General features: G+C 34.9%; 2 protein-coding genes across 2 annotated transcripts; one reads left to right on the forward strand and one right to left on the reverse strand.

The window, feature by feature from the left end:
- Positions 1–27020: 27020 nt before the first annotated feature.
- LOC136067170 (uncharacterized) lies at positions 27021–28004 on the reverse strand. Its single transcript, XM_065772667.1, has one exon. The coding sequence runs from the start codon at positions 28002–28004 to the stop codon at positions 27021–27023; it is 984 nt and encodes a 327-aa protein (XP_065628739.1).
- Positions 28005–31094: 3090 nt separating this feature from the next.
- LOC111985929 (lupeol synthase) lies at positions 31095–59721 on the forward strand. The gene is made up of 12 exons (XM_065772668.1): positions 31095–31292; positions 32112–32297; positions 32442–32531; positions 32768–32956; positions 35079–35174; positions 39409–39465; positions 48430–48476; positions 48623–48766; positions 48935–49133; positions 49625–49705; positions 58924–59007; positions 59422–59721. The coding sequence occupies exons 1-12, from the start codon at positions 31095–31097 to the stop codon at positions 59530–59532; spliced, it is 1482 nt and encodes a 493-aa protein (XP_065628740.1). The 3' UTR covers positions 59533–59721.
- The last annotated feature ends 1227 nt before the right edge of the window (positions 59722–60948 follow it).

The following is a 60948-nucleotide window of genomic DNA, read 5'->3' on the forward strand; positions in this document are numbered from 1 at the left end:
ATTGGTTGTCCTCCTAATATTGTCAATGAAAAAGATACATTGTTGAAGATAATGAGTTTCCTTATTTCCAGAAATGGAATATCCCTAAAGTTGATACTAAAACTATTTACAAGACTAGTTTTGTTGAATCTACTTTTCATCCCATTTTCAAAGTTAGGACTGTTGAACAAATATTTTCTATTTCAAAAACCCATGAAAAATGTTTGTTTTCTAAGAGAAATATTAATGATTTTCTTGCTAAAAAACTTAGTTATTTGCATATTGGTATGGTTCAAGTTGTTGTTAAACCACTCACCAGAAAAGGAATAAATGTTTCTGTTCTCATGTGTTTAAGAGTTGCTAGATTTAAGAACTTTAAAGATAGCATTCTTGGTATGATTACTGTTTCTTTGTATGATGGTCCTGTTTATTTAAACTATTATCTTGATATTACTCTTGCTTTGGATGATCCTATTATTGTTAAAGCTTTAACTTTAAATATTGCTGCATCTGGTTATCACATGGAAGAAGGTAGTAAATCTTTTGCTTTGATTTATCACGTTTATTATAGACTTCTGGGTACTTAATTAAGCCCTGGTGCTAAGATCAATAGACAACCTTCTGGTAAAACAATGTTAATCACATGTTCAACTCCTGATGCTAAAGTTCAAGTTCCAAAAATAATTCAATGGCAAGATGTCAAACTTCCCACTGAATGGTTGTTGGAACAAGAATCCCCTGTTGCTAAACTTGTTTTTGATGAGCTAGATCTCACACATATTCAACAATATTTTGATGGTACTGTTAAAATAAGTTTTCAAAACAATCAATCCTAGAGGATCAAAGAAGGAAGACATTCCTTTGCTAGATCTAAAAGTATTTCAAAAAGAGATCAAGATCTCAATGAATTTTTATAAAAGAGTCTTGAAAAACCCACTGATTTAAAGCTAAAAGGTGTTTCAAGTGATAAATCTCAAATTAGCTCTGTTTTCTATTCCACTGAACCTGAACCTTCTTCTCCATATGGCAGATCTGCTAATGAAGAAGAAGAGGACAATAGATTTGTTTGTCCATCTGATTCTGATTTTCCTCCTATTGAAAATCCAATTTACCAAAACCAATTAAGAGTTTTAAATGTTTTGGATGAAAGATTTGAAATTGATATGGTTTCCCTGTATAATGAATTCATGCTAGTTAAAAACAGAAATAAAAGAAAATATTACCAAAGTAATTTTGCTCAGTCTAAGAAAGACTGTGTTAAAAGGAAATGGTTAGAAAATATGAACCAATTGAAAAAAAAATATTTTGTTTTTTGATTTTCTTGAAAACCATTATGTTTCAAAAGATGAAGTTTCAAAAAATCATTTGAATGTAATAAAGAAATCAAATTTTGTTAAAGAAGATAAAACCACCATTAGGTCTAGTCATCCACCTCTTGAGACAATTTTGATAACTACTAATAAGACTAATGTCAAAGCTTCCCCTTTCAAAATTGCTAATGATCAAACTCCCATTGTTAGTCTTATTGAACAAAACAATTTTACTAATGAATCTTTGCATGTTATTGGTCAATAGCTTGACTGTATTGAAGAAAAAATTGTTGAAAAAACTATTTTGTTGAAAAACCTGTTTTTGTCAAAACTGAGAAACCTTTGATTAATTTACCCAGTCATGATAAAAAATTTAAGTTTAAAACCTCCCAATCTAAAACTCTTAACGTTGTTGAAAAAATGCTTGCTGATTTAAAAGTTAAAATTGAGGGTACTTCCACAAGTACTACTTGCACTATTTCAAGAAATGAAAAAAGAAATTGTTTCTGAAGAAAATGCAGATTCTGATACAGTTTCTTCTGTTTCTGTAAAAAAGGTTTTTGATGATGGTTTACCAGAAATTAAAATATTTGTTGGAAATTCCAAACCTACATTTTTTACAAAAAATTGGTATACAAAACCTACTCCTCCTGATATGCAATTTGAAGAAAGACCTTTTCAAACTCAGTTTTCTGTTTTTGCTGATAAGATTTATGAATGGAATATTGAAAATTTGTCTGAACAAGAAATCATTAATAAAATGGGTCATATGTCCATGGTTGGAATTGCTTATGTTAATAATCATAATTGAAAGGCCAAAACGTATTGACCCCTTGTGATTAAATTAATTAAGCAGTCAAGTTATTAATTAATCAATTTAACCTGCAAATGCTTGGTAGCAGAAACAAATCACCAATAAATTAATTATGTAGCGAAAAATAAATAACGCGGTAATTTGTTTACGAATGGGAAAAACTTGACGGCAAAAACCCCACCGGGTGATTTTCAGGTCACCACTCCCAAAACTCCACTATTATCACAACAGGCGGTTACAAGTAAAGGAATCCCAAGTACCTTACCAACCTACAGTTGAACCCTTACCTCAATATCCAATTGGACTTGTTCTATAGTGACAATTTTCCTTTTTGATGCACGGCTCCTAAGTACATGACTAACCAATTGACCGGATCCTAGTACGCGACTTCAATCAGAAACTAGAGAAAGTTTGTTGGTTGCAAAGTTCTTTAGTTCATCCCAACGATGATGATCAAAAAGATGCTTGGTCACAAAACTCTTTGGTGCAAATACATAGCAACTTCTTCAATAGTGATGAACTAGATCAAAACTTTGTCTCCGGTCACAGTTTGCTTGAACAGAGTTTGCTCAATACTTATGCAACTTGTGAACTCTTTGACGGCCCTTAAAACAATCCTTTTATATGTCTAGGGTTAGAAGAAAAGAAGGCCTAAAGACACATCTACGGATCCCAAAAAATCAGATCAAAAATTCTGATTTTATAAACCTCGACAGATAGAAGGTGTTGAGCAGCTAACAAGCAGGTGTCGAGCCACAGGCTTGAGACAACTTCTTGAATCTCAACACATGCTAGCTGTCAAGCTTTAGTAACTTTGCACTTTCAACTTGTTTTCTTGGACAGACTTGAAGGCTTCAACACTTGATCTTGAAACATAGTTTCTTGAAGTATTTCAACACATCCTAGATCTACCCAATTATAAGTAAAGTGCGTTTTGTCAAAGGATTTGCCAATTACATAAAATAGTGACATATGTTTCTAACAAGCAAATCACATATGTCCTAACAATAATCTTGATCACCCTAAAATTGTTGACCTTCTTGCTACTGGTTTTTATGGCACTCTTTGTGGATGGTGGGATTCATATCTCACAGAAGATTCCAGAGAATCTATTAAACATGCTGTTAAGAAGAATGATGAAGGTTTGCCTATTTTTGATGAAAGTATTGGTCAAGGTATTCCTGATGGTGCTAATAACTTAATTTATACTATTATCAAACATTTTGTTGGTACTCCATCTAATATTTCGTCTCGAATTTCTGACCTTCTGAATAATTTGAGATGTCCTACTATGTCTGATTACAGATGGAACCAAGATATTTTCCTTTCCAGAGTAATGCATCGGAAAGATTGTTACAAGCCTTATTGGAAAGAAAAGTTTATTGATAGTCTGCCTTCTATCTTTGCTCATAAGGTAAAACAAGAATTAATTGGTAAAAATGATTCCATTAATTATGATAATTTAACTTATGGTGATATTCTAAGCCCTATTAAAAAACTTGGTATTGATATGTGCAATGATGAAAAACTGTTAAAACACCAATTAAAGAATAAAAGAAAAGCTAAATATGAAATGGGTAATTTTTGTGAACAATATGGTTTTCCCTCAATTGCTTCTTCTAGGAAAAAAGAGAAAAAATATGATAAATCTCACAAAAATTATAGCCATAAAAAACATAAAAAATACAGAATAAATTTTAATGATTTTTATGCTAAAAAGAAAAATGTTTCCAAAAAATATGATAAACAAATATCAGGTAAAGGTAAATGTTTCAACTGTGGTAAACCTGGACATTTCAATAAAGATTGCAAACAAAAACATGGTAAGTTAAAAAATAAGTTTAACATGTTAAATATTGATGATAAAGATCAAGAAGAATTATTCAGAATCCTTGAATCAAACAATTCGTCTGGTTCTTTGGAAGATGATTTTTCTTCTTCAACTGATTCTTGCTATCAATCTGCTGATGATTCCTCTAATTCACCAAATGTTAAAATTGGTTGTAAAGATTCTTGTTGCAATGTTATTAAATCTGTTAATACTCTCACTAAAGGTGAAGAAAATGAAAGTCTATTGGTTAAATTGATAAGCCAAATTGAAAACCCTGAATTACAAAAAGAATATTTGGATAATTTTAAGAAAAATTTGATAAAGGATGAAAATAGTAAAAAACTTAAATCAACAATAAGTTTTGAAGAAACTTTAGAAAGATTTAATAAAAAGAAATCCAAAGATTTAACTGTTAATGATCTTCAACATGAGATTAATATTGTTAAACAAGAGATAAGTGAATTAAAACATAAATTTAAAAACATTAAAAGTGATAATAATAATCTTAAACAAGAATTGTTAATGTTAAGAATTGATAAAAACTTAACAAATCTGATAATGAACAAGATGAACAACATGAGCTCAAAGATGGAGATGAATCCAGCCAATAGGTTCTTCTTTCTGATAAAGGTATTGCTGATGTTTTCACTGATTCTCAACTTAATCTTGTTAATAAAGTGCTTCCTCCAAAATGGTTCACAAAAATTAAAATTCTTGTTTCACATGATTATCATTTCACTGTTATTGCTATGATTGATTTTGGTGCGGATATGAACTGTATCCAAGAAAGATTGAGTCCTTCAAAATATTTTGAAAAATCAACTAAAATATTAGTTTTTGCTAATGGTTCTCAAATGAAAATTAAATATGAATTGAACAATGCTCATGTTTGCCATGATAATGTCTATTTCAAGATTCCTTTTGTTCTTGTTAAAAATATGACTGACAAGGTGATTCTTGGTATGCTATTTATAAAATGCTTTGTATCCTTTTCTTGTTGAACATGATGGAATTACTACTGATCCTTTTGGACAGAAAATAAATTTAAATTTGCTTCAAAGTTTGAGATTGATACTGATGATGCTTTAGACCTGATTCATGCTAAAATCAAACATCTTAACTTCCTTCAGCAAGAAGCTAGATACAAGAAAATTGCTGAACAACTCTCTGATAAATTGTTGCAATAAAAAATTGATAATTTTCGAAAAATTTTGATTGATGATGTTTGCTTTGATGTTCCTAATGCTTTAAGGCATAGGAAAAAACAAATTGTTGACTTGCCTTATGTTAAAAATTTTGGTGAAAAGAATGTTCCTACTTATGTTCAAGATTTTCCTACTAATGTGTCGATTCAAGATCAAGGATGGGTTTTTTCCAATGTTTCACAGATGTTTTTTAAGGTAATACTCATAGTGCCAAATTAACTATTATCAAATACCCTAATATTCTCAATATTTCTTTGCAGGACTTGGACCATGTTGCGTGGATAAGTACCACTAATAAGTGGAATAATAATAAAAATAATTATTATACTTATACCTCTAATAAGTGGATTATTATGGCTTCCTCGGCAGAGAGGAAGAACAAAGGAAAAGTTCCTGCACAGGACTATTCTTTTAAAATGCATGAAGACGCATCTTCTGGGGCAAAACCCAGTGGATCAACATCCCTTCAGGAATTTGTCCCAATAGAGGTGACATATTCCAATGGTGATATGGTAATTACTTTGCAGGAAGTTTTGCCTAGAAGATTACAATTCCATAATGAAACCTATTCAGAACTACCAGATTCCATTAAATTTATTCTTGATAACCTTCAAGCTTCTTTTACTAGAAACCATCGTAACCTGTTTCAAAAAACCCTCAAAGCACTAGAGATCCACCTTGTTAATCTTATTGCTCAAAATGAATTTTATATGAGTCACTATGCTAACCTTTTTTCAGAAAATAACCCTGTTTCATAAAATAACCTTGTTTTAGAAAATAAGGCTTTTAGAAGTCATCTTGAAGCCTACATTAGTCAACTCTTTGGCAAAGAGGAAATCCATTAAATGGATAAAAGGACTATAATGGGCGCTGATTATGCTAGATTGAGTCTTAAGACCCAATCTTGGTTAAGAAGTGCTATTGCCGACTTGCCTACAGATATACAATCCCGTATTCTGAAAAGCAAGACTATGTTCAGCTCTTATGACTTATGGTTCAAATATTTCAAGAAACTTGTTACAGCCACTATTCTTGATCCTAATGAATTAGATGAAGCTAATAACATATTTATCCACCTGGAATGGGAGGAACACTTTGGGAGTACCTTAGGCTCATAATGATGTTCTTGGAAAAAAGAAAAAGGAGTTTACTTTTGGTCTTCTCTTGTTCTCTTCCGGCAAAGTTTTGACACTATAGATTGAAGAAAATGACAAGAATTTGCTGCTTATTGTTTAGTAAAAAAAGTGAAAAAACACTGTTCACAGTTCACTGACACAGTTCACGTTTTACTGTTCATGACATTGTTAACTCCGAATTTTTGTCTATTTAAGGGGGGTTATCCCTTAAGCTTAGAACAAAGTTCTCTTCTTCAAAAAACCACCTTTCTTTTAGAAACTTTCCTTTGAGTTAGAGAGTTCCTACTGCCACTATTTCCCTACAATCCTTGTAACTAGAACTAGTTCAAGTTTTGTAACTGTTAACCTGTTCTGTTAAGATCTTGTAACTACTACTATCTACTGTAAGTGTTTTATTCTATTTTCAATAACATGTATTTTCAGCTTTTAGTTTAATATACTACTTGTTGCTACCGCCATCTTGGACGGTTCTAAATTTCTGTTTTGATACATATACTGCTTGGCTGGTTCTACCGCCTTACTATTGTTTTAAATTACTTTGATTATAACTGCAATACCGCCTTCTTGGCTGGTATTACTTTACTTTCAACATATATTATACTGTGCTTCCATCTCTTCAGCTGTGCATCCCTTCCCCATGTCTGTGCTTACCCAAAACTTTGATACTCTGTTGTCGTGTTCCCTTTTTACCGTCGTTGGCACCACCCTAGACGTAAAGTGAATTACTTTGATTATGACTGCAATACTGCCTTCTTGGCTGGTTTTACTTTACTTTCAACATATATTATACTGTGCTTCCATCTCTTTAGTTGTGTGTCTCTTCAGTTATTTTTAGGAATAGTATAAAATACTATGCATGAAAATATGTTCTCCTATTTGAATATTCATAGAATGAAATGATTTGATTTACATGCATCCTTATTAAATTTTCATGTATCTTACCCTTATTGAATTGTGTAGCTTACCCTTTCCACTCTTTCAGTCAACAGGTTTTATTTTTGGAGCAGAGGGAGCCTTAATCGAGTTTTGGAAGGAGCTGGTTTTAGTTTTATATGTATAGATCCTAAATTAGCAATTTGATGTTTAGCTTTGTAGTATTTGTGTATTTTAGGATCTAATAAAAGTTGTGTACCTTAAAGCATTAAGAGATGTATTATGTGAAAGTGTGGAAATTGAATGATAGGTGGATTATGTTACTTTGGGTACAGTGTAGATGCTCTGAATATCAAGTGAAAAGTTATATAAAGAAGAAAAGAAACAAGAATGAAAAGAAAGAGGGAAACTTTTGAAAAAATTTTAGTTGTTTCTTGTTAATACCAGGTTTAGACTTGACATTAACATGTCGGTCATGGTCACAAATCTAGGTATCGGGTTTGGGACGTGACATTAATCAAGTAAAATTTGACTTGAGGAAGTTTTGTGAAAAACTCCCTCTTTGATTCACTATTTTCTAGTGAATCTTTCGAATTTTGCCTCCGTTTTTGTGTGTTTTGAAAAAGTGCCTTTTATGGCTTTTTATAGTGGTAAAATGGAGGTGTGGGTAGCTCAGTAAAAAGATTGAGATAGAGATAGAAATCACGCAAAGGCAAGAGCCACCTGGAGAAGTTTCAGGCAAGAGCCCCAGATGGACACCACATATATGTATCTTTTTAGCTCGTAAGAGCACCTTGTTTGTTTGGTTGATGGTTGAGGCAGTTGGCCATGTTTGTTTTTCTTTTTAAGTGACTCTAGGATAGTGAGTCACTCACCTTTTTCTTGCAATTGGCAAACTAAGTTCTGGCATAGTGAATTTGTCGTTACTCGTTTCCCGTGCGACACCCATGGGACTTTGAACATACGAATCCCACACAACTCTGCGGAGTTGCACCCCACCCCATGTATGCGTGTTGTTTTCTGTATGCGTGGGTTGGGCTTGATCTGTACATTGAAACAAAATATTTTTTCTCTTTTTCTTTTGATTCCGTTAGCAGAGTTCACAAATTAAAAGAGGGGCATATGTAGACAGCTAATTTTCTACCCCTTACAACTCGGGCCCCCATTCCCTAATGATTGTAGTACTTTAAGGCCCAAGGTTTGTTTAGGGCCCAATCAAATAAAAATTGACTTAAGGAAATATTTATGGAAAATATAATGTATTTTCTGAAGGAATAAAACTATTATTGAAAACGAAAGGTTGTTGCAATAATGCTCCCAAGTGCAGGACTGTTGTGAAATAATAACTCAGTAAGTCTGAGGTCGAATCCACAGGAAAAAGGGAATTGATTAGCAAAACATAAGAGAATAAAGCTAAAATAATAAAGTTTAATTGAAGAGATTTTTTATGATTTAGTAAAGTTAAATTAAATTGAGAGAAAATAACAATATATTAAGGCACTAAGGTTTAGGAATCCACCCACAACACATTTATTGGTAGTCTTAATACTATTTATTTTATAACAACTAAAATTCATATGAAGGATGATCTTAGTCAGATGATTTAATAATAAAAACTTAAGAATTAATTGTCTAAGGTAGTTTCATGAAATTGATTGATTTTAGACAAAACAAAACTAGTGAATTAGTTCACAGGAAATACTAAGCATTTAATGTGCCCAAAGTCTATAATAAATCAAATAATTATATAGAACTAAACACTTTTCTAGATGAGTAAATCAATCAAAAGCATAATAACATAAGCATTAAAATCATAAAATAATTGTTAAGAATATACCAATAAACGGTTGGGTTTCACCCCTTGCCCTAGCAAGGCTTCTAGCAAGCCATAACACAAATAAAAATCTAAAAATTGTAAAGAAACCTTAAGAAAACCTAAATTATATTCTATGGTAGACCCCCCCCCCCTCCTGAATTTTGCCCTAAAGAGCCTTTCAATAGGTAAAGGAATCCTATTACAAGTTGAATTCTCGTTTGGAGAAAATCCCAGGTTTTTAGGCTTTATTTAACTGACGTTTTCAACTCATTTAACTTCAGAATTATGATTTGGTAAAACTACGAAGTTGTAGCCTTTCAAGTTAACTTTCCCACCCAACTTGAATCATCTCAATTGGACATCTTAGTCGAAAGTTATGCTCCAAATATTAACTGGTGTGCAGGCTGGAATCCTAATCCAAATTGGACTTGGATTTGGTGTAAATTTCCTTTGATTCCTTGCTCCAACTAGACTCGAATTTAATTGGGTTGGCCTTCTTTGACTTCATCATCGCCCTTGTAAAAGTAAAGTCCATTAGCTTTCATCTTTGCACAAATCCACTTATTTAATTTCATTATCCTACAAAAGACAAATTCACGCATTAAAATTCAATTAAGCACAAAATTGATTATTCAACATTATTCCAAAACCAACTATAAAATGCATGAATTAACTCAAAATAAGTATGATAATGCTTTCTAATATTGATATAAATATGCAAAATTAAGCTATTATCAGCAGTGGGAAACCCTAAGTGTGCGCACGCATACACGCGCATGCGTACACACACTCAAGCCATGCATAAGCACGCTTATGGCATTCATACGTATACACAGGCATACATACACAGCTAGGATTCTAGAAAATTCTAGAAACTATTAAAGGAAAGTTTTTTCTACTTATGGGCACTTGGAGAATATTTGCAAGCATATTCAATTGACTTAACATCTATGACAATCATGGCAATGTATTGTGTTTTGAGCTCAAAAGAACTATAATCTTTTCTTTCTCATTGTTTCCTTTTCATTAGAGAAAAGTTCAATCCTAAGAAATTGTGAATGTCATTGTGTTAAATTGCCAAAATGTGACTTGAAAATCATTAACAGAAACAGAAAGCTAACGACCTATAATTTTTATTGTCTTAACCTCATTTATTTTAATTAGAAGCGTGAGAAAAAAAATGGTGTATACATACCGTGAAAAACCAGCTTCGTGCATCTAAGAGGGGGGTACATTACGATGATGTGACATTTAGTTTTTTGGTTTATTTTATTTTTTCTAACATTACCATAATTTAAAATTACAAAATATATCACATTATCTTAATCTTATCACCATCCTTAACAATTTAATGTTATATTCTTATATTGAGATTATATTAATATAAGATTACAATAACGTAATATTATAGTGTAATGTAACATCACGGCGAATCAAATGCCCCCTAAGAGTATTTTAGGCAATTCAAGGTCAATAACCTCAGCTTGTTTGATAGCAGCCATAATTTGGACAGTCAAAAATAAATAATTTAAGATCTAATTCAAAGGAACAATAAGGTTTCTTTCCAAACTAGTTTGAAGAGAAATTTTTTAAACTCCTATATCTTTTTATTAAATATGAAATTTGAAAATCTAATTGTTAAATTGCATATTTTTTATATTTTAATATGCATATCAACCTTCGTTTAAATCAAGTGTTATTTATTATTCAATCAAAAAACTTATTTTTTATGCGTAATTGTTTTACCACAAAACTTGAAATTTAAACATGTTATTGATGAAAATGCTATTAATATTTGATCTTCTTTAAATTCTACAAGAATTGTGGATATAATAAGAATATACAATCCAACAGTTAGATTTTCAAAATTCACATCCATTCAAAATATATAAACAGAATTTGAAGGGTTTGGAAAGAAACCTTTTTCCAATTCAAAGAGGTCCAAAAAACAGATTCCAAAATATTTGGGAGAGAATTATTATAAGAGTATTCCCATATGTTAATTTAAAAAAAAAAAAAAACATTCTAGCTTACCAAAAAGTTAATATATCTATTTTGCATTACCATTTTAGCAATACACTTTACATCTCATACTTTATTTTATAATACTTCACATTATATATTTTTTTCTTTCACACAAAACTACCAAGCCATAGTTAACAATACACGTACATAAGGTTTTTTTTTTCTTTTTTTTTTTTTTTAAAAAGTCCCGTTTATCGTACAAAACAAAAATACTTTGAACAAATACACATTTTCTAAGATTAAAAATATGTAAAATATATTAAACATTTTTCATATTGTACTTGTACAAATAAAAGTTCAACTTAATTGAACTTCAATACTTTTATTGGGGGTATAATTTTTTAAGACATGCCAATATATATAACAATTAAATTATTAAAATTAATATCGTTTCATTTTTTTTTTGTTATATTAAACATGAAAATTTTGATGCTTTTATTATAATCATGAATTTTTTTTTTCATTTTCTAATTTTTTTTTCTAGATTTTATTGTCATATATAATCTATGTGGATTTTTTTTTTTAAATTGAATTTATAATAACATGAGACAATAAACTTTTTACTGGCTAAGTGCATAGAAGAATATATTAAAAATAATTTTCTTCATTCACTTGTTACATATTTTCTTTAAAAATACAACTAAATTTGAAGATAGATATATAAAAAAAATTAAATAAATCTTAATTTGATGAATTTTTATAACATCTTATATAATTATATTAAGATAATAAAAGTATGATACTAAATTAAAATATAATAAAATAATTACTTAACATATTTAACTGTTCTTTTAGTCTCGAAACTTTCGTTCAAATTCATAATATACCTGTATGTACATCTTATTATGGATTTTCTTTTTTCTTTTTTATTTGTTATGCTGTATTTTTACAAACAAACTTTTTCCATTATTATAATGTTTCAATTTTGCTAAAATGTATGGATCAAATAAACTAATTACAGACACAACTTTATGACTTTGAGAATTGAGATATTAGATAGTCCCAAAAATTGTGGATCAAAATAGATTTTTTGCGTGATTCGCTTATGAGATATCAAATACACACTTCTTGTTTCTATGAGATGAGATATCAAACCATAGAAATTGGCTATCATTTATTTACTTTTAACTTTCTATGGGTTTACTGTGTACAATATTTTTACAAAAAATTTTAGATGACAAATTATTACTGGCTCCTAGAATAATAAACGCAGATTATAACCAATAAAAGACCGTTGCTTGAGATTTGTACTGAAAATAAGGTAGAAGCATTGTGAATGTATTATTATATCGTCAGTAACAGAAATCTGGTTGATATGTTCTTGTGTGTCACGTTGTGCCCAGCTGTTCATCTGTCATGTCACCAAGTTGTTGCACGAGGATTTGCAGGAACTTGCTTCCTAGGTTGCCACTATGTTTGTTATTTATAGGTATGTTAGATTTGTCCCCTAATACCTTAATTTCAAAGCCAGTTAGGTTAGTGTGGCGATTGAGGATTTGGTTGTTAGGAATAGTGTGGGATATCAGAAGTTAAAGAAACAGAAGGGAAGTGTGCAGATCAGAAGTTGCAGAAGTTGCAGAAAAGGATGTAGGATAAATGTAGTCTAGAGCAAATCTACATCTAGTTCAGCCCTTGTTAAGTGAGCATGTGAGAAGCGTGAGTGTACTTAGTTGTGCTTCTCTGTTTTAATTAGTTGCAAGTCATTATTAGCTGTTAAGCAAGTTAGTTAGAGCAGTTAATCTCTCCCTCTAGCTCTGATTGTATATAAATTATTCTGTAAATCATAATTTGGTAGTTAATGAGAATTGATTTTCATTCTAAGAAATTTCATATGGTATCAGAGCTATCTTATTCTATTTTTCACCAAATTCTCTAGGGTTTTTGTGAAAGCTTTCAAGCTTCTACAATGGCTTTGGTTCCTGATTCTTCTTCTTCCTCTGTAAAAGATCCTGCATTGGAAGAGGACATTTTGAAATCCTCAATTTCTTCATCACGTTGAGAGTCCTGGAGCCATGCTCGTACATGAGGCCTTAATTGGTGAGTGTTTATTTGTTTAGACCCCTTAAAACAAATTATTTAACCTAATTAATTAGCCAAGTGATTACTTAAATTAATTATGAGATCTATGTTAAACAGTGAAAGATCATATCACGCACAGTAGCGGAAAAGTAAATAACACATAGATATGATTACCTAAGAAAACTAATGAAATAAACTGTTTCATGGTAAAAAACCTAGAGATGATTTGACTTAACTATCCTCAAGGTAAACAAATCCACTAATAGAGAATCAAAGTTTTTACAATAAGATTTAACCCTAAATCTATTACTACCTCCAATAGTAACTTACTAACACGACCATGTGCAAGCTCTGAATCTACAAACTCCTTCTCTTTTGGATTTGCAAAATATAAATTCTCATGTTTGTGACTTTGAGATCCCACTCAAAGGTTTTAGATTACAGCTTGTTGATCTTGTAGCAACTAGATTCTACCAACACTTGATTGTAGATTTTATTCCGGTAGATACTTGTAGAGTTAAAAGGTACAACACTTCTCAAATCTCACACAGAGTAACTCACAAGTCTTCCAAGAGTCTTCAAAATGTAGTTAGGATTTTCCTTTTATACTTAGGAGTGTTGGACTGAAACCCTAAACGTTTTCACGAGCTTGGGCCTGATTTAAAATTCTGCAAAAATTACTTTTCTACAATATTTGATCGGTTGAGCCTTATTCTTCGATCGGTCAAGCTTCACAGAATTTCAATTCTTCTTGAATATTCTTAAGTCTTGACTTGAAACACTTTGAGCAATGTCTAACACTTATCCTAGACATGATTTTGTTCTTGGTTTGCCAACATATACAAATTAAGACTCTAAACATTTAATCCTAAATCTTTAAAATCTAACAATCTCCCTTTTTGGCAATCTGTGACAAAACACACATATATATGAATTGCTTAACTCAAGAACTAGCCCAATTTACAAAGTGTTGCCCTAATACAATTCTATCACAATCTACTAACTATTAGTTGCTAGAATAGATAGCAATTGAGAAAGAGTTAACCTGTAAATTTCCGAAACACTTAAAACAAACCATAAATGCATGTGTGGAAATTACTATATAAATCCAAAATTTAAAAAATGAACTTGAATTCACAAAACAAAAAAAAGATAGACAGATATATCAAATGAATAATCATCAAATAAACCATCGTAATCATCATAGTCGATAATAAACCATCAAATGTTTATAAAACAAGAACAATAGAAGAAAATATACATTAAAGATGATAAACAATAAACATAAAAAATGATAAACATCACATCATTATCATCAACTGGACTACTCCCCCTAAATAAAAAAACTCTCTCTCCCCCTAAGTACAAGAGTAACCAATATCTAAACCTACTCTCCCTTTTTGTTACTTATTGCCAAAAGGCTACCATCAAGAATCAGAGGGTGGAGGACGTGGAAATGCACTCTTATACTCAGCAAAATTAGCTCTTAAGGCAACAACCTTAGTGAGTAGGTCATCAATAAGCTGTCCATAAGTTGCTTGAGTTGTCATAAAAGACTCCATCATGGCACAGAGTGAGAGAGGAGGACTAACGGTAGGATTAATAGTATCATCATCACCAGTAGGATCCACAACAGTAGTAGGATCCACATGAACCTTCTCAGCAGCAAGCTGATCACCAGAAGCAGGAGCAATAGTAGAAGCTTTCACTCTTGGTCGCTTTGATGTACCAGTAGGTTCAGCAACCTTCCTTTGAGTGGATCTCTATCTAAGACACTATATATAAACATTGGAAAGAACAGCCTATGAGCCTTGGATGTACTCCTAAAGACCCCAACAATGGTCTAAATAAAAAGGGAAGGAAATCACATAGGAGCATCAATAAGGAAGGCATATGGAAAAACACATCTTTCTATAGGAATAGTGTGAATGTGAGAGATAGGAAAAATGTTGTGACATGCTATTCTAAAGAAAAGATTGTTAAGCTCAGTAAACTCAAGACTAAGCTTCCACAAAGTAAAGACATCACATCATCTATAGAAGGAGACTCAGTGTATGGATATGTAGTTCTATGTAATGCTCCAGCAATTGTAACCTTTCAGCTTCCTGCATGCTTTTCACATGTGGCACTTTGGTGAGTTGCCAGTCATGAGTCAGTTGTGAGATCTAGTCGCGAGACTCCTTTGAATGCACACAACTTAAGTTATCTTCACACTCTCACACACAACCCTTACATTATTCCCACCTAAATACAGGATTTCTACATGCTAAATTACAAATAAATTTGGCATGGAATAAAGCCAACACATGGTTGATTAAATTCAACCTTACAACCATCACCACCACCACCACCACCACCACCACCATCATCATTATCATCACCACCTAGGTATGCCAACCCTCTAGGACCATAAATCCATTGTGAGTAATCTGTCATCTCCAGCTTGAGGTTCCTCGTAAGCCAAACTAGCTCCTTATGCTTCTAAACAGTGGGCTAAATTTTGAAGGAAAAGTGTTAGAACAAGTGTCAGGATGTAATAATGGAAAGAGAATAAGACAAGAATAAGGGAGACCTCACCGCTCGAGTACCTACAAGGAAAGGGTAGACCATGAAATTTATGTTGCAGCCCACTAGACGCTCACAAGCAAAGCCATCAGGACCATAGACATAGACCGACCATGGTAAGCGAGGAGGGTTGAAGGGAGCACTAGTAGTGGGACCAGCCTAATACAAGTATCCCATGTGAACATCATTGTGTGAAGCAATGCAAAGAAAGAATGGAAATCAATGAGAAGAGAAAGAGCATATACCGTAGGAGTAAGAGAAGGCATGAGACAGGTATCGTTGAACTCCTCATATCTAGCTCATCTGAAACCTACTGGGTATAGACGATGCCACTCCTCCACAACTGGTATTCCGCATCTGTCACGAAAAGCGAGGCATGCATAAACACTAGAGGGTCCATCAAGACTTGTGGGGCATCCTCACCCACCAACTGGTAGCGTACCCTCTTTGCTTAATAGAGCACCCTCAAGCCAGCCCCCTCGAAGGGCTAAGTAATCCCAGAAATGAAAATGTTAGCCACCTCTAAGTTTGGGTCTGCAATAGGACATGCACCCACCTAAGGACTCCAAATGACCTGTAATAACACATAGGGTTAAGAGATGAAAAACCCTAAGAGACATGTAAGGGAAATAATGAGAGGCATGAAATTCCTGACTCACCTCATTAAAAGATAGCCCATCAAAATGAGCCTTAACCGGGGAGAAGCTCTTCAGATCCACATTCACACCACGGGCAATGAGACTGTATTAAACGGCCCACCGCTGAAAAGAAAGAATGGATATAGTTTACAAAATAACGGTTTGCAAGATAATAGTTTGCAACATGACAATGTGCAAGATGTTAGTTTGTAGGATGAATGTTTACAAGATGACAGTTTGCAAGAAATAGATATGAACAAGTATTAACAGTTTACAAGATGATATTTTGCAAGATGGAAACAGGAATGCAGTAGCAAGACCATAATGCAAAATTTAGCCTAAATGACATACGGATGAGAGGTACAAGAGCTACAAAAGAAAGGGAAAAGAAACTAACCTCCAAGAGCTTCCAAGACCCCACTAGCTTGTGCAAGGTCCCCCGGTTGAGCATGTCTAGGGAGGAGTACAAATAGGTAAGACATGCTTACCCCCACTTGGCATCTCGAGCCCTCTTAAAGTCACGGAAAATGGCCAACCACCTCAAGGACACCGTCTGTCCTTCATTGGTGAAGAGATATGCCCCTAGGAAGTATAGCAAGAAGGTCCTAGCCATCTTGGCGCAATCATTGGCTATCACCTGTGGGAAAGGCCTGTAATCCATCTCGATGTCAAAGTAATGAATCATCTCGGAGGTATACCTCTTCCCGAGCAAGTTTATGCCTAGCTGAGTGCCCAACTCACCCTCCAAGTTTATGAAAGCCCCATCACACCTGAGACCGGTCATGCGGTGGAAGTCATGGGGAGTTACAGTCATCTCCCTATCAGTAATGTGGAAGGTGTGGGTAGTGTCACACCACCTCTCAATCAAATTCTGCACTAGGATGGCACTGGCAAACCTCTTCGGTAACAAGCAAATAATTGGCTCAAAACCCGCTATATGAATATAGGCCCTTGTTTCTGCAGTAAGGACCTTATACCATGCCGCCACGTGATTGGTGCTTCCCTTGCCTAAAAATGGGGACAAAGACTACAAAAGGATGAAGAAATGGTGTTAGATTTGCATTTGGGTAAGAAATAGATGAAACAAAGTTGAAAATAGGGTTCCTGACTAGAAAAATGCGCACGCAGCCCCGTGTCTGTGTATGCATGCACTAGGCGCATGTATGAGGTTGGAAACTGCGTACGCATGGACTCAAGAACAAATACGTGTACGCATAAAACTTGGCCACGCATGCATGAATACAAGTTGCGCACGCAGACTCAAGTCCGCTTACTTATCAACATAGACAATGAGTCGTTCTTCGATATTTTCGAGTATGCTACAATCAAAACTCATCCTAAACATGTTCCTAACCCTCTTAAGGTATTAGGTTTTCATCTAAATCCTTCTCACAACAAAACCTAAACATTTGCATGTCCAAAAACGGATTAAAATAGAAGATCAAAGGAAAACTCGAAAGTAAGAAAAGTTTGAAAAACTTACTAGTTCAGTCCTTGTACCTTTCGAAAGATGATCTTGAGTCTTGTATGTCAATGGAAGGGACTCATTCAACCTCATCGCTCCATTCCAATGCGTGAGGTTGAAAGCATCACTAAAAAGCACGTAGGAAGTTTTCTTGGGATTGGGTGCCATGGAAAAGATGAAAAAGCTTGGAGAGGGAGAGAGTTTCTAAAGAGTAGATTTGAGAGAAAGGGATCAAATTGTGAGGAAGAATGAGAGAGAGGCAAAGTTTTGTAGAGAGGAGAGATGGAAGTTAGAGAGTTAGAGAGAATATGAGGGAGTTGAAGAGAATGAAAAGAAAAATGAAATGGTTGGTAACCATTAGAGAAAAATAAAGAGGTGGGAACACACTTGGTGGTCAAACTACATGTAGTTTAGACGCCTAAAATTAAAAATTAAAAAAAAAAAAAATCTTCAAATGTCCCCAATGGGTTCCCGAAAGGTGGAAAATGGAAAGGAAAAATTCAAGAATGCACTAAAGTGACGGAGATACCTTCAGTTGGGTAAAGGACACAGAGACCCTTAAAAGCATCCCCAATGAATGGAAAGTATTCAAAGCATCCCTCAACAGATTGGAGGTTACCAAGGTTACAGTATCATGGAAGGACTCTCCTGCAGGTCCATGGCATAAAGGCAACCCCCCGTGAGTTGTGATGAAATTTCCTCGTGGAATAAATAGGACCCCCTCATGGGTAGAATAAATACAAGTTCCCCAGTGAGCCATGAAGAAAAAGAAGAATTTTCCCCAACGGACCACACATACCAAAGACTTCCTCGTAGGTTACAATCACCAACACACTTCTCAGCATTTTACCATCCCAGTAACCAACATACGAAGAAGGGTCCCCCGTGAGTCACCAAGAACTTCTCAATAGATCATACTCCTCAAGGAGTCTTTCATCATCCCCAATGGATTCTTCACCTAAGACTCCCTCGTGGGTTAGAACACCAAGGCCACTTGTGCACATATCTTACGGGAATTGAATATGCAGACGTAGATCATACACTAGTCAAGCAAAGTCAAAATACAGAATTTGTACACATATCCTCTAGGAATTGAACATGTAGGCACATCATACAAAACTTGTGCACATATCCCAAGGGAATTGAATATGCAGGCACAGTGGAAGAGGTAGAAATAGAGATAGAGACCAAGGTCACCTCAAGGCAAGAGTTTCACCAGAATAGGTAGAGATAGAGATGGAGAAGACAAGTATTACCTAGAGACGCAAGCCATCTAGAGAAGTTTGAGGCAAGAACCCTAGATGGACACCACAGATATATATACTTTTAATCTCATAAGAGCACCCTGTTTGCTTGGTTAATGGTTGCAAGCATTGGCCTTGTTTGCTTTTCTTTTTGAGTGACTCTAGGATAGTGAGTCACTCGCCTTTTGCTTGCAATTGGCAAATTAGGTTTCTGGGATAGTGAACTTGTCGTTGCAAGATTCTCGAGTAACAAAGATGGGAATTCAAACATACAAATCCCATGCAACTCTGTGGAGTTGCACCCTGCCCTATGTATGCATGTTGTATGCCGTGTGCATAGGTTGGGCCCGAGCCATACGTCGAAACAAAATGTTTTGTCTCTTATTCTTTTGATTTCGTTAGTGAAGCTCACGAATCAAAAGAGGGACATTTGTAGACACTAGACTTTGTAACCTTACGACTCGGGCCCCTATTCCCCAAAGATGCTGAAATTCTAAAGCCCAAGGTTGGTTTAGGGCCCAATTAGATTACAAATTGACCTAGGAGGTGTTAAAATGAAAAATATTACTTTTTTATGAGCAAATAAATCTATTTTTAGAAAGTAAAAGGCCAAGGAAACCCTTGGCCTACATATGTAGGCTAGAACCTACATACGTAGGTCTGATGCATGCGTATGCAAAAACGGACCTATGCATGTAACTAGAGTTTCAGAAATCTGTGAGAGGCAAGTTTTCTACATTAATGTTGAGGTTTGGAATGAATCCCAAATCATCTGGGAGCCATTCCAAACCCTTATTTTCTCACTATATAAAGCCATACATGACACCTTTTCAAAACACATAGAAAATCCTAAGGAAAAACCTAAGATTCACTAGAAATAGTGAATCAAAGAGGGATTTTTTCACAAAATATCCTCAAGTCAATTTTATTTTGATTAGGACCTTTTCTGGTCTTGACCCTTAATTTTGAAGTTTACTAATCATTCTTGTTTGGTTGTGAATAGATTTGACAGAGGGGAATGGTTAAAATCAAGCCGAAGAGCTTTTTTTTTTGGGTGAGGTATATGTCCTAACATTTTCTTTCAATTTTTAATTTAATCTTGCTTTTGATCTTGTTTATTTTCTTTGTTTATGTGCTAGTATGTTTGTTTATTTTAGGTTTACGTTGTTTTTACACATGCTAGGTTGCTAGATTTGTTGTTCTTTAGTTTTTGTTTCTGTTTTTTGGGTTAGGGTTCTTCAAGGTGTGTCTACATGTGAATGCTTTTGCATGCATACTTAGGCTCAAAGTATGCGTACACATACAATTGGCTAGCATATGTAGGCCTATGTGCACGCATACTCAAGCCCAAAAACCCTAATTTGAGTTTTTCTGCTTCCGTTTCTTTGTTTCTATTACATAATATGCCTTTGTTTTAACCTTCTTGTATGTTTTTGAGTCTCTATTCCTCTGTTTAATTACTTGTTTACCTTTGACATGCTAGATTAGGTTTTCCTCTTTATTTCTTGCTTTGATACCATTAACATGCATATAACATGATCATGCATTAATACCATGGGTGCTGAGATGCAGTGAGGTAGGTTATGCATTGATATGAACATGGAGTTTTAGAATGAATACGTCTGTTTGATTTTTTTTTTTTTTTTTCATGTCTAGAAGTTTGGGATATATTTGTTGATTGTTGCCTTATTGCCATGCCTAACTTTTTGCCATGATTTGTTTTGCTGCTTTGGATGATGTGATATGAGATGCCATGATAGATGAATGTTAAGTTTGGGATGAAATGCCATGTTGTATGCTTAGATGTATGCTAGTGTGTGTGTGTGTGTGTGTGTAGATGCAATTTTGAATGTGCCTTTAATAGGATTTAGACGTAGGACACAATAAGTGGAAGCCAACCCATGGCTCGTGCGGTTTTTGGTACCTAACACCTTCCCAAGACTGTACCTAAACTCCAAACCCATATTTTAGTAGTAAGACTAGTCCTTCCACATAAGGGTGCTATATTCATGGTTCCTAGACCATAAAACTAGGTGGTATCTCCTTGTGTTTTCTCTGCCCCAATCCATTTGGCCAAGGCATTCCTCCCATAAAAGGTGCGCCAACTATGCGTTGCGCCCACAATTCCTTACTATTTTCAAGCCAGACATTACTCACTCTATGCACAGATTAAGTCAGTTTATGTCTAAGCCTAGAGAGCCTCACCTTGCTCTGCATATAAAAGCATTTGCTGATGCAAATTGGGTAGCATGCATTGACTCAAGGAGATCCATTACAAGTTATTGTGTTTTCCTTGGTGATTCTTTAGTTTCCTGGAAATCAAAGAAGCAAAATACAATCTCAAGATCTACAGTAGAAGCAGAATACAGAGCAATGGCAATTGCAATGTGTGAAGTGACTTGGATTTTGTATTTGCTTAAGGATTTGAATGTCAAGCATGAACAAGCCGCCTTACTGTTTAGTGATAGTCAGCAGCAATTCATATAGGCACTAATCTAGTGTTCCATGAGTGTACAAAACACACAGAGATAGATTGCCACATTTTAAGAGATAAAGTGCAAGCTAGTGTTATAAAGCTCATGGACATTAGGACACAGTCCCAGTTGGCAGATCTCTTGACAAAAGCTTTGAAGTTGAACCAATTCTCTAGTCTTCTAACTAGGATAGGCATTCTCAATATTCATTCTCATGATGTCCATCCTAGAGGGGGTATCAGAAGTTAAAGAAACTGAAGGGAGAAGTATGCAAATCAGAAGTTGCAGAAGTTGTAGAAAAGGAAGTTGCAAAAGCTACATAAAAGGATGTAGGCTAAACGGCGAGTAGTTTGAGTAGTCTTGAGCAAAGCTACATGTAGTTCAACCCTTGTTATGTGAGCACGTGAGAAGCATGAGTGTACTTAGTTGTGCTTCTCTGTTTTAGTTAGTTACAAGTCATTATTAGCTATTAAGCAAGTTAGTTAGAGAAGTTAGTCTCTCCCTCTCTCTGATTGTATATAAACTATACTATAAATCATTATTTGGTAGTTAATGAGAATTGATTTTCATTCTTAAGAAATTTTTGTATGGGAATTGAGGATTTGGTTGTTAGAAAAGGTGATCACAATTATACAAATATTATTTAGCAAAAAAATTAAACAAATATTATGCAATAGTAGAAATACTGTTACAACTTATTTATTTGGTCATCACTAAGGTATGTGGTGTAGTAGTAGGAAACCCTCATGGCCCACCATGTTGCGAATTTGAGTAGTGGTAAGCTCTATTATAGCATGGGTAGTCTCACACTATTCATGAGTAGAGTTTAAGTAAGTTGAGATAGTGACCACACCAGCAAGCTCCTATTTTTCATTATAAAATTAAAATTTTGTTCATTTGTTCATATAGATTATTAATTTTTAGATTGTATTATGTTTATTTATTTTTTCTTTCTTTCTTGAGTAATGCAATAAATATAACAAATTTCACGTCATTTTTTACAATAGTTAAGATGATAAGTTTTTACTAGTTTTTATTTGAGCCTGTTAGATTTTAGACCCCTGTAAACACAATTTGTTTAACCTAATTTAAGCCAAGTCGTTACTTAGTTGTTGTTACTTAGTTCAATTAAACAAATCTAGGTTAAACAAATATTAATCATATCACAAATAGTGGAAAGGTAAAGAACACGACGATATAATGACCCAAGAAGACCAATGAATTGACCGGTTTCAAGGTAAAAATCCTAGGGAGGATTTAACCTAAAAAATCTACAATGTAACAATTCACTAATAGAATGGAAGTTTTACAAAAGACTTAAACCTAAATCTTATGCAACCTCATATAGTACTTACTCACGTAACCACACGCAACTCCTAATCTACGGACTCTTCTATTATGAATCTATTGCAAACAAATTCTCCTGTTTGTGACTTTGAGTACCCTACTCAAAGGTTTAGCTCATCAACTTTGGTTGACTTGATTTGCAATAACTTATCTCCACTGGTACTTGTTATTGGATCTTCTCTCTAGTAGATACTTTTTGAGTTAGAAGATTACAGAGCCTCACAGATCTCACAGGAGTAACTCAAAAGACTTAGAAAATGTAGATTAGGGTTTCTCTCTTATACCTAGCAGTGTTGGACTCAAACTCTAAATGTTTTGCTAGCTTTTGGGTCTTATTTAAAATCTGTAGAATTTGTGTCTTGATCAATCAAAGAACACACTCAATCGGTCGAGCCTAGCAGTTTATGAATTCTTCTTTCTGTAGCTTGTATTTTCTTGAATCTTGACTTGTATCAACTTGAGCAATGTCAAACTCTTCAAAGAAACTAAAATCTTATACTAGACTAGTTTTTGTACTTGGTTTGCCAACATACAACAAATTTAGTTCATAAACATTTGATCCTAAATATTTAAAACCTAATAGAGCCCACTACTAACATCATTTTTTTCCTATCGCTATCAACTTGCCACCCTTTGTCCATGTACATACTTATTTATGGGTTCAAGTTTCATTCTTAGTTGTCAAATGGTGCATGAAGAAATTGTGTCGGCTCCATGCTATAAGCAATTGATGTGGTTGCTTAGGGCCCCAAGTAAAAAAAAAGGCCCCCAAATTATAACCAATTGAGTTATTTCTTTCATTGTAATAATATCAATTAAGTTCAAATATTAACCAATAAATAAAATAATTTTTTATCAAATGAAAAATAAACAAAAATTAAAGAAATGCTACATGTTGTTATAGGCTATTATTGATAGCAAAAAAATAATTTTAGTGAATGGTTTAAATAGAAAATAAGAAGTAACTTAACACCTAGGATTTATTGTGAAAAATATTGTAAATGTAGCACAACTCAAAAAAAAAAAAAAAAAAAAAAAAAAAAAAAAAAAAAAGAAAAAGCAATACACAAAAAAATTTCACAGTAGTTTTTTTTTTTTTTTTTTTTTTTTTTTTTGGAGAAACCAGACCAAGCAGCCTGGGCACTTTTATTCAAAACAAAATTAATGAACATCTCTAAACACAAAGGGGGCAATGTCTTCAGGTAAGTCTTCTAACCAGTCCTGAAGCCCCGTACTAGAACTAGCTTTCTTAGCCAATGCATCAGCAACAGAGTTACATACACGGCTAGAATATGAAAAATCAACATATTGAAAATGTGATAATTGGGACTGAATGTCTTCAAGAATGTTCCCATAGCTGGCAAACTGACCCGTGCCATTCTGAAGCGCCTCAATGACAATAACAGAGTCCCCTTCGACCACCACTTGAGTCAAGCCAATCTCTAAAGCAAACTAAACTGCCCTCTGACATGTCAAAGCCTCCAACTCCGCCACAGACTACCTGAAAGGAACAGGCATGGTTAGCACCCCAATCGAATCCCCCCTGCTGTCACGCACAATCACACCCAAACCCACCAGGTTCGAAGCTCGAAAAACCGCAGCATCAAAATTGATCTTGTAAATATTCGGTGCAGGGGGTCGCCATTGTTGTATCACCTGAGGACGTGGTGGACTCTGCTCACTCTCCCGTGCTTGAAGGAACTCTTGGAGAATGCTACCGGCCTCTCTACAAATACTATCCACAGGCCGGACAGCTCTATTGAAGTGAATGGCATTGTGCCTATTCCACACGAACCACCCAGCAATAGCAAAAATCTCAGCTTTGTAATCATCTTGACTCGGCAAAAACCTGGCCAACAACTCTCTGTAATTCATAGGCTGAACAGGGACATATTGGTGGAACCATTCCAAGGACAGCCAAACACTAGCTATTTCCTTGCATGTCCATAGAGCATGAACGGTATCCTCAGGAAACTCTCTACACAAATCACAAGTATCAGAGTCCGTGACGTGTCGATGGTGCAGATTCGTCTGTTTTGGTAAAGCCTCATTACATGCACTCCAAACAAAGTTTTTGATTTTGTTTGGCACCCGGAGTTGCCAAAGACTTTTCTAGAATTTCTTTTGGTGTTCTGCACTTGAGCTACCTGCATTAGACATGGAATCACAGGAAACAATTAATTTATAGGCGCTGCTAGTTGTGAACAAACCTGATGGGGTGTGCTTCCAAGCAATACGATCGGGGGGTCGCCGAAAACTCAACAGTATGGATAGAATTGATTTAGCCTCATGTGGAAGGAATAAATTTCGCACCACCTCCTCATTCCACCTCACTTGGACCTGATCAATGAGAGAACTAACCTTTGTCTCCGCTGCCATTTGGGTTAGCGGGGAAGTAATCAATCCAGTTGATTTGTCCGGCAACCATCTATCCTCCTTAATCCTCACCCTCTCCCCCATCCCCACCCTCCATACCATCCCCTTCGAATGGCATCCCTAGCATTCAAAATGCTCTTCCATGCATAGGATCCCATAGTAGATTCCCTTGCTTCAAGAATAGAGCAATTCGGAAAAAATCTTGCCTTGAACACACGATGGCAAAGTGAGTCTGGATTATTAATCATCCGCCACACCTGTTTGGCCAGTAAAGCATCATTAAATTTCTCAATTTCCTTGAACCCCATACCACCTACCTCCTTAGCCTCACAAAATCTATCCCATTTAACCCAATGAATCTTCCTATTCCCTCCACTATACCCCACCAAAATTTACTAATCATGGTTTCCAACTCCTTAATCAATCCTTTTGGGAGCTTAAAGCAGCTCATTGTGTACGTGGGAATCGCTTGAATGACTGATTTGATGAGCACTTCCCTACCAGCCTGAGACAAAAGTTTTTCCTTCCACCCTTGGAGTTTCTTCCACACCATTTCCTTGATGTAAATAAAGCTTTGTTTCTTATCCCTACCCACAAGAGCTGGCAAACCCAAATATTTTTCATACTGTCGAATGGCAGGAACACCCAAAATAGCCTTTATCCGATCCTTCATATCTGGAGTGGTATTGGAACTAAAGAAAATACTAGTTTTGTCTCGATTAATCTTCTGCCCTGACCCTCTCTCATAAATAGCCAAAACATCCAGTATCTTCTGGCATTCCTCCTCTTTTACACGACAAAACAAAATACTATCATCAGCAAAAAATAAATGAGAGACCCTAGGTCCGTTCCGACAGATAGCTACACCCTGAATATGCCCTTCCATCTCTGCTAAATGTAATAAGCTCTGAAGGCCCATTGCACACATGAGAAAAAGATAGGGCAATAAGGGATCACCCTGGCGAAGTCCTCGTTCCAGTTTAATAAAACCCACAGGCTGACCGTTAAGGAGCACAGAATAAGAAACAGATGATATGCATGACATGATAAGATTCACAATTCTATCTCCAAGGCCTAAATGCCACATGGTTTTCTCCAAAAATTCCCATTCCACCCTATCATACGCTTTACTCATGTCAAGCTTAAGAGCCATCTGACCCACCTTTCCTTGGGTTTTCCTTTTAAGATAATGAAGGGTTTCAAAGGCCACAAGCACATTATCAGTTATAAGTCGTCCAGACAAAAAAGCACTCTGGGATTCAGGGATAGTTGTAGCTAAAAATTTTTTCAAACGGTTAACCACAACTTTTGAGATCAATATATAAACCTCGTTGCACAGACTAATAGGCCGAAAATCAGAAACTTTCTTAGGATGCTTTATCTTAGGAATTAAAGCAATGAAAGTAGAGTTAAGGGATTCTGGAATCACACCTGTGTTGAGGGCTTTAAGCACCACTGCAGTGACATCCTCCCCAACGATATGCTAGAAGGACTTATAAAATACAGGTGACATCCCATCAGGTCCAGGAGCTGTCAGAGGAGCCATTTGTTTAAGCGCCACCCCCACCTCATCAGCTTGAAAGTCATGCCCCAGCAACTCAGCTGCTTCCTCAGTAATAGCTGGATGAATGCCTTGCAAAATACTGTCAAAACCCGAAGGGTTTGAGGAAGAGAAAATAGTCCTGAAATAGTCCTCAACAATCCCACTCAATCGGCTTTCCTCTTCTACCCACCTTCCATCATTATCCTCCAAACCTGATATAAAATTTCTTTGATTCCTTTGGTTTACTCGGCAATGGAAGTAACGAGTGTTACTATCTCCCTCCTTCAGCCAAGCATTGCGAGACCGTTGCTTCCACATACTTTCTTCACGATATTTGAGCTTCTGAATTTCCTCCCTTAACTAATAAATCTTCCCCAGATTTGAAGCATGGCAACCTTCCTCTTCAGCCCATTTTAAATCCTTGAGTTTCTTTGCCAAAGTATTGCGCACATGCCCAAAACAATTCCTATTCCAGGCTCTCAAATTCAACTGGCAAGCCGTGATCTTCCCGTTAAAACCCCTGTCTATATTAGGAGAGGACTCACCCTCCCAAGATTGCTTTATTACATCTTCACAGGTACTATCTTTTAACCACATAGCTTCAAATCTGAAGGGACGGCCTTTCCTGTAAAAGCGCTTGAATTCCGAGTCTGAGCACAGCAGAAGTGGTTTATGGTCAGAGTGAAAAGCATCCAGGTGGTGAATACGAAATACTGAAAACCGAAGAACCCAATCTACAGTTGCCACACCCCTATCTAGTCGGATCCAAGTATTTTGGTCACCAGGCCTTCTGTTACACCAAGTATATGGGAATCCTATAAAGCCCAGATCCTTCAAAGCACAATAATCCAAAGCATCTCGAAATCCCTGCATTTGCCTCTCCGGCCTATCCAACCACCCCAATTTCTCATTAGCAAACAAAATCTCATTAAAATCGCCCAAGCACACCCAAGGCAAACTAAATCGATGACTTAAAGATCGAAGTAAATCCCAGGAGTTTTCCCGGCTGGCAGTGTCAGGATCTCCGTAGAAACCCGTGAACCTCCAGGCGTCATCCGCTCCTTGATTAATAACAACATCAATGTATCGCTCAGATGAAGTCTGAACACTAACATCCACATCATGCTTCCAGAACAAAGCAAGCCCCCCACCTGAATTGACACGTGGGACAAAAAAAAGATTAGCAAAATGTATCCTTCTACCAGTTCTATCCAAGATAAATTTTTCAGCCTTAGTTTCCATTAAGAAAACTAATTTGGGATCTTTTGTTGTCACTAGGGCAACCAGCTCATCTTCTATCTGTGGGTTCCCAAGCCCACGATAGTTCCAACTTAGGCAATTCATAATGCTCGGTGGTGCTGCCAAGCAACCACCACCTCAGGAGATTGGTCATCCATCCCCTCACAAACATCCATACATTGTTTTTTACTCTCCACTAAATTCTCTAAGTCAATACTCATACGGCGCTTCTCATTGTCCATTGTGTTCGTTACTATCATGAGCATACAGCCTTCCTCATTATCCTTCTGACTCTTACCCACTTCTCTAGCTAATCTCTTCCATGCCCTAGTCAACAAAGTTGGGCCTGACTTCTCAGTTGAAATATCTGTCACTGTAGTTGGCTAATCTACTTTGGCCGAAACAATAACATGGCTGCCTTGCACCTCCATTGGTCTAACCCGGTCCTTTCCCAGCCCAACATGACCACTCCCATTACCCTCACATTCTTGCTGACATGTATGCACCATCCCTAAAGTACTACCATTTACTACTGAAACATCCCCTCTGTCCTCCTTCTCCCATACTTCGTCATGATCACTTGCAGTGGCCGATTGCTTAGACTTCTCACCCATATCATGCTGAACTTTGGTTTTGACATTTGATTGCTTCTGCCATGGTACTTTACTGCGTGCTGCCCTGGGAATAGTTGCCACTGTTTTACGTATAGCCCTTACTGAGTCCGCACGAAGCCATTCGCCGTATTGTTGATCTTCCTTGCGCAACCTACCCTTGTTATGCAGCCACATCTCACAGTCTCTCTCACCATGACTGACACGGCCACACCAATAGCAAAAGTTTGGTAACCGCTCATACTTCAATCCCACCCAACCCACAAATTTCCCTTCCGTCCGTAGCTTGCAACATCTGGGTAATGGTTTTGATATGTCCAAGCTGATTCGGATCCGCAAAAATTCTCCCCCAGCCCCATCGTCTTCTGGATCAGCAACTTGAAGCACCCTACCTAAAGTCTTGCCCACGGATTCACCAGTTTCAGTCGTTAATAAATATGCAGGAACGTTGTGAAGCTGAATCCAAAAAGAAGAACTAGAATAGTCGAGTGATGGAGCCGCCTCAGTAACCAAAGTTCTCTGAAATACCACCAGGTGCTTATCGTATTACCACGGTTCCAGTTCTAAAACACGTTCCATATCAAGACAGTCCTCAAACTCAAACAGCAATATATTATCTCCCATATCTCAAATTTTTAATTCCCCCTAGGTCTCCATAGAGGTTTAAATGTGCGAGCCACAACATCGACATTCAGCACACGTTTTGTGAAGAACTTACCAGCCAAACGATGGAGGATAGTTACCTCTTGTCCATCAACATCAGCACCCCTCTCTTCCTCTTCTGACAGAGAAAACCTAGCCCACATCTCCTCAAGTCCAGCCATAGTCCCATGTTCCACCAAAACACAACCAACAGCCAAACGAGAAACCACTAACTCACACAGTACCACACCGTCCTACCAGCCTCACCAGAGTCCGAAGGGAACGAAAACCTAGACGAGGCTAGGGACAGGATTCTACAGACGCAAAGGAGTAGGAAACCCTAAACCCTAGCCGTCAGAGAAACTTTTCCTAGCTTTAGCTCAAAGAATCAATCCTATGTGAATTAGCAAACTTTTACTAATACTCATTTAAGTCTACTACTAACATCACTCTATTACTTATCATGTCACAGCAATAAGTATAAAAAATTTTGTCAAATTTTTTGTGTCTAAAACTTTATAAAAAAAATTACATGGCTCATATTAATTAATATTAATTTTACATATAAAACAAGATAATCAGTTTTTACTTAAGGTCTCCAAATGCAAGCTACCCTGCGGAAAAAATTGAATTATATGAATTTCATATATATATATATATATATGTATATATATATGTGTATGTATGTTTATCATTTGAGTGCCGCCCACTTTTATTAAAAGGCCTCATTCAATGAGGTGGTTGACCGAGCCCTTAAATGGTAAGGCTTCCTTAATTAGATAAACCTTTTTTCTTCTCCGGCCGACTTTTGTGCATAATAATAAATACAAAATCGGCTACATTAATGAAGTTGAGTGTGCTACGCGCGGGAGAAGCAAGAAAAAGCTCGAGAATTAAAACAGAGGCAAGGGTTGGGTCCAGGCCGGCTCAGCAACTTTGGAGCCTTTAGGCAAAAATTTAATACGGAGTCTTTTTATTGTTTTATTTAAAATTTATTTTTTTTATTTTTTGGGATACAAAATTACTAATTAAGTTTTTGTATTTAAGTTTCTTTAACATTTCTTTTATAATTGATAATATGACTAATTTACTTGATCTTTCTTATAACATAGTAAATATTAAATAAGATTTTATTAATTTTAATTTTGAAAATTTTCTTTCTGCAAAACAGGTATTTTAAGTAATATTTTATAAGCAAAATATGCATTTGGAAAAAAAATTTGACATTTTTAAATATATAAGTATATTAATTGGAGTCTTTTCATTTATTAGCATAATTAGGTACAATAAATTAATATCACTATAATACAAATGGGTTGATATGATATACATCAAATTATTAATTGGTGTGATAACTTATAATTTTTTTTTTTTAACAAGTGTAGTCTTCTTTTATTTGGGAGTCTTAGACAATTACATCAGTTGCATCTATAGTTGAGCTGACGCATTGGGTCTATTGCACATTCAATCTGATACAATATAGGTATGTAACAATTATATCATACTATATAAAGTCAGAGAGTAAGAAAGAGGACAGTGCAGTTTTTTTTTTTTTTTTTGGAAAAAAAGAGAGCCATATTCGGCCATAGAGAGAAGTAACCTGTGAGAGAAAAAGTGAGTTTTTGTTTACTCAATGTAATCTCTATTCCATTTATATTGATTTTCCAAACACAATCACAATGACCCATATCATTAGATGCGAAAAATGTAGTGTCCACTTGTTGGTTGTTGCAAATAAAAACACACTTGAAAACCATAAGTTTTTTTTTTTTTTTTTTTTTTTTTTTTTTTTTTTTCACGAGAGGTTAAAGGCTAAGAAAATTGCAACATTGTGTTTATTGGTAATTCTAATGATTGGTTATCTATCTTTGCAACTACATAATTTACACTCTTGGATAATTGTTGTTACAGGGGCTAGTTATCTTTCTATTTCTAAAAGAAAATGTGGAAATTAAGGATTTGTGAAGGTGGGGGCCCTAATTTAATGAGCGTGAACAATTATGTGGGAAGAGAGTATTGGGAGTTTGATCCGAATGCAAGAACATCTGAGGAGAAAGCTGAAGTTGAAAGGTTCCGTGAAGAGTTTCAAAGGAACCGATTTAAGACCAAACAAAGTGCAGATCTTCTCATGCAAATGGAGGTGCAATTTAGAAACTGTATCTCATATTTTTCTCCTCATTTGTCTTCAACTCTCTTTCTTGAACTCTGGTAGCGAATAGCGATAATGTATATTCCACTCAAAAAAAGAAAGAAAAAGAAAAAGTAACAAAGCATATCTTTATGAAGGCCTTTGAATTGGGTTTTTACCCTCCGTTATTTCGATGTAAAATGTTTTACCGAAAATATTTTTAGCATTGTACCGTGCTTATTTTTTTATAAAATCTGGATAAATTTAAAAATGTTTTTGGCTGATTATAAAAATCATTTGTAAAATGTTTTATCTTTAAGAACTTGAAATAATATATTTTTTTTAAAACAAAAAATAGTCGCCTCTCCCGCTATTTGATGGCTGGATCACCAGTCCAATCGGCGGTGAAGCTAGTGGAGGTGATCTGATAGCTGGAGTCGCCTGTCTTGCAGTTGGGAGATGTTAATATTTAATAGGTCGATGTCACTGTCCTTAACAATGGTGCATCCCTACACACTTGATCTCCACCTTTTTATTCCTAAAGGAATGTGTGATAACTTCCCATAGAGGAGGTTTGGTTGGAGAAGCAATGCAATTCTTCAAGAAGATGTATATATGATGCATCCTATTCCTATATAAAGAGTGCAAGACCCGCCTTTGCACCTCACTCAAATTCTATTCTACATAACTAGATTTTCGGAATGTGATTTTCACCTTCATGGGATTCCATTGCTTTGTGACAAACAATTTCAACTCTGCAATTATGAATTTTTTTCGTTTCAAATTTGATTCAATATTTCAACTCCACAATTATGAATTTATTGGTTTCAGTTAAGAAGGGAGAATCCCAGAATTCAAATTCCAACACCTGTGAAGGTGAAAGATTTGATAGATGAGAGAGAAGAGACAGTGACTATCACATTGAGGAGAGGTCTTGGCTTCTTGTCCTCCATTCAGACCCACGATGGCCACTGGGCTGGTGATCTCGGTGGCATGATGTTTACAATGCCCCACTTTGTTAGTTTTGCACTCCTCCTCCCTTATTTATTTAGTTACCTCTATTCTCTTTTTTCTAGTACATTTTGAAAACTTTTTGGAAGCCTAAAACAATGCTCAAATACTTGAAGAAAGAATAAGTTTGTAAAATATTTCGAGATGCAGGTTATAGTTCTTTACATCACTGGATCTCTTCATTCTGTTTTATCTTCAGAACACCAAAAGGAAATTAAGCGCCACACATACAATCACCAGGTAATGTAGATGATGTGAAAAATTAGGTCATTGGCATTGTAAAGGTTGTTTACTTAAATTGTCAGGCCAACTCATAAATTGTTGAATGGATTCAACCACGGGTAACAGTGTTGCTTTTGCTGTTGGTCGAATAAATCATTATCATGCAGAGTATATCAATGTATACATGTTAATAAATCATCTATGCTTACTGACACAAATTAATCTTCTTAAACAAAATGGAATACCTATTGCAGAATACCGATGGAGGATGGGGTTTACACATAGAGGGACAAAGCACCATGTTTGGTTCGGTTCTTAACTATGTTACCTTAAGGTTGCTTGGGGAAGAACTTGAGGAAATGGCTGTGGCCAGAGGTCAAAAATGGATTCTTGACCATGGCGGTGCAACTCTTATACCATCTTGGGGAAAGTTTATTCTTTCGGCATGAATGCTTCAACCTATTTATTTATTTATCTTTTTTAATATAGTTTTTGACAATGTTGTAAAATGAGGATATCTTGATGTAAAAATTATTAGGTATTCTAGGAGTATGGTGACATGGTGTTCTCTCCTCTTATATACATGGTTGACTTTATAATAAATTTAATTAGTAAGACTCATAATGAATGCGAGAGGAAGGAACACTACGTTATTATACTCCAAAAGTATCTAAGAATTACTTATTGTAATGAACTTCAAAGAGAGAATGATTCGCAAAGAAAAATATTTATTATGGCTATTTTCTGGAAATTTCTTTTTCTAAATGATAGTTCTCATCTGTTGGGTTATAAATTAACCCCAGTTAATTAATTCAATTACACAAATTGATTAATTAAATCAAATTACATGCAATAAGCACAAATGAATCAATAAATAATCTTAAGTGCAGTGAAAAGTAAATTGACACAGTGATGTGTTGACTAACGGGAAAAACCTCTCATAAGGCAAAAACTTTACTGGGTGATTTATAAGTTACTACTCCTAAGAATCAGTAATCAAAATCAAGAGATTACAAATACAAGGAATCTTACCCCAAATCCGGTCTATCCCAAAGTACCTACCTACAATAGAATCCTTACACCAATTCTCAATTGGTTTTGACTTTGTAGAGACTTCTTCCCTTTGCACGGATCCTAGTATGTAACTAATTTCTCTGCATGAATCTCCAAAACATGACTAACTCCCAGTAACTTGAAGGTTGTTGTTGGACAAAGTTCTTCAATACACTTGAAGAGAATGAAGCCCTTAGTTACAAAACCCTAAAACACATAAAAACACAAGTATCTTCACAATAAGTGTATAGATTCTATATGTGATGACGGCTATAAAATAATTATTTTATATCATCCAGTAGTTTAGAGAACAAAATCCTAGATTGCCAAGTCATCATGGGCCGAAAATCGTATTTGAAATTTTTGGATTTATGAAGCTCAATAGATCGAGTAATATCAAGAGGTATCAAGGTTCATTAAGTCTCAATAGCAGCTTGTATCAAGCTTGTCTTGAAGTTCACAATTTTCAGCTTTTCACACTTGTTTCTTTGTACAGTCTTCATGTCTCCTATAATACCACTTGTCTTGTTTATAAAATATACTTCATGATATTCTAGAATCCACTTAAAACTACCCAAATACAAGTAAATTAAATACATTTTGTCAAATGATATGCCAACTATTTAAAAATATGACCCTAACATCCTCCAATAATTTAACTCACTTATAAATTATTGCCAGCTTATGTAAAAGATCGATTATTGGATTAGTTTATGCGTGGTAGATTAATTTTCTAAACTATTGCTTTTGTTTTTCTTTTTTTTATAATCTTAGTTTAGATAAATAAGACTAGTAAAATTTGCTTTGAGAGNAATACTGTAGAATTGACAAGCATTGCGTCACAAAAAAAAAAGGGATGGATATGCCCTAACTTAAAGATGACTTAATAAAAAATAATCCGCTATATATAGTTTTTTTTTTTTTTTTTTTTTTAAAAGAAAAAAGAAAAGAGGAAAGCTATAAGTTTTATTAAGAGACAATAGCCAACTCAGCTTGAATTACAACTAAAAGATAGAGTGGAACATCCTCCATCTACACCTGTGAACTTATGACATGTAAAGCTTGAATATTAAAGTTGTGAGTTACAAAATTACCATCATGGCGTACATGAGAGAAACAGATACTCTGGAAAGATTCTGTAAAAATTTTAACATCTTGAACGGTTGAACCAAATGACTGAAAGAAGCCAACGAAGAAGTATTGTCATTTAGGGAGGCAATGATAATACTCGAGTTACCCTCAAGAATCTCAAGAGAAAATTCCAAAGCGCTATTTAACTTAACTAAAAGTCGTCAAAATGAAATTAGTATGATAAAATAAAATAACTTGATAAAGGTGTCAAATTGAACAAACAATACATTAAAAATAAAAAATAAAAGAATTTATTCTTTTTTCCTTTTTTTTTCTTTCTTTCTTATGACAGGATACACGTCAAATACAAATTCAGATTAATTCTAGGTTTTACCCTCATTGTTGACATATTGAGATAATATATAATTGTTGATATTGTAGGTACTTGGAGCATATGAGTGGTCCGGTTGCAATCCAATGCCACCAGAATTTTGGCTTATACCTTCATTTTCTCCCTTCCATGCAGGTATCAAGAAGGCACATTAAATCATTTTTACTACATTTACCGTTAATAAAAGAAAGGATTAAGGTATGTTTGGTAACTATTTTTTTCCCCCTTATTTTTTGTTTCCAAAAACGATTTTCTATTTTTGAGACTAAAAAATTTGTTTGGCAACCCAAAATAAACAAAAAACAAAAATTGTTCTCAAAATTCAATTTGTGAAGGAAACTAAAAACATGCAAAATGCTGTTTTTAGTTTCTAATCTTCAAAATTTCATGAAAACACGCATTTAATTTAATGAATCTATTTCATTTAATGAGTTAGCATTAGAATTCAAATTCTAGTAACAACAAATTTTTTTTTCTATTTTTTTATTCAAAAAACTATTTTTTTTTTAATTTCAACTTACCAAACATGTTTTTGATTTCAAAAATACAAGAAAATTGTTTTTTCTTTATATTCCCCAAAACAAAGTTTTTGAAAATAGAAAACAAGAATTGTTACCAAACATAACTTTAGTATCTTGGTCTTTGATGGTTGAAGAAAAGATTTGGAGTTGAATCCTCACCTATACCAAGAGCTGATTGGTGTTTTGATTTAATAATACAGAGTAAAATAATCAGAAGCAAATGTCATAAGCTGAAACTCTAAAAAATAAAATAAAATAAAATAAAAAATGATCTCCGCTTAATAAAGAAGACCTTTTTCCCCGTCTTTTCTTGCTTAGGATTGGTTGTCAATCTTTTTTGTTGTTTGTAGTTATTTTGGTATAGTGTTCTGCTTACTTGGAAAGAGAGAATGGCATCAACAGCATTATACAAGCATCTTTTATCTAATTTTCTTCCAACAATCTCCGATGGAATTTTTGAAAGCATTAGAGCAGCCTATAAAATTGGAAGGAAATTAATTAATAAAACAGTCAAAGCTGATTGTCATTGTGAGTAGAACCTCTAAATGTCCTAAGTAGCTACTAATGCTTAGGGCAAAATTAAAGGTACAATTTCTTATGTGTTGTACTGGATTTTACAATTTAATCTAATCATTTGATTGCATTGATCATTGAATCACATGGTCCAATTTAATTATCTTTCAGGAAAGATAACATTTAAAGAACTTTATATATATTTTTCATTAATACTTATATTCAAAATTTTCTACCTTTAGTGCTTCCCCTGTGCAATCTGAAACTTGCCACCAATTATCTGGAGTTGAGAATACCCATGCNTTCTGCTACTTGGAAAGAGAGAATGGCATCAACAGCATTATACAAGCATCTTTTATCTAATTTTCTTCCAACAATCTCCGATGGAATTTTTGAAAGCATTAGAGCAGCCTATAAAATTGGAAGGAAATTAATTAATAAAACAGTCAAAGCTGATTGTCATTGTGAGTAGAACCTCTAAATGTCCTAAGTAGCTACTAATGCTTAGGGCAAAATTAAAGGTACAATTTCTTATGTGTTGTACTGGATTTTACAATTTAATCTAATCATTTGATTGCATTGATCATTGAATCACATGGTCCAATTTAATTATCTTTCAGGAAAGATAACATTTAAAGAACTTTATATATATTTTTCATTAATACTTATATTCAAAATTTTCTACCTTTAGTGCTTCCCCTGTGCAATCTGAAACTTGCCACCCATTATCTGGAGTTGAGAATACCCATGCACCTTTAGAGATATGACGATACATTTTGGTGAAATCACCTGAAGGGTTTCTTTGGACCTTGAGAGTGAGCAAAATAAATGTATGAATTGAGGACTTGAGAGGTACTTAGAATGAAGAATGGTAAATCATAATTTTAATTATAGTGCATAATAGTATATATAAATGACCAAGAATTAATATTTAAATTAGTATTTATTTTTCTAGCTAAAATATTTTATTGATTCACAAGAAGTCCTATTAAAAAATCACGTAAAGTAATCAAACTTGGAAACGATGTTAATGAATAAAGAAAATAATCTTACAAGATTGTACATACCTGTGAATTTTTTATAAAATCATGTGCTTTCAAGAGAGAGTACCGATATTCTTCGGTAAAACCACAGGAAATGAATGCTTGAATAGCAAAGCTAGTGATCCATGTTTGAGAAGGTGTACCCTATAAGTAAATCATATTACACGTTATAGTCATACTTATTTAAGTTAACAAAGTTAACATATTGAAATATTGATCATTGACAAACCGTGAACACAAACTTGTCTAGGTATAAATCTTAGTGTCTATGAAGTATATTAGACAATGTTCAAGATGCTGCAAATCTAAATACAAGAACAAGGAAGTTGCAAGTTCAGGAATTCAAAACATGCCAGTTTTGACCGATCGAAATCCGTTTCTGTTGATTTTAATTTCGGCCCAATAGCTCATTAAGCCCATCAAGTGTTTAGGGTTTCAGAAATAATTCTCCTAGTATTTTAAGAAAAGCACAAGACATGTTTTTTTTTTGTTTTTTTTGTTTTAAGAGAGAGAAGAGTGCATCTTGTGCCTCCTATTGTAGATCTAGTGTTTTTGTACCCAAATCTCTCTCAAATCTTCTGCTGGCAATATTCTTTGAAAAAACTCAAGATTCGATGCTGTAGAAGTTGTAGCCATCACTAAACATCATAGTTGATGATCTAAATCTTTGAGTGGGGATTTCAAAGTCACAAATTGAAGAGTTTGTGTTGCTGATCTAAACTTTTGAATGGAGTTCTCATAGTCATAAATTGGAGTGTTTGTGTGCAATAGATTCGTAATAGAAGAGTTCGTGAACTGCGTATGGTCAATTAAGTAAGTACTACATGAGGTAGTAGTAGATTTATGGTTAAGTTTATTATAAAAACTTCCATTCTATTATTGAATTTTTATGTTATGGATTGTTTAGATTAAATCCTCCTTGGGTTTTTTACCTTGAAACTGGACAATTTCATTGGTTTTCATGGGTTATCATATCGTTGTGTTCCTTACTTTTCCACTATGTATGATATGATTTATAATTGTTTAACCTAGACTTGTTTAATTGAACTAAGTAACAACTTGGCTTTAAATTAGGTTATATAAACTGTGTTTACAAGGGTCTAAAATCCAACAAACCCTACAGTAGGATTGTAGCATTTGCACAAGAAGTAGGGTTAGGATTGTTTTTCTTGCTCTAGAAGTATATAGATCCATAATAAGCTTAATACCTTTTAGTAGTACAATTTAACATAGAAGACTTAAAGTAAAAGGCATTAAATTTCATGATTATCACCTGAATTTTAAGGCCATCTTCAGCAATCCACAAGTAATCTTTCACTCGAGCAAGATGAAACCTATAAGCCTCTGAATTTGGATTCTCAACCCAACATGTTAGCAAGCACAACACCTGTAGTTTAAGTAATCAATGTACAATATTTAGATTTCAAATTCAACTCATAATAGCTGTAATATGCACAAGTTATCATTGTTCTCATTTTAAATTACCCAACGTTATAGATATTCACACAAGTTTAATTAAAATTACCTTCTCCCCTGCTGCAATGCCCAGGTACCTACTGTTCTTTTCTTCATAATGAATATGCTCCATTACGACTTTTAAAGCTTTCTCTCTAAGTATAGAGAAAGGCCAACTTGAAAAAAGAGGTTCCCCAACCTTATAAAGAAATTCCCATAGCATGTCTTGCACTAAAGGGTGTGGATAGTAGAGATCCTCCTAACATAATAAATTTAACATTATTTAATAAATACTAGGATACATTTCATGAGAATCAGTTTTTTAGAGTTTGAAATTCCATCGTTAAGCCTACGTTGGCACACATATTTCGAGTTTTTTGCCAATTAATTTTGTGGTAAGGTTGAATATAAATTTCTTGTCTTATGGACTGAATCAGGCTTGAAATTTGACCAACAAACCTCCTTCCATATAGATATGACATTGGCATATAAATCAAACGACAAAGAGAACTCATTTTCCCTACAATGCAAAAGATAAAGAATTATAAATAGATGGAATATACTAGCCTAAATAGAAACAACTTATTGTTTCTGAGATGACAAAGGCAAGCTAATCGTTGGAGCAGTACTCGATTAATCTTCTGAACAAAGCGCCATCTTAATTAGCAATAGAGCTTTTAGATATGGAAATGAAGCTTACTAAAAGCACCCCCCCCCCCCCCCCTTTTTTTTTTAATATGTGAACACTATACACTCGCATAAATAGTTTCTATACATGCTCACATCCTTGTGTTAACTTCAATAAATGATGAGTATGATTAATGATTTTTTATTTAAAACATACTCAGAGTAATAACGGGGGGTTTTCAGCATGGGAGCCGGTTAGAGCACCTAGATGGTTTGAGGTACTCCTAATTTATTAAAATACTTTTTATTTTAAAGAGTAATGTTAGAGATACTATAAATTTTATTACATTAAATGTATCAACTAATGTGTCACAAATCATATAAAGAAAATCTAAATAAAATTGATTAGTATCTTTGTTTGATGATAAAGAGCTATCATCAGGAGCCTACGTTATAGGTTGAAAATCTCTCAAAAAAATTCAAATATACATTAATTGTCAAATCAATTTGTAATTTTTATGTAATAAAACTTGTAATATCTTTAGCATTTCCAATTTGATATAAGTATGGCTTTTAGTTGTAATTTGTTTTCCTCATTTCATTCATCTATAATCTATATGACTTTTGGCTGACCTTGTAATATGTTGTTTTCCAAATTTCATTCATCCCCAATTTTTCATTTTCGATAAATTGCCCTATACTTGAAATGATATTTATTCTTAATATTTTATCTTTGATTGTATATATTCAATAATAAAAGTTGTTGTCCAATACACTTCATTAGATTTGGGAATTTATCCTCTTGAACAAATTATGTGAAAGCATCAGAGGCAATAAAGCACAAGTAAATTCAAACACATATTCCATTGACTAATTGTTGAGGGAAAAATTTTGATGTTCCAGAATAGAATATTGGGGTAGCTAAGCCGAAACTTGACAATGGGGCCTTGAAATAAAGCCCAAAGGCTTTTGGTGTTGTATAAGTCCACCCAAGCAAGAGATAGATGCTGCACCCTGACAAGAAGACAACAATAAAGCCAACAATAAAGTCCAATAAACACGTTGCTATTGTTAGTTTGTTATATTATTAGTCCTTTTACAGCATCATAGTTCGAACCAGTCCTCCAACAGTAGGGTAATTTATATTCAATTATTAAATAAATTTAATAAAGAATTAACTTCAGGAAATTCTTGTGTATTTTGTTCAATAAGGTCCACAGTACTCTCAACCATCATTATATTAATATGAAGAAAAAAATTCCAAAAAGTCTCAAATAGATTATAGCCTCCCATAGTAAAACAATAAGTAAATATTAGTGGCTACATAGTGATGAAAAAGGAGTTATTTGGCATGGTATGAAGGGAGAGAGAGATCCCAGCTCAGTGCAGCAAGTATTAAACTAAGATTTTGGTGAGTATGTGTGCATAAGGCATGAATGAGGTAATATGGGCTGTTTTGAGTGAGTGAGATGGAATTAATACTAAGGTTAAGGCTTTAGTGAGTAGTGGGTTGTTTGTGACTAATTGGGAGGCATTTATGGGCTATGATTATGCAAAAGAGGAAAGGAATGTCTAAGGCTAGGTGAGTGTGGGTTAAGGGGAATGAGTTGTGGGATTGAGTAGAGCTGAATTACAAGCAAAATGGAAAACAAATCAGAAAGTTTCAGAGGGAGTAGCTGTGTGTTTGTAGGCTGAGGTGCTTATGCTTTTATAATGGAGTTTAGAGAAGTATTAATTAACAAGATTCCAAAAAATGTAGGTCTGATTCAGGGGAGTAGTGTAGGGAAATTAACCCAAAATTCCCAACCTGTGAGAAACAAAAATAGAGAAAACATACGCCAGAGAAAAACAATCACACGTACAAGACAATATTTACATGGTTCGGCAATTTGCCTATGTCCACGGAGTTGCAGGGATTTCACTATCATTGGAGAAAAATACAAAGTGCAGCCGTACAGTTTTTTTCTCTCTAAAAAACAACAACCAGACGAAATCCTAATCACCAAAAAACGGTTTCTATATCCTGCGCAGAGGATTCACAATGGGCTACAAAACGCTACAGCTTGGGCCTGTCGACCCAAGCCTCCGCTCTATGGACTATGCCTCAAAAAATCTCCCATTAAAAACCACGCAACATTATTTCGGGTCGGGTCGAGTCATCAATCGGATCAAACACAACTAGGCTCCGCAAAGTCCAACAAAGCTCCCACTTGGAGACTAGTTCAATCACCAGCACCAGCCGCTATCTTCCAAAAAACAATTCCTCATCCTTACAACTCATCCTCCTGTCCTAAAGCTAGAAGACCAATTAAAGCTGCACACAGCTTCAACTTGTCAATAGTGACACCTTTAGTCAACATGTCTGTCAGGTTCTTAGATCCACAAATCTTCTCAAATATTACCAGCTTATCTTCAATAAGATATCGGATAAAGTGGTATTTTATTTGTATATGCTTCGACTTTGAATGAAAAGCCAAATTTTTTGCAAGAAAAATTGCACTCTGACTGTCATTGTGTAGAATGCCCATCTCCTGCTTCTTACCCAATTCATCTAAGAAGCCATGTAGCCAAATTATCTCCTTTCTAGCTTCAGTTGCTGCAACATACTCAACTTCTGTAGTAGACAAAGTAACAATCTTTTGTAGATTTAAAGCCCATAATATAGCTGTACCACCCAGAGTAAATACAAACCCAGTAGTACTTTTTCTACTATCAATATCACTAGCAAAATCAGCATCTACATAACCCTGTAGTTTCAAACTTGCACCTATGACGTAAAGACATGTATCTAATGAACCCCTCAGATATCTCAGAATCGACTTCACTGCCTCCTAATGTTGCTTTCTTGGCCTACTCATGAATCTGCTTACAACTCCCACTGCATGTGCAATGTCTGGCCTTGTACACACCATAGCATACATCAAGCTAACAATTGCGGAGGCATAGGGCACCTTACTCATATGGTTACTTTCTTCTTCTGTCTTCAGTGATTGTTCCTTACTTAGTTTGAAATGACTACCCAATGGTGTGCTCACTAGTTTAACTTTATTCATGTTAAACTTGCTGAGAACTTTCTTCATATACTTTGACTGTGAAAGCTTCAATATACCATTAGTCTTGTCTCTAATAATTCTCATACCAAGGATTTTCTTTGCAGCTCCCAAATCTTTCATTGTAAATTGTTTTGGCAATTACTTCCTTAGATCATTAATTTCCTCAATGCTACACCCTGCAATGAGCATATCGTCCACATATAACAGTAAAATGTTATAAGAATTGTCAAAGAACTTAACATAGCAATAGTGATCAACTTCACATCTCTTGAGCCCAATTCTATGCATAAAACTATCAAATTTCTTGTACCATTGTCTTGGAGTTTGCTTTAGGCCATACAAGCTCTTTCTCAGTTTGCAGACTAGATTCTTTTGTCCCTAAACAATGAACCTTTTTAGCTGGATCATGTAAATGTCTTCCTCCAAGTCACCATGAAGGAATGCCGTCTTCACATCTAATTGCTCAAGATGTAAATTTTCTACAGCCACCATTCCCAGTACCAGTCTGATTGTTGACATCTTCACAACTGGTGAAAATATCTTTGTGTAGTCAATGCCCTCCTTCTGCTGGAACCCTTTAGCAACTAATTTGGCCTTGTAACGTTTGCTATCATCATACTTATTATTTATTCTGTATACTCACTTGTTGTGCAAAGCCTTCTTTCTTACTGGCAATTCAGTCAGTTCCCATGTCTAATTTCCCAACAAGGAATCCATCTCATCCTTCATGGCTAACTCCCACTTGCTTGAATTCTCATCTTGCAAGGCTTCTTCATAACACTCTGGCTTACCACTATCAGTCAACATAAGATAATTTAGAATGGGTGAATAATGCTGTGGAGGTCTAATGGTCCTGAAAGATCTAATTCAGTTACAGGTGTACTCTGATCTACCTGTGAATCTACACTCTCCTTATCTTCTTCACCCCTTTTCTAGACAGTACTTTCAGTCAATTCATCTTAGTTGACAAGTTTAGATTTCTTTTGATCTATCTCTATAACATCTGACACTACAGTTGCCTGTCCTTGCACATAACTTGTTCATTAAATATCACATTTCTACTTCTGATGATTTTTCTGTTTTGCTTTTAGTCAATTCATCTTAGTTGACAAACGTAGATTTCTTTTGATCTATCTCTATAACATCTGACACTATAGTTGACCTGTCCTTGTACATAACTTGTTCATTAAATATCACATTTCTACTTCTGATGATTTTCCTATTTTGTTCATCCCAAAACCTATAGCCAAATTTCTCGTCACCATAGCCAATGAAAAAACATATTTTAGTCTTTGCATTAAGTTTACTACGAGCATCAAAATCAATATGATCATTAAAAACACAACTAAAAACTTTTAAATGTGAAAACTTTACCTCTTTACTGCTCCAAACCTCCTTAGGAAGTCTGAACTCCATGGGAACTGATGGTCTTTGGTTTATCAGGTAAACTGCAGTGCTAATAGCATCAGCCCAAAAAGTTTTTGGTAGTCCAACATGCAACCTCATACTACTAGCATGCTCATTGAGAGTTCTGTTTATGCGCTCAATCATACCATTCTGTTGTGGTGTCCCATGAATGGTCTTCTCCATCCTAATTCCTTATGCATCTCAATACTCACTGAACTCTCCATCTATGTACTCTCCTCTATTATCTGACCTCAAACATTTTACTTTCAAACATGTTTCTGTCTCAACCATGGCATTCCACTTCTTAAAAGTTTTAAATACATCAAATTTATTTTTCAGAAAATAAACCCATACCTTTCTGCTTGAGTTATCAAAGAAAGTGATGTAATACCTTGAAGCTCCAAAGGAAGCAACCAGAGAAGGCCCCCACAAATCAATGTGTACTAACTCCAATTTTCAACCTTCAATGTCTTGCTAGTTTTCAAGAAGCTCATCTTTCAATGATACCTTGAACTTTCAATTCTGGTAGTTTCCCTTTTGACAGCTTCATCACTTTCTCACTCATGTGACCAAGTCTGCGGTGCCATAGGCTTGTAACCATACTTGCTTCAGTAACTGCAATTGTGTCCCTTGGACTTGAGGTCATATATAGAGTACTAGTCTTCTTTCCAAGAGCCAACACAATGCCTTCCAAGTACCACCAACAAATAGTATTGCATGCCCTTCATAATCAAGTTGTCCAACAAAAATCATATTCCTCCTCAGGTCAGGAATATGTAGAACCTTTTCCAGTAACCAAACAAACCCACTGGGCAACAATATCCAGACGTCTCTCATACCCACAACATCCAAGGCTGAACCATCAGCCAAATACACCTTACCAAAATCACCTACAACATAATTCTATATGATTTCTCGGTGTGGAGTGGTATGAAATGAAGCTCTTGAGTCCAAAACCTAATCATCAAGTGAACTGTCTACTGCAAGAAGTAATGCATCATGTGCCTTTTCCGTTACAGCATTAGCAGAATCATTTTCATTCTTCTTCTTAGGACTTTTGCATTGCCTCCTAAAGTGACCTGTTTTCTCACAATTCTCGCATTGTACTTGTTGGCCTAATTTAGATTTACTTCTGTTCCAATTAGAATTTCTATCATTACCTCTACCTCTTGTCTCAAGGTTTAAGGCAAAATCAGATCCTGAGGTTTCACCTACATCTCTTTTGCAAACCTCCTCAGCTAGAATTAAATCTCATATGTCATTGTACTTCAGCATTTCTTTTCCTGTAGAATTGCTTACTACCATCCTCATTTCCTCCCAACTATTTGGTAAAGAAGCCAAAACGATCAGTACACGGATCTCATCATCAAAATCAATTTCTACAGACGACAATTGATTTGTGATAGTGTTAAATTCATTCAGATGTTGTGCTACTGATGCGTTCTCTGCCATCTTCAAATTGAACAGTTTCTTCATCAAATGCACCTTGTTGTTTGCTAATGGCTTTTCATACATACCAGACAAAGCCTTCATCAGATATGCCGTGGTCTTCTCCTTTATAACATTGTGTGCAACAAACCTAGATAAAGTTAACTTGATAATTCCCAATGCCTGTCTGTTAAGAAAAGTTCATTCCTCAACCTTTATAATCTCAGGTTTTTCCCCTAGAAGCGGTAGATGCAACTTCTTCCCATAAAGATAATCCTCAATTTGCATCCTCCAAAGTCCAAAGTTTGTGCCATCAAACTTTTCTATTCCAGACGCCTTTCTTGCTTCCTCTGCCATTGCTCCCACTCAAACCTAATCCCAGGCTCTGATACCAGTTGTAGGGAAATTAACCCAAAATTTCTAACCTGTGAGAAACAAAAATAGAGAAAACACACGCCAAAGAAAAAAAATCACATGCACAAGACAATATTTACGTGGTTCGACAATTTGCCTATATCCACGAAGTTGTAGGGATTTCACTATTATCAGGGAAAAATACAAAGTACGGCCGTACAGTTTTTCTCTCTCTTAAAAACAACAACCAGATGAAACCCTAATCACCAAAAAACGGTTTCTATATCCTGCGCACAGGATTCACAATGGGCTACAAAACACTATAGCTTGGGCCTTTTGGCCTAGCCTCCACTCTATGGACTAAGCCTCAGAAAATCTCTCATTAAAAATCACGCGACATTATTTCAGGTCGGGTCAGATCGTCAACCGAATCAAATACAACAAGGCTCCACAAAGCCCAACAACCAGGATAGCTGAATTAATAACGATTTGGCCTGAAAATGGGAGACTTGCCTTTGGGGCTATTTTGCTTCTTTGGGCAATGTCACACATGGGTAGTATTTGGGACAATCTTGCATTAAATGCAAAACTTGCTGAGATTGTGTTCAACCAATGGGATTAAGGCAAGCATTAAGGAAGTATCCTAGTGTTGCAACTGAGATTTGGACCCTAGGAAGTATGATTCAACATCCCAAGCTAGGTGTCAAAGTTTAAATCCACTTTAGAGGGTTTCACTGGAGATCCCTTTATGCCCTTCAAACCGCATGTTCCCAAATTTTCCCCTTTATAAATTTATGGGTCTAGTTCATGAATTAGTAACATATATTTCTAGTAATAAAATAAACTATTTAGTTAAGCATTTCATGAGTCTTGGTCATGGCTTCCTTGAGTTGTAACCAAAACTTGGAGAAGAAGGGTATTTATTGCCCACTAGCTTCTATTGGAGGTAGGACCTTGAGGGAGATGATGATGCCCCTTTGCCCATTAGCTTCCTAGTTGCTAGGAATAGTTATTAGTTACTGTTCTCGATAGAAAATGTGTTATAATTCTGCCATGACAGCCCCTTGGTTCATTCCTAGAGGTGTGGAGGAACCTTCTGCTGGTGGTGGACTTCATTAGGCTGACTTGTTTCAGCTTGAATTTCTAATTTGCTGGGGACCTTTTTGGGCAAGGCTTTGCTCCATCTTAGTACTTTTAGTTGGGCCACATGGCCCTTTCTTTGCTTGGGCTTGTTCCCTACTCCATGAGATTCTTGGGCCTACAAAATGGGCATTAAAAACATGCTTTGCCATGGTTTTTTTTACTCATGGGCTTTAGTTGTTAGTAGAAATAAAATGAATCCATGAGCTTTAATAAATATTTGTGATAGATTTTGGGTATTAATTTCCATGAACTTTAAATAACAACTTGTATAGTTTCTCATAATTTTTGCTATGGATTACTTTGTAAATGATATTCTCTTTGGGGCTTTTTAAATAATGACCTCCAATATTTTCTTGATAATAAAATTTACCATGGGTTTTAAATAAATATGGTAACAACCACTATAATGGAATAATGTGATATTCTCATGAGTTTCTCTATAGATAATTATAATGAACATGTAGGATGAATAATTACCATGAGTTTTTAATAAATATTATGAATGTTGTGATGTAAGATAGATAGTGAACATGAGTTTATAATATGAAATAAATAAATGTCATGGGTCTAATAATTATAACTTTCCATGGGCTTTTATAAGATAATTGTCATGGGTTTTGAGAGTAGATAATTCATAAATTTCATGAGCTTGTAATATTATAGTAATAGGTTTAAGAATCTAAAGTATTGTTCATTATTGGACTTTTAAGTGAAATAATTATGATATAGTATTTTGCCAAGTATTAATAACCTTGGGCTTTTGATAAAATAATGCCGAGTAGTTAGCTTGGGCTTTTAATAGTGCCAACGTAAGTTGGTTTTTGATATTAACAATGAGAATTGGGCTTTGATATTGCCAATGAGAATTGAGTTTTAAATATTGTCAGTAAGAACTAGGCTTTGATATTGCCAATGAGAATTGGGTTTTGATATTACCAATGAAAATTAGGTTTTAAATATTGCCAATGTGAATTGGGCTTTGGATAAATAAATTGCCATGGGTTTAAATCATGAGCTTTGATTATGGATTTAAATTCTATTGATAAAATTGTTTTGCCATGAACTTGAATTATTGACTTTTCAAATATTTCCAAGCATAAGTATTCTTGGGCTTTAAATAGAATAGAATGTGTGTATTAGGTTCATAGGGCTAGTTTTGGGCTTAACTAAATAATGATAATAAAATTGAATAAAATATGAGTTTTTGGGCTTTTTATGATAGTTTATATCATAACTCAATTTAGATAATGTGATATGAAACATTTGTGATTAACATAATAATAGAGCAAAAAAATTATTTGGGAAAACTCATTAACTTATTAGTGGTATTTGAAAATAAATAGGTGGTTCTCAAATAAAATTAGGTGTAAAAAAAAAGTACCCTAACACTAATATAGCATAAACTATGCTATGTTTTCAAAAAGAATTGAATTCAAAATAAGTATCTGAATTTAATTGAAAAATCCAATATAATTCAATACAATTATGTTATACCCTTTAGTTATTATACCATCTTCTCAGTTCTCACATTAAGGAGGGTCCAATATATAGAGTCCACTCTTATGTGAGAAAGAGGGATACTATAGTTGGTGTAGGAAAATTTTTCTTTTGTAAGAAAACTTACATCAAGGAAAAATACGTGGATCCATTAGGGAAGCAAATAAAGTCTGTAAGAAAGTTTCCAGGTCTTGCAAGATTTAAGATTTTTTTTTTTCTCTGTATATGTATATGTATCTTAATTACATAATTTTGTTTATGTAATTGTACATTTTAGGAATGCAATGGGCCTCAATATTAAATAAAATAATTGCTTTAACTTGTGTAATTTACTTACAAAGTATTAATAATGTTTATCAGATGTTTAATCCAACAGAGCTCATGGAGGATGCTTTGATTGAGCGCGAGTATGATTTCTAAACCATTTTAGATCTTTCCCAATTCATTTTACTATAAATTGTCATTTGTTTATAAATTTTTTTGGCTTTCAATTTTCATTTGCTGAAAGAAGCGTCATTTGTTAGTCTGTTTTTTATTGTTCAATCTTTGTTAGGTACGTTGAATGCACGTCATCAGCAATCCAAGCTTTGGCACTATTTAAGGAATTGTACACTGAATACCGCCCAAAGGATATAGAAACTTGCATTACAAAAGCATTGGATTACATTCAAATAACCCAAAATCCAGATGGATCATGGTATATATTGTGCATCCTATTCCTATCTCTAAGTTAAGAATCATGTTTTTTAGGCTTGAAAAGATATTACTGTTTTTATATTTTATAAATATGGTAAAACATTTTTTTTTACTATAACAAAATCCAATACCATCAATGGAAGTAAAAGAACCAGAAAGCTGTGTACAGGTATGGATGTTGGGGAATTTGCTTCACTTATGGGACATGGTTTGCTGTAGAAGGATTGGTAACGTGTGGGAAGAATTATAATAATTGCCCTTCAATTCGCAAGGCTTGTGATTTTTTACTCTCAAAGCAATTGCCTGATGGAGGTTGGGGAGAAAGCTATTTATCAAGCCAAAACAAGATAAAAATTTCTTTTACATTAGTTCGGATAACTCAAAAACTTCCTCAATTCAAATATGCACAATTTTCTTAACTACGAAAATATCATTTAGTATTTTTTTTTTTTTTTTATATATACAAGATAGAATTTCTACTCTAGCATAATCTAAGTATATATATATATATATGTGTGTGTGTGTAAATCTTCTTTCTGGAGACTTGAACCCCGGCCTTTGCCCCCCACACCCTACAAGCACTTATACTTATGAAATAACTAACACACCAAGGATATGCAATGGTGAATCATTTAGTATCTTAACCTATACACATACGTGAGAATTGTAGCCAATCACTCTTCATTGCTCCAAATATCACACATGTAAGTCGTTTATATGTGTGGCATGTCACTACGCCAACCTTAATACTCTATATTCTATATCACTTTCACTTAAAAAAATGAAAAAATAATAATAATAAAGAAAGAGGTTCATAAAAATTCTTTACTTACAAATGTTACATTGTTCAATGAGACAGGTATATACAAATATAGAAAACAATCGTTCAAACTTGGTACAAACGGCGTGGGCATTGTTGGCTCTTATGAAAGCTGGGCAGGTGAGTCAAAACTTATTTATTTGATAAAGTGAGTCAAACTTATTGGCTATTGCTTCGCTAAGAGTCACTATCACATTATATATCATGCTTTATATATTCCAGTCATTTAAATATATATATATATATATATATATCTACAAACATACGGTGATTTGTTGACAAATGGAGAAAACTTCTCGCAAGGCAAAAACCCCACCGAGTGAATTTAAAGTCACCACTCTTAAGAATCTACTAATCAATAATCAAGCGGTTACAAGTATAAGGAATCTTACTACTACACTGGTTTATCCCAAAATACCAACCTACAGTTGAACCTTTACTCCAATACCCAATAGGACTTGATCTTGTAGTAGCATTCTTTCCTTTGTTGCACAAATCTGTAACTAACTCCTTTGCACAGATCCCAGTACGTGACTAACTCCAGCAAGTTAAATGGTTGTTGTTGGCTGAAAAGTTTTTCACTTCATCAACAATGAAGAACAGGATGTACTTGGTTACAAAACCTTAAGGTGCACAAATGCAGTAACTTCACACAAAGTATATGAGTTCTAGGTCTTTGTTTTCATACACAATGACTTTTATAATAAGCCTTATATATGACTAGGGTTGTGAGAAAAGAAACCCTAATCAAACAAGTCATCATGGGCCGAATTTCAGATCTAAAAATTTTAAAATTGTAGATCTCGATAGATTGAGCTTATGTCGAGCTTCTCCATCAATCCTCGATAGTAGCATCTGTCGAGCTAGTGTCGAGACTTAATGAACCAACTTTTCTTCACTTATTTCTTAGATCAATCTTCATGTCTTTAATGAAAACACTTGATATGTTTGAACAACATATTTCTTGATACATTAAACTCAATTTAGATCTATCCAATTACAAGTAAATGTGTGTTTTGTCAAAGGATTAGCCAATTAAATAGAAAACATGACCCTAACAATCTCCCCCTTTGGCAATCCATGAAAAACCATAAGCATAATTGTAAGGGAAGTATAAAACAACAGTCTCCATAACTATTACACAAAAAGTACATAAGTCTAACTAATACAATGAACTCTTGAAAAGCTTTGCAATAAGAAAGATCATGGCATAAAAGACTTGCAACCTATCTTAACTGAAACATTTAAACAAGATCCATCAAGGCATCAAGTGTGAAATAGAGACAAGTTATATAAATTAAGAAACATGTGTATAAAGAGAGAAAAGAAACAACATATGTGAGATAAAGGGGAAGAACATACATCATCATCATATATATAGAAAGAAGAAGTACAATATATGTAAAAGGTCACAAGACCAAGGTACATGTAATGAGAACTATACATCAAAAACCTCATATATCTCAACACACTCTCCCCCTATCACTAGACCAGCTCTCCCTCTAACAACATGATTATTCTCATAATCAAAACTACTTCCCCTTTTTGTCACAAGTGACAAAGGATGAATCATTGAGAAACAATCATTTCATCATCACTAGTAGAGCTAGGAGCATCATCTCCACCATCAAAAGACTCCTCAGAAGGATCGAGTGAGGGAGAAAGAGCAAAACCACCAAGGCGTGACTGACGGCAATTGATGTGGCTAATCCTATTGTTCATCTGACACATCTCATCAGAAAGATGGTCAAGACGACTACCAAAATCAGCACGCATGTGTTGAAGTTGATTTATGATGGTAGTGAGAGATGCCTCTACTCCAAAAGAAGGAGAAGATGGAGCAGAAGAGGAAGAAGGTTGAGAGGCATAAGCAGCATCCTCAGCAGTACGAATATCAACCCCCTCCTGCTGAGCAAGAGTATACTTCTCATGAAGATGCTTGGCCTTAGCGACCAGCTGTGCATCGCTCCTCCATAAAGATTCCTGACTAATGGCACCCATAAAAGGAAAGATAGGGGTAGAAGGAATAGGAACGTGCATGTGTGTGAGGATGTGTGTGATAGTTGAAGGAAAGATTAGCTTATCACGTGTAGTAGTGTCTTAATAGATATCTAGCATAGATACTATCATATGTAAGGGAAAGTCTATAGTGAGACCCTCCAATAGAGAGAAAAGAAAATGAGCACGAGGTTCAGTGGTAGTGTTATAATGAGACCGTGGAGTAAAAACAAAGGTCATCACCATATTAAGGATCCTTGGACCCTTAGCAAAGTCGTGTGTGATGAATTTAAGAAGATCACCCCACACCATGGATTTCTCACAAAATCGTGAGGCCAACTCATCTCTAGAGATAGAGCAGAGACGAGATGACTAGGATAGTCTAGATGAGCTACCCTAAGGACACGTAGTACCTCAGAAATAAGCTCCAGATTAATTACAATATGTGTTCCTCTGAATACTGTAGTAAACTGAGGAATAGAGGTATCGATAGCATGTATGTTGGAGTAGAACTCTTGTATAAACACATTGGGATACCTCGAGGGTTTCTCACTTAGAGATTCCCAACCCCAAGAGCTAAACACACTGAGAAGAGGTGTGTCTGGAAAATCAAACAGAATGACAGGGCGTTTAAAGTGAATCGCCCTATCACAGAAGTTCTTATCAAAATCCTTTTGGGATTTCAAATCACGAAACCTATCTCTAATAGGAACAAAAGGAAAAGAAGAAATGAAGAACCACGATGAGATATCGAGTTCTTCGAAGGAACAGATTTCCGAGGTGCCATGTTAAAGAAACTAAAGGAGATAACAGAAGAAGAAACATAGCAGAACAGGTTCTCAGGGGCATTCATGGGCAAACGTGCAAAACAAAAATGCATCATGGGCAAAAACCCAATTTAAACCACAACACTCACAATATGTAGTTAGTCACACAATCCTAGAATGCATGAAACTTGATTACAATGCTTGAAAATGAAATGCATGAGCATGTGATAACCATTACAGCAAAACCCAAACCAAAAAATTCCACAAAAACTTAAAAACCCCAAAATTTCCCCAAAAAAAAAAAAACTAGGTCTAAATGCATGAAAGATTAGGAAAATAGGAGATTAAGACCACTTACCAAAGGATTTAAGCTTGGAAGAGGCTGAATCCTTGAGGGGAAGTAGGATTTTGATGAAAGGAGAGGGTTAGGATCGAGAGAGAAGAGAAAGGGATCGAAATGTTTGAGTGAAAAAGAACCGGTTCGAACCTTGAATATATAGAATCAAGCATCTCAATAGATCGAGAGGTATCAAGGATGTGTTAAGAACAAAATCTCAATAGATTGAGAGGTATCAAAAAAGAGGTGTCAACAGCCAAACTGCTTCGATGGATCGAGTAAGTGTCGAGCTTCTATCAAGCAAATAGAGAGTTCAGAAATTTGGCTCAATGGATCAGGATATCTATTGAAAGGTATCGTGAAAACCCATAAAAACTTTGATAGAAGAAGCTTGTGTCAAGAGGTATTGAGCTACTATCGAGCAAACAGAAACATGATTTCTCAAGGAGGGGAAAAAAACATGTGATGAAGGCAAACAAGATCGACACCCGTACCAAACATCAAAGGCGCATGTTAAGCACTCAAACATATCAAAAACTCTAGATGCAAAGCATTCCTAGATCCAACAACATACTAAACGGCATATCATGCATGGGTATATAGGAAAGAGAGAAGGATTACCCATTTATGTAAGCCAAACATCCTTTTCTTGCTGTGCAAGTGTTATACCTTACTGAACACGGCTTTTATGAATTGCACACATATGTTTTATGATTGACGAGTTTTAGTGGTGAGATGGTAATTTATGCTTTTTTCTTAGGATTTTTTTAGTCATTCCCATCAAAAAGAGTGATAAAGATATGAATAATAAAAGATTAACCAAATCACACAACGAGCCACAAAGCTTACATTGCTTTGTTGTGCACGAAGATGCTCATCTAAGCTACATTAGATACAACGTTTAAGAAACCTTGTTTCAAAGGCCATCCAAAGGTACACAAGTCCCAGTATACACAAACATAAACTATTTTTAAATTTTTCAGATTTTTCCGTTTTTCTTTCTTTATTGAAAGAAATAAAGAAAGAAAACGAACAAACATATTAAAAAGCAATAAAAAAATAGGCTGACTCAAAACTAGCAAATAAGAGATGCAAGATCAGGGATGGAATCACTTAAAAGAGTTTTTTTTCTTTCCAAACGGAAGACTTGGAAGGAGATGAAGTTTTCTTGTTCTGAGACCTTTGTATAGGTTGAAAGTTCAAATTAGTGTGTAAAACACTAATGAACGTTTAGACCCCCAAATACAAAATACAACATAAGCTTATAATCAAACAGTATATGTGCGGAATATGAAATATAAGCTATATCCAAATTGGTAACATGCTCTAAAACATAATTAATAACGAACACAACAGCAATTAAAAGGTAAAGAGAAAGGAAAGAGAGATGCAAACACAAAGATAACACAGCGATGTGTTATCAAAGAGGAAACCGAAGTACTCGACGAAAAACCTCTCTGCCGCCCTTGAAACGGTCAATAATTCACTAGAGAATGAAGTTGGAATACATGAATAGCAAAAGACCCTCCAAGCCTAATCTACCCAGTGCACCTAAGCCCTCCAAACTTCTTGCTCTAACAGGGTTACGCTAAACCTTGTCTTCTCTAATTTACTAAACCCCGTAATAAGCCCATTGCATTAACCAAATGAATTGGCCCTCTCTAAACTGCTTCCCAAGCACCAAAACACCTTTTCACTGATATGGCTATGGTAAGATAAGGATTTGGCAAATGTAACTCTCAAGGATATGTCAATGGTTAGGGTGAGAGTAGAGGAACTTGGAGAATCAAGTGATGAAGATTATGGATGAGTCAATCTTGTTTTTCTCTAGGGTTTCTCTCTCAAAATTCTCTCTGGGAGCTCTCTACATTCATGAGTATAAGGGTATTTATAGCAGGGTGTATGAGGAATGCAAAAAGTCATGTTTCAACCAAATAGGGCATTCTAACAACTCAACCTCGTGACTAGAATGAGTCACGAGCTAACTACCAGGCTAGACTGTAAGTTTTTTCCTGTAGTGCTCTAGCTGTCATGACCCTTCAGCTTCTCTGCATGCTTTACACGTGTGCCAACTTTGGCGACTTGCCAGTCGCGAGATCTAGTCGTAAGGCTTTTCTTGAGTGTACACATCTTGAGTTTTCTTCACACTCTCTCACACACTACCCTTATACAAATCCCACCTAAATACAGGGTACTTAATTGCTAAAAGACAAGCAAATTTGGCACGGAATAAAGCCAACATATGATTGAATAAATTCAATTTTACATAGGTGAATAAAGAGGAGGATTAAATCCATTGGAATTAGTCAAGAACAACATGGCCTTCAAAAGTTCCCTAAGAGGAGCCAAAGAGTTTTGAAGTTGATTTTGGCCTCCAAAAGATAACACACTATTGCTTTGTTGTGTGGCAAGCCATTTATAGCAATTTGGATGAGTGTGTCTCGAAGCTCCACAATGATGAGAGAAGTGAGGTTTCTTCGGTTGAGACTTCTTATTAGTAAAGCGATGATTGTTCTACTTATTTTCTTTAGCAACCATAGGGGGTGCTCCTAGAATAGATTTACCTTTATCATGCTTATCCTTACTAACAATTCCAATTTTGTGCTCAGTTATCTTAGGTTTATCATTAGAAGCAGGAGAAACAAACACCACATTATTCAAAGCACTAGAGGAAGTACTACAAGAAGAGAGAGTGATCATACCTGAGACCGGTTTTATCGAATGCAACCTTTTAGATATTTAGCATTTCATCTAGCTTAGCACTTGAAGTTCTTTCCAATTGAGCTCTCACTTGAAACAACTCAACATCCAATTTCTTGGTATTCTCAGCTAGGAAGTTGTTTTCAAACCACAATGCTTCGATGGTTTGATTTGCTTCATCAAATTTAATGGAAAGTTCCTCTCGTTCCAACTTCACTCAACTTCCTTATGACTAGCCTATAAAGCTTTTCATGCTTCTCAGAATTCTTATACAGCTTTGAGTAGGCAATATGGATATCATCTTTCTCATCCATCTCTTCAAACTTGGACTCCATCAGATCCTTTTCCTCATCAACCAGTGCTTTGGACTCCTTGGTTGAATCAATAGAAGCTGTGAAGGCATTGACTATTCCTTCTTAATCACTATCCTCTGAATCTGCTTCTGGTTCGATATCACTCAAGGTGGCAAGGCTTTGCTCTTTCCAATTGACTTGAGAAAACTAGGACATTCTTATTTCATGTGTTTGTACCCTTGACGCCTATAGCATTTTGGACCAGCCAAAGTGTTGCTACTTTGTCCAACTTCTGTGGATTCGTTCACAAAATTATCTTGAGACTTAAATTGAGAAAATCCAAACTGTTTGTGATCCTTGTCATTTACCTTGACATTTGCATTCTTGATGAACTTCTTGAATTGTCTGGTAATGTAAGATTTGAACTCTGAGTACTCATCTTCAGACAATTCATCTTTTTCATCATTCTTGGCTTTTAGAGCCATATTCTTGCTCTTGCTTTCCTTTCTGATCCTTACTAAACCTATTTCATAGGTTTTCAAATTCCTAATCAACTCTACCAAAGGAATGGTGTCAATGTCCTTTGATTTTTCTATGGCAGTGATCTTAGCACGGAATTGTTCTAGAAGGATCTGAGTATCTTCCTCACAATTTTAAGCTCTGGAATCTGTTCACCTAAGTTAAAGGTAGAATTCACTATGCCCTTGAGCTTGGCATATAACAAATCAAACGCATCATCATCATTCAACCTTATTTCTTCAAAGCTCATGGTAAGCCTTTCAAGCATCGAATCTTTTACAGCCTTGGTACCTTCATAATTATTTTGAAGGATTGTCCATGCTTCATTGGCACTCTTAATGGATAAAATCTTCTTAAACTCCTCATTAGTCACAACACTAAACAAGGCATTCAAAGCTAGACTGTTAAAATTTGCAGCTTTGATCTTTTCATCATTCTAAGACGTGGGCAGATCAGTAGGTTTAGTCCATCCAACCTCGACAGCTAGCCAAATCTTTTCATCTAAAGACTGCAAAAAAGCTCACATGCATACTTTCCAGTATGCATAGTTAGTACCATTTAAAAGAGGAGGTATAATCAAAGATTGTTCGCAATCCATAACAATATGAGTCAATGAATCACATGGCAAAGATTAAAATCAAATTAGCGTGTGCCCGCTCTGATACCACTTGTTGGATTAAGATAGATTGACCCCGGTTAATTAATTCATTTACCCAAGTTTATTAATTAACTCAAATTACATGCAAATCGTGGAGGCACCAACAAATCACCAAATAACTAATATGCAGTGGAAAATAAATTAACATAATGATTTGTTAACAAATGAGGAAAACATCTCGCAAGGCAAAACCCCCACCAGATGAATTTAAGATCACTACTCCCAAGAATCTACTAATCAATAATCAAGCAATTACAACTATGAGGAATCATACCACTACCCTTGCCTATCCTAAAAATAACAACCTACAGTTGAACCTTTGCTCTAATACCCAATTAGGCTTGATCTTATAGTAGCCTTCTTTTCTTTGTTGCACAAATCTCCAATCTATAACTAACTCCTTTTCACATATCCCAATACGTGACTAATTCCAGTAACTTAAATGATTGTTGTTGGCTACAAAGCTCTTCATTTCATCAACAATGAAGATTAAGAAGTACTTAGTTACAAAACCCTAAGGTGCACAAATGCAATAGCTTCACATAGAGTATATGAGTTCCAGGTCTCTATTTTTGTACACAATGAATTTTAAAATAAGCCTTATATATGACTAGGGTTGTGAGAAAAGAAACCTTAATCAAACAAGTCATCATGGGCCAAATTTCAAATCTAGAAATTCTGAAATCGTAGATCTCGATAGATCAAGCTTGCGTCAAGCTTCTCTATTAATCCTCCTCAATAGCAACATCTCTTGAGCTAATGTCGAGACTTAATGAAAAAAAATTTCTTCACTTGTTTTTTGAATCAATCTTCATGTCTTTAATTAGCCAAGTAGTTACTCAGATTAGTTACTCGTTAGTTTGTTTTATTTAGACCTCTATACACTCAGATTAATTTAACCTAATTCATTAGCCAAGTAGTTACTTATGTTAATTATTCAGATCTAGGTTAAACACAAACAATCATATTACTTAGTGTGGAAAAGTAAATAAGACAGTAATATGATTACCCAGGAAAACCAATGAAACCAATCGTTTCAAGGTAAAAAACCTGGAGAGGATTTAACCCGATCTATCCTCAAGGAAAACAAATTCACTATGATAAAATGGAAGTTTACAATAAATTTTCTTCCTAAAATCTAATGCTACACTCTTGTAAAACTTACTCATACAACCACGTGCAGATCCGACTCCACGGACTCTTCTATATGAATTTGTTGAACACAAACACTGATGTTTGTGACTTTAAGATCCCACTCAAAGGTTTCAAATCACTGTCAGTAGTTGATTTTTTGCAACAACTTAGTTCCACCAGTTTTTGATTGTAGATCTCTTGATCCGACAGATACTTGTTGAGTTAAAAGATACAAAACATCTCAGATCTCATGAGTAACTCACAAGAATTTCTAGAACCACTAAAATGTAGTTAGGGTTTTCCTTTTATACCTAGAAGTGTTTTACTTGAAACCCTAAACGTTTTTGTTGTGTTTGAATTGAAATAGAATCCTGCAAAAAATCTTGTTTGCGATTTTCAATCAGTCAAGGCTAAAGTCCGATCAGTCAAACACTTCAGAAATTGAATTCTCCTTTCTATAGCTTGAATGTTCTTGTATTCTGACTTGTAACACCTTGACTATTGTCTAATCAAACCTATAGACTTAGAAATCTATATCTAGACAAGTTTGTGTTCACGGTTTGCCAATTATTCTAAACTTTTAGAACCTAACAATAACCATCCCATGTACAAAATGTTTAATTTTTAAAATTTTAAAACTTTAAAATTATACACAAAACAATAGTTTATAGACCAAAAACTAAATAAATTTTGATTAATACAAAATCTGATATGAATGTTAAAAACATAGAATATATGTTATTCAATAATGGCATTTTAAAAATTTTACTAATTTAATATAAATTTATTAGGCACTATACATTATAGAAGAGCTACGTTCAGTGTTACTTGTTTTTCTTTTTCTTAAAATAAAAAAACCTTTTTTGTTCGTCTTATTTTTCTTAATAACTAGATAGTGTGTCTTTTTTTTCTTCTTGTTTTTACTTACACAGGCTGAGAGGGATGCAACACCTTTGCTTCGTGGCATAATGTTATTAATAAATGCACAAAATGAGATTGGTGGCTTTCCGCAACAGGTAAAACTTAGTGTCAATGTTTTATGGGGGGAAAAATGACAACAACAATGTCTCCCTTTTCTTTAAAATGTAACAACGTTCCCTTATCTTTTTTTAATGAACAAGTTATCCCTTTTTGTTAAAATAACTGAAACTTCAAATTTTTGGAAAAATATGGACGGACTTACATCTTATTGGATGAAAACTAGTAAGGTCATTATTAATGTTGGCCCCAAACTCTTTTTTTAAATGAATTTTCAAATAATTTTATGGAAAATATTAATGGAGGGTAGAGTGCTGATTACAAAAAGATAAGGGAATACATTGTTACATTTTTTAACTAGAGGAAAACACTGTCATTTACCCTTTATTTTATTGAACTACATGATTTCTTAGTATTTATTTTATGTGGGTGTTAATATATATTTTTCACAGGAAATTACTGGAGTTTTCATGAGGAATTGTGTGCTGAATTATTCATTGTACAAAGATATCTTTCCAATATGGGCACTTGGAGAGTATCACAAGCATATTCAATTTGCTTAATATCTATGACAGTCATGGCAATGTATTGTGTTCTGAGCTCAAAGACCTATAACCTTTTCTTTCTCATTGTTTCCTTTTGATTATGGAAAAGTTCATTTATCGAAAAATAAAGATCAGGACAAATTCAACCTTAAGAATTTGTGAATGTCATTGTGGTAAGAATAATTGAGTGGTTTATTCCGAATGTGATATAAATTTTAGTTTGTGTCTGTGGGAATTCACATCTAGCTTGACAACTTTTTTTTTTTTTCTTTCTATCCAATCTTATTAAGACAATCTTAATAACATTCATGTCAATCCCACCAAGGAGATATTTAGTATGCACAATTCGCTTTGATGTGATTAATCACCTATTTCTAATTGATCTAGTATTCAAACCTACTTCAAATGGAAGTTAGGATCGCCAAGCCTATGCTAGACTAAAGTTGGTTTCAAACAAGAAAAATAAAACTAGTCATGCATTGGGATGGTGTTTGACACCTCACGTCAAGTAATCGATGGTCACCTCATTTAGACTATTTCTCCTAAATTTTATTCCACAACAAATAAATAATATTATTGGTTTAGATTATGGGGTATAACTACCGTACATGTATCATCAAGAATTTTATATGGACACAGATTTCCTCCAAACATGTTTGGAGGAAATGCAGTAAACAAGACAGTTGTCAATTAAATAGGAAGACACTTAAACTTGGAGGCATGTGCAACGCACATGACCCATGTTAAGTGAGGAGCTGTTAACCCAAACAGTCACACCTCTCACCCACCCACAGCCTCACGCCTCTCTCTCATCTCCTCCACAGAGCTTCCTCTCTCTCAACCTCTGGCCACTTCTGTTTTTCTTCAGCAACCTCAGACCAAGAATGGAACTTACTGTAGCAGGATGGAAACTTGCTTTTCCCTTTGTTTAATATATATTCTTTCTCTCATCACTCATTTTCTCTCTCATCACTCTCTCCCTGTATTTCTTCCATCTCTCTCTATTTGTTCCGTGCTTCTATCTGTCTTCCTTCTCACTTCTCTTTCTCAGGTGGTGCAATGGTGGTTTGACCAATGGGTTGTGGGATGTGGGTTTCAGTTTCCAATTTGTGGGTTGTTGTCTCATGGGTTGTGAGTTGCTGGTGAGTTATGGGTATTGCAGTGGTGGTGGCGTGGGTTCGGCAATGGATCGGTGAGGTTGTGGACTGGTGTTTCTGAGGTGGATGGGTGGTTCGGTGGTGGCTAGAGTTTGGCCGGATCGTTTCTAGGTTTTGCTCGCTGTGGGTCTGGCTTTGCCGCCATGGGTTTGTTCGCCGTGGGTTTGGGATTTGCTAGCGATGGTAGGGACTGTGGGTTGCTTTTTATTTTATTTTTTGGTTGTGGGTTTATTGGTGGTATTGATGGTGGATTTGTGGGTTGCTGGTGGTGGTGGTG

Source organism: Quercus suber, unplaced genomic scaffold (assembly GCF_002906115.3).
Source record: "Quercus suber isolate HL8 unplaced genomic scaffold, Cork oak 2.0 scaffold_61, whole genome shotgun sequence".
NCBI classification, from domain to species: Eukaryota; Viridiplantae; Streptophyta; class Magnoliopsida; order Fagales; family Fagaceae; genus Quercus; species Quercus suber.

Bases quoted from the DNA above. Each gene is read 5' to 3' on its own strand.
- LOC136067170 (XM_065772667.1), bottom strand. From the start codon at position 28,004: ATGAATTGCCTAAGTTGGAACTATCGTGGGCTTGGGAACCCACAGATA.
- LOC111985929 (XM_065772668.1), top strand. From the start codon at position 31,095: ATGTGGAAATTAAGGATTTGTGAAGGTGGGGGCCCTAATTTAATGAGC. The intron at 32,532-32,767 runs GTAATGTAGATG...TACCTATTGCAG, and splicing joins GCCACACATACAATCACCAG to AATACCGATGGAGGATGGGG. The intron at 48,477-48,622 runs GTATGATTTCTA...AATCTTTGTTAG, and splicing joins GATGCTTTGATTGAGCGCGA to GTACGTTGAATGCACGTCAT.